The following is a 64671-nucleotide window of genomic DNA, read 5'->3' as shown; positions in this document are numbered from 1 at the left end:
CAACCCAACCCAACCCAACCCAACCCAACCCAACCCACCCCAACCCAACCCAACCCAACCCACCCAACCCAACCCAACCCAACCCAACCCAACCAACCCAACCCAACCCAACCCCAACCCAACCCAACCCAACCCAACCCAACCCAACCCAACCCAACCCAACCCAACCCAACCCAACCCAACCCAACCCAACCCAACCCAACCCAACCCAACCCAACCCAACCCAACCCAACCCCCAACCCAACCCAACCCAACCCAACCCAACCCAACCAACCCAACCCAACCCAACCCAACCCAACCCAACCCAACCCAACCCAACCCAACCCAACCCAACCCAACCCAACCCAACCCAACCCAACCCAACCCAACCAACCCAACCCCCACCCAACCCAACCCCAACCCAACCCAACCCAACCCAACCCAACCCAACCCAACCCAACCCAACCCACCCAACCCAACCAACCCAACCCAACCCAACCCAACCCAACCCAACCCAACCCAACCCAACCCAACCCAACCCAACCCAACCCACCCAACCCAACCCAACCCAACCCAACCCAACCCAACCCAACCCAACCCAACCCAACCCAACCCAACCCAACCCAACCCACCCAACCCAACCCAACCCAACCCAACCCAACCCAACCCAACCCAACCCACCCCACCCACCCAACCCACCCAACCCAACCCAACCCAACCCAACCCAACCCAACCCAACCCAACCCAACCCAACCCAACCCAACCCAACCCAACCCAACCCAACCCAACCCAACCCAACCCAACCCAACCCAACCCAACCCAACCCAACCCAACCCAACCCAACCCAACCCAACCCAACCCAACCCAACCCAACCCAACCCAACCCAACCCCAACCCAACCCACCCAACCCAACCCAACCCAACCAACCAACCCAACCCAACCCAACCCACCCAACCCAACCCAACCCAACCCAACCCAACCCAACCCAACCCAACCCAACCCAACCCAACCCAACCCAACCCAACCCCAACCCAACCCAACCCAACCCAACCCAACCCAACCCAACCCAACCCAACCCCAACCCACCCAACCCAACCAACCCAACCCAACCCAACCCAACCCACCAACCCAACCCAACCCACCCAACCCAACCCAACCCAACCCAACCCAACCCCAACCCCACCCACCCAACCCAACCCAACCCAACCCACCCAACCCAACCAACCCAACCCAACCCAACCCAACCCAACCCAACCCAACCCACCCCAACCCAACCCAACCCACCCAACCCAACCCAACCCAACCCACCCCAACCCACCCAACCCAACCCAACCCAACCCAACCCAACCCAACCCAACCCACCCAACCCAACCCAACCCAACCCAACCCAACCCAACCCAACCCAACCCAACCCAACCCAACCCCAACCCAACCCAACCCAACCCAACCCAACCCAACCCAACCCAACCCAACCCAACCCAACCAACCCAACCCCCAACCCAACCCAACCCAACCAACCCAACCCAACCCAACCCAACCCAACCCAACCCAACCCAACCAACCCAACCCAACCCAACCCAACCCAACCCACCCAACCCAACCCAACCCAACCCAACCCAACCCAACCCAACCCAACCCAACCCCCCAACCCAACCCAACCCCAACCCACACCCAACCCAACCCAACCCAACCCAACCCACCCAACCCAACCCAACCCAACCCCAACCCAACCCAACCCAACCCAACCCAACCCAACCCAACCCAACCCAACCCAACCCAACCCAACCCAACCCAACCCACCCAACCCAACCCACCCCCCAACCCACCCCAACCCAACCCAACCCACCCAACCCAACCCAACCCAACCCCACCCAACCCAACCCAACCCAACCCAACCCCAACCCACCCAACCCCAACCCAACCCACCCAACCCAACCCACCCAACCCAACCCACCCCAACCCAACCCAACCCAACCCAACCCAACCCAACCCAACCCAACCCAACCCAACCCAACCCAACCCAACCCAACCCAACCCAACCCAACCCAACCCAACCCAACCCAACCCAACCCAACCCACCCAACCCACCCCAACCCAACCCACCCAACCCAACCCAACCCAACCCAACCCCACCCAACCCAACCCAACCCAACCCAACCCAACCCAACCCAACCCAACCCCAACCCAACCCAACCCAACCCAACCCAACCCAACCCAACCCAACCCACCCAACCCAACCCACCCCAACCCAACCCAACCCACCCAACCCAACCCAACCCAACCCAACCCAACCCAACCCACCCAACCCAACCCCAACCCAACCCAACCCACCCCCACCCAACCCACCCAACCCAACCCAACCCAACCCAACCCACCCACCCAACCCAACCCAACCCACCCAACCCAACCCAACCCAACCCAACCCAACCCAACCCAACCCACCCAACCCAACCCAACCCAACCCAACCCACCCCAACCCAACCCAACCCAACCCAACCCAACCCAACCCACCCAACCCAACCCAACCCAACCCAACCCAACCCAACCCAACCCAACCCAACCCAACCCAACCCACCCAACCCAACCCAACCCAACCCAACCCAACCCAACCCAACCCAACCCAACCCAACCCAACCCAACCCAACCCAACCCAACCCAACCCAACCCACCCAACCCAACCCAACCCAACCCAACCCAACCCAACCCAACCCAACCCAACCCAACCCAACCCAACCCAACCCAACCCAACCCAACCCAACCCAACCCAACCCAACCCCACCCAACCCAACCCAACCCAACCCAACCCAACCCCACCCAACCCAACCCAACCCAACCCACCCAACCCAACCCAACCCAACCCAACCCAACCCAACCCAACCCAACCCACCCAACCCAACCCAACCCAACCCAACCCAACCCAACCAACCCAACCCAACCCAACCCACCCAACCCAACCCAACCCAACCCAACCCAACCCAACCCAACCCAACCCAACCCAACCCAACCCAACCCAACCCAACCAACCCAACCCAACCCAACCCAACCCAACCAACCCAACCCAACCCAACCCAACCCACCCAACCCAACCCAACCCAACCCAACCCACCCAACCCAACCCAACCCAACCCAACCCAACCCAACCCCAACCAACCCAACCCAACCCACCCAACCCAACCCAACCCAACCCAACCCAACCCAACCCAACCCAACCCAACCCAACCCAACCCAACCCAACCCAACCCAACCCAACCCAACCCAACCCAACCCAACCCAACCCAACCCCAACCCAACCCAACCCAACCCAACCCAACCCAACCCAACCCAACCCAACCCAACCCAACCCAACCCCAACCCAACCCAACCCAACCCAACCCAACCCAACCCAACCCAACCCAACCCAACCCAACCCAACCCAACCCAACCAACCCAACCCAACCCAACCCAACCCAACCCAACCCAACCCAACCCAACCCACCCAACCCAACCCAACCCAACCCAACCCAACCCAACCCAACCCAACCCAACCCAACCCCAACCAACCCAACCCAACCCAACCCAACCCAACCCAACCCAACCCAACCCAACCCAACCCAACCCAACCCAACCCAACCCAACCCAACCCAACCCAACCCAACCCCAACCCAACCCAACCCAACCCAACCCAACCCAACCCAACCCAACCCAACCCAACCCAACCCAACCCAACCCAACCCAACCCCAACCCAACCCAACCCCAACCCAACCCACCCAACCCAACCAACCCAACCCAACCCAACCCACCCAACCCAACCCAACCCCAACCCAACCCAACCCAACCCAACCCAACCCACCCCAACCCAACCCAACCCAACCCAACCCAACCCAACCCACCCAACCCAACCCAACCCACCCAACCCAACCCAACCCAACCCAACCCCACCCAACCCAACCCAACCCAACCCAACCCCCAACCCAACCCAACCCAACCCAACCCAACCCACCCAACCCAACCCAACCCAACCCAACCCAACCCAACCCAACCCAACCCAACCCAACCCAACCCAACCCAACCCAACCCAACCCAACCCAACCCAACCCAACCCAACCCAACCCAACCCCAACCCAACCCAACCCAACCCAACCCAACCCAACCCAACCCAACCCAACCCAACCCAACCCAACCCAACCCAACCCAACCCAACCCAACCCAACCCAACCCAACCCAACCCAACCCACCCAACCCAACCCAACCCAACCCAACCCAACCCAACCCAACCCAACCCAACCCAACCCAACCCAACCCAACCCAACCCAACCCAACCCAACCCAACCCACCCAACCCAACCCACCCAACCCAACCCAACCCAACCCAACCCAACCCAACCCAACCCAACCCAACCCAACCAACCCAACCCAACCCAACCCCCAACCCAACCCAACCCAACCCAACCCAACCCAACCCAACCCAACCAACCCAACCCAACCCAACCCAACCCAACCCAACCCAACCCAACCCAACCCAACCCAACCCAACCCAACCCAACCCAACCCAACCCAACCCAACCCAACCCAACCCAACCCAACCCAACCCACCCAACCCAACCCAACCCAACCCAACCCAACCCAACCCAACCCAACCCAACCCAACCCACCCAACCCAACCCAACCCAACCCAACCCAACCCAACCCAACCCAACCCAACCCAACCCAACCAACCCAACCCAACCCAACCCAACCCAACCCAACCCAACCCAACCCAACCCAACCCAACCCAACCCAACCCAACCCAACCCAACCCAACCCAACCCAACCCAACCCAACCCAACCCAACCCAACCCAACCCAACCCAACCAACCCAACCCAACCCAACCCAACCCAACCCAACCCAACCCAACCCAACCCAACCCAACCCAACCCAACCCAACCCAACCCAACCAACCCAACCCAACCCAACCCAACCCAACCCAACCCAACCCAACCCAACCCAACCCAACCCAACCCAACCCAACCCAACCCAACCCAACCCCAACCCAACCCAACCCAACCCAACCCAACCCAACCCAACCAACCCAACCACCCAACCCAACCCAACCCAACCCAACCCACCCAACCAACCCAACCCAACCCAACCCAACCCAACCCAACCCAACCCAACCCAACCCAACCCAACCCAACCCAACCCAACCCAACCCAACCCAACCCAACCCAACCCAACCCAACCCAACCCAACCCAACCCAACCCAACCCAACCCAACCCAACCCAACCCAACCCAACCCAACCCAACCCAACCCAACCAACCCAACCCAACCCAACCCAACCCAACCCAACCCAACCCAACCAACCCCCACCCAACCCAACCCAACCCACCCAACCCAACCCAACCCAACCCAACCAACCCAACCCAACCCAACCCAACCCAACCCAACCCAACCCAACCCAACCCAACCCAACCCAACCCAACCCAACCCCAACCCAACCCAACCCAACCCAACCCAACCCAACCCAACCCAACCCAACCCAACCCAACCCAACCCCAACCAACCCAACCCAACCCAACCCAACCCAACCCAACCCAACCCAACCCAACCCAACCCAACCCAACCCAACCCAACCCAACCCAACCCAACCCAACCCAACCCAACCCAACCCAACCCAACCCAACCCAACCCAACCCAACCCAACCCAACCCAACCCACCCAACCCAACCCAACCCAACCCAACCCAACCCAACCCAACCCAACCCAACCCAACCCAACCCAACCCAACCCAACCCAACCCAACCCAACCCAACCCCAACCCACCCAACCCAACCCAACCCAACCCAACCCAACCCAACCCAACCCAACCCAACCCAACCCAACCCAACCCCAACCCAACCCAACCCAACCCAACCCAACCCAACCCAACCCAACCCAACCCCAACCCAACCCAACCCAACCCAACCCACCCCAACCCAACCCAACCCAACCCAACCCAACCCAACCCAACCCAACCCAACCCAACCCCACCCAACCCAACCCAACCCAACCCAACCCAACCCAACCCAACCCAACCCAACCCAACCCAACCCAACCCAACCCAACCCAACCCACCCCAACCCAACCCAACCCAACCACCAACCCAACCCAACCCAACCCACCCAACCCAACCCAACCCAACCCACCACCCAACCCAACCCAACCCAACCCAACCCAACCCAACCCCAACCCAACCCAACCCAACCCAACCCAACCCAACCCAACCCAACCCAACCCAACCCAACCCAACCCAACCCAACCCAACCCAACCCAACCCAACCCAACCCAACCCAACCCAACCCAACCCAACCCAACCCAACCCACCCAACCCAACCAACCCAACCCAACCCAACCCAACCCAACCCAACCCAACCCAACCCAACCCAACCCAACCCAACCCAACCCACCCAACCCAACCCAACCCAACCCAACCCAACCCAACCCACCCAACCCAACCCAACCCAACCCAACCCACCCAACCCAACCCAACCCAACCCAACCCAACCCAACCCAACCCAACCCAACCCAACCCAACCCAACCCAACCCAACCCACCCAACCCAACCCAACCCAACCCAACCCAACCCAACCCAACCCAACCAACCCAACCCAACCCAACCCAACCCAACCCAACCCAACCCAACCCAACCCAACCCAACCCAACCCAACCCAACCCAACCCAACCCAACCCAACCCAACCCAACCCAACCCAACCCAACCCAACCCAACCCAACCCAACCCAACCCAACCCAACCCAACCCAACCCAACCCAACCCAACCCAACCCAACCCAACCCAACCCAACCCAACCCAACCCAACCCAACCCAACCCACCCAACCCAACCCAACCCAACCCAACCCAACCCAACCCAACCCAACCCAACCCAACCCAACCCAACCCAACCAACCCAACCCCAACCCAACCCAACCCAACCCAACCCAACCCAACCCAACCCAACCCAACCCAACCCACCCACCCAACCCAACCCAACCCAACCCAACCCAACCCAACCCAACCCAACCCAACCCAACCCAACCCAACCCAACCCAACCCAACCCAACCCAACCCAACCCAACCCAACCCAACCCAACCCACCCAACCCAACCCAACCCAACCCAACCCAACCCAACCCAACCCAACCCAACCCACCCAACCCAACCCAACCCAACCCAACCCAACCCAACCCAACCCAACCCAACCCAACCCAACCCACCCAACCCAACCCAACCCAACCCACCCAACCCAACCCAACCCAACCCAACCCAACCCAACCCAACCCAACCCAACCCAACCCAACCCAACCCAACCCAACCCAACCCAACCCAACCCAACCCAACCCAACCCAACTGCTGTGGGTGTATCTTTGCGTGTTTTTTCTTTTGCATGTGGTGTATTTCCTTTTTACTGTTGGTGACCTAACATCCCACGTCAATCGCCCTTGCGGCTGCTTGCGGGGTATTATATAGATATAGATAAAGTGTATGATTTTTACCGACCTGCGCATCCTAAGCGCCGAAGTGCCTTCGTAAACACCGCCCGGTGGAGTAGGGGGCCTCGACGACTCGAATTTCCTACTCCGCAGAATCGAGAGGTGGAAGGGGGCGGAGGAACTAGCACGCGAGGATGCTTTTCTAATGGTACCAGCCCCCCCCCGTTTTTATGTGAAGGCCGTGGGTGCATGTGAGGGCATTAAATCATGGCACCACGGGGCCTGGTGGACAATATTCTACGGCCTGAAACACCGTGGAATGTTAATTGAAAATTTTTCCTTCTGAACTAACAAAATGTTTAAAAGATGTAAATGCTGAAGACCGAGGGGGCGACGGAGGGTTTTCCCGTTTTCTAAGGGACTGCGGAACGAAAAATTTCAACATGATAAATTTTAAATTTAGCGCGTCGCGCCCACCAGAATGAATCCTCGCGTGCTGGTTCCTGGGCCCCCCTCCTTCTCTCGCACTCTGTAGAGGAGGGAAGTCGAGGCGTAGGAGCCCGACTCCTCCCCCCCTTTCACTTACGGGTGGCGCGTCCGATGGCGCTTCGGCGCGTAGGAGCGCCGTCCGCGAAAAATCATAGTTTGGTCACCCGATTCTTTTTTGGCCTTTTGTCTAAGATCAGAGTAAAGTCCGGCCCTTGGTTCACTTCCAATTCCCCTCCGGACCGGTCCGCTCGGCTTTTCCGCGGTCTGAGGGACCGCGAAACAAAAGATTAAAAAATTTTAAAGTTTTAATTCAGCGCGTGGAACCCACCAGGATGAAGTCTAGGTGGCCGCCGAGTTAGGCGCTGAAGCCACTAAACCCGCTTCCCGGTCACTACGGCTGGTCTCGGCCAGTACGGGAGGAATCGGGGGGGAATTTAAATTTTTTCGGTATTTGAGATAATGGTTTCTTGGTAGATATTTTCTTCCACAAATACCTGTCGGAATGTGGTGGTCAACAAAACCGATCGGGCGTAAAGATCGCAAAACTGTTGTTTGACCGTCGTCGCGGCCGAAAATGAAACCGCGCGTCGTTCAAATCATCCACCCTGCTCGGATACGTACGCGATTGACGGAGAGCTCTCCCTGGGGTCCTATGGCGGCGGTGCGGCCTCGTTGCTCAAGCTACCGGTCCATGGCGGACTTGCAAGTACACCGGGGGCCGGACCTCAATTTGATCTTAGCCATAAGGCCGAGAAGAAGAAATGAGGGAGCCATAATGTATGAGTTTTCGTCGAAATATTCATGGGTTAAGGGTTGGAATCATTGGCTGAAAGACGACTCAATGCAAGATTGAAATTATTGAATAAATTTGATCCGCATGTCTCAGAACCGGGGTCTCGCAAATTATTCGTACTAATATATACATTGGTCGCTTGGATCATGCATATAAAATTCGGGAAATAGATGCCAGAGCTAGAAGACTTAAGGACATCTTCTCCCCCCGTCAATACGGGATAGCAACTGACGGGTTATAGATAGGAGAAATTCCACTAGCCACCCTCAGCGTATAAAAAATCATTAGTTGTATTTATATTGCATGCTCTTCCACTAACCTTATGCGTTTTGTTATAATCCATTCTTTCCGAATGACCACATTTGTGTTTATTTCATCTGTTTTTAAGTTTCCATTTCATTTCCTCGTCCCTCTCCGCGGGGGGAAATTACTGCTACCAGCAACGTTGGGTCGAATTCCTTGCCTTTTACAGACTCTTTCGGGGTGGAGTGCTACGTGGTACATTTTCATGTGGTAGTGATGTTTAAATTTCTTGCTTGTTTGTCCTTGCTTCCGTGTTGTAGGATGGCTTCCGTGCTGCATCAAGGGGGTCAGTTTTTTAGTTTTTTTGCGGTATATGCGTTTGCATGAGTATTGGTTGAAGGGATTTTTGCATGAGTGTGTGCGATGCTGTGGGTGTATTTTTGCGTGTTGTTTCTTTTGCATGTGGTGTATTTCCTTTTTACAGTTGGTGACCTAACACCCCTCGCCACACGCCCTTGCGGCTGCTAACGGGGTATTATGTAGATATAGATGAACTTTATGTTTTTTACCGGACTGGGCATCCTAAGCGCCGAAGTGCCTTCGCACACACTGCCCGGTGGAGTAGGGGGCCTCGACGACTCGAATTTTCTACTCCGCAGAATCGAGAGGTGGAAGGGGGCGGAGGAACTAGCACGCGGGGATGCTTTTCTAATGAACCCGCCTCCCCGTTTTTATGTGAAGGACGTGGTGGCATGGGAGGGCATTAAATCATGGCACCACGGGGCCTGGTGGACAATATTCTACGGCCTGAAACACCGTGGAATGTTAATTGAAAATTTTTCCTTTTGAACAAACAAAATGTTTAAAAGATGTAAATGCTGAAGACCGAGGGGGCGATGGAGGGCTTTCCCGTTTTCTAAGGGACCGCGGAACGAAAAATTTCAAAATTTAAATTTTAAATTTAGCGCGTCGCGCCCACGAGAATGAATCCTCGCGTGCTGGTTCCTCCGCTCCCCTCCTTCTCTCGCACTCTGAAGAGGAGAAAAGTCGAGGCGTAGGAGCCCGACTCCTCCCCTTCCTTTCACTTACGGGTGGCGCGTCCGAAGGCGCTTCGGCGCGCAGGAGCGCCGTCCGCGAAAAATCATAGTTTGGTCCCCCGATTCTTTTTTTTGGCCTTTTGGCTAAGATCAAAGTAGAGTCCGGCCCATGGTGCACTTCCAAGTCCCCTCCGGACCGGTCCGCTAGGCTTTTCCGCGGTCTGAGGGACCGCGAAACAAAAGATTAAAAAATTTTAAAGTTTTTATTCAGCGCGTGGAACCCACCAGGATGGAGTCTAGGTGGCCGCTGAGTTAGGCGCTGAAGCCACTAAACCTGCTTCTCGGTCACTAAGGCTGGTCTCGGCCAGTACGGGAGGAATCGGGAGGGAAATTAACCTGTCGGAATGTGGTGGTCAACAAAACCGATCGGGCGTAAAGCTCGAAAAACTGTCGTTTGACCGTCGTCGCGGTCGAAAATGAAACCGCGCGTCGTTCAAATCATCCACCCTGCTCGGATACGTACGCGATTGACGAAGGGTGCCCCGGGGGTCCTATGGCGGCGGTGCGGCCTCGTTGCTCAAGCTACCGGTCCATGGCGGACTTGCAAGTGCACCGGGGGCCGGACCTCAATTTGATCTTAGCCATAAGGCCGAGAAGAAGAAATGAGGGAGCCATAATGTATGAGTTTTCGTCGAAATATTCATGGGTTAAGGGTTTGAATCATTGGCTGCAAGACGACTCAATGCAAGATTGAAATTATTGAATAAATTTGATCCGCATGTCTCAGAACCGGGGTCTCGCAAATTATTCGTACTAATATATACATTGGTCGCTTGGATCATGCATATAAAATTCGGGAAATAGATGCCAGAGCTAGAAGACTTAAGGACATCTTCTCCCCCCGTCAATACGGGATAGCAACTGACGGGTTATAGATAGGAGAAATTCCACTAGCCACCCTCAGCGTATAAAAAATCATTAGTTGTATTTATATTGCATGCTCTTCCACTAACCTTATGCATTTTGTTATAATCCATTCTTTCCGAATGACCACATTTGTGTTTATTTCATCTGTTTTTAAGTTTCCATTTCATTTCCTCGTCCCTCTCCGCGGGGGGAAATTCCTGCTACCTGCAACGTTGGGTCGCATTCCCTGCCTTTTACAGACTCTTTCGGGGTGGAGTGCTACGTGGTACATTTTCATGTGGTGGTGATGTTTAAATTTCTTGCTTGTTTGTCCTTGCTTCCGTGTTATAGGATGGCTTCCGTGCTGCATCAAAGGGGTCAGTTTTTTAGTTTTTTGCGGTATAGGCGTTTGAATCAGTATTGGATGAAGGGATTTTTGCATGAGTGTGTGCGCTGCTGTGGGTTTATCTTTGCGTGTTGTTTCTTTTGCATGTGGTATATTTCCTTTTTACAGTTGGTGACCTAACACCCCGCGTCAATCGCCCTTGCGGCTGCTTGCGGGGTATTATATAGATATAGATGAAGTGTATGATTTTTACCGGACTGCGCATCCTAAGCCCCGTAGTGCCTTCGTACACACCGCCCGGTGGAGTAGGGGGCCTCGACGACTCGAATTTCCTACTCCGCAGAATCGAGAGGTGGAAGGGGGCGGAGGAACTAGCACGCGAGGATGCTTTTCTAATGGTATCCGCCCCCCCCGGTTTTTATGTGAAGGACGTGGGGGCATGTGAGGGCATTAAATCATGGCACCACGGGGCCTGGTGGACAATATTCTACGGCCTGAAACACCGTGGAATGTTAATTGAAAATTTTTCCTTTTGAACAAACAAAATGTTTAAAAGATGTGAATGCTAAAGACAGAGGGGTGCGACGGAGGGTTTTCCCGTTTTCTAAGGGACTGCGGAACGAAAAATTTCAACATAATAAATTTTAAATTTAGCGCGTCGCGCCCACCAGAATGAATCCTCGCGTGCTGGCTCCTCCGCCCCCCTCCTCCCGCAATCAGTAGAGGAGGAACGTCTTGGCATTCGAGCCCGACTCCTCCCCTCCCCTTTTACCCACGGGTGGCACGTGCCAAGGCGCTTCGGCGCGTAGGAGCGCCGTCCGCGAAAAATCATACAGTTTGGTCCCCAATTCTTCTTCTTAGCCTTATGGCTAAGATCAGGTCACTTAGTGGGTCAATAACATCTAGGGATAGCGCGTATAATATTATTAATAAAAATATAAAAGTCACCGACAACACTGGCATTGAATTAGAAAGACATGTGACACGCACTTCCCCACAAAGGCGTCCTAAATTACAGTCAGGCACTAATAAGGACGTTATTCAACATCAAAATAATTTAACTATACTTGTTATAAATTGCAGAAGCCTCAAGAACAAATCAGCGGATCTAGAACACATAATCCAAACTTATTCCGCTGATATAGTATTAGGCACAGAGAGTTGGCTGTGCAATGATATTAATGACCAAGAAATTTTCCCAATAGATTTCAAAGTTTACCGACACGATAGAGATACAAGACCCGGAGGAGGGGTTTTCGTGGCAGTTAAAAGTCATTTTGAAAGCAGGCAAGTTTCATTTGAAAATAATAACATAGAAAGTGTTTGGTGCACCTTACTACGGACCAATCAACCCAACATAAATTTATGCTCTTTCTACAGACCTCCAGACTCAGATTTGAAAACACTTCACACCCTCAACGATCAAATTCACAAGTTTACACGTAAATATAATAACAGCATAAACATAATTGGTGGCGACTTTAACCTCCCTGGTATAGATTGGGACAGCAATATCGTTAAATCTGGGACCCGCGATCGCGAATCTTGCAATTCCATGATGTAGCGGCCATGACGAGCCGGCGCGCCACTACCCGCTCAGTTCGCTCGAGGCCCGCGAGAGGCCACCGGACGCCCGAGGGGCGACCGGAAGATAGTTCCGGCGTGCGCCGTGAAAGTGAAGAGGGAGGTCGCCTCGATAAAGGGAGGGAGTCTGCTACCGGACTTTGGCGACGGGAGATTGCATATAGGGCAGCCGAGCGGCCATTTTTGTGTACCATGCACGTGTGCAAATAAACGGATACGGGTGTAAAACGTGTGGGAGCTTTATTTCAACCCCCACTCTCTCCCCGGTCAACAACGCGCTATAAAGTGGTGACCCCGACGTGATCGCAGTTTTTTTTTACGGGGAGTTAGTTTTTGTGAACCACGTGCTCGCGATGGAATCTCCAGCGGGAGCCGTCGCGGGGGAGGATTCCGGTGTTAGTGTGAATCGTGTGGCGTTGAAACTGCCGGCATTTTGGCCTGATAGACCAGCGCTATGGTTCGCGCAGCTTGAAATACAGTTCAGCCTCGCGGGCATTACGAGAGATGCCACTAAGTTTATGTACGCGGTGTCCCAGTTAGACAGTAGGTACGCCGTTGAGGTAGAAGATGTTATCACAAATCCCCCGTTGACCGACAAGTACGCAAAATTGAAGGCGGAGATTCTTCTCCGACTTTCCGCGTCTCAGGAAACCCGGATCCGGCAATTGTTGGAACATGAGGAGATCGGAGACCGGAAACCCTCCCAGTTCCTGCGCCATCTTCGGACGCTCGCCGGCTCATCCGTCACGGACGACTTCCTACGGTCGCTGTGGCTGGGTCGGCTACCGTCCAGCCATCAGACCATCCTAGCGACACAGGCCGGAGTGGAGCTAAACAGCGTCGCCCAACTGGCGGACAAAATCCACGAGGTGTCTCACCAGCCGCGCGTGGCCAGCACGGCGATGGCGCCGGACGTAGAGGCGGTCACGAGGAGGGTGGATGAGCTTACGCGGCAAGTGTCTTCCCTTACCAAATCCCTGGCAGAGGGGAATTCCCGGTCCCGACCCACGTCGCGCCGCAGTAATTCGAGGGGTAGGGGCCGTTCGGCCTCCCGCCATCCCACATGGTGCTGGTACCACGACCGATTCGGCCCGAAGGCGACGAAGTGCAGGGAGCCGTGTACATACGACGCGGAAAACTCGGGGGGCGATCGCTGATGGCGGCCAGCGACAAGTGCCCCGGCCCCTGCCGTCTCTTCGTCACCGACGCCCGGACAAAAGTCCAGTTTCTAGTGGACACGGGGTCGGACTTGTGTGTCTTCCCCCGCGCCCGTGTGAAAGGTAAGCCTGCGGCGACTACGTACGAATTGTTCGCGGCGAACGGGTCCACCATTAAAACGTACGGGTGGATGGTGTTGTCCCTTAATTTAGGCCTCCGTCGCGCATTTGAGTGGCGTTTTATCATCGCTGACGTTGACAGGCCCATTATCGGGGCAGATTGTTTGGCATTCCACGGGTTGCTGGTCGACATACGTCACCGGCGTCTTCTTGACGGTGTGACGTCGTTATCAGTTGCCGGCCGCGCTGTAGATAGTGTTGTACATAGCGTATGTGATAAATTTAAGTGTATAGGTGATGAGTGCCCATTTTTCTCCTTGTTACGGGAATATCCCGATATTACGCGTCCCGCAGGTGTGCCAAAAAGACGCAAACACGCGATAGAACATCACATTCGGACCACGCCCGGCCCGCAAGTGACGAGCCGGCCCCGGAGGTTGGCCCCCGCCATGCTTCGTATCGCCAAGAGCGAATTTGAGGGTATGGTCCAGATGGGCGTTGCAAGGCGCTGGGACAGCGCCTGGTCCTCCCCACTCCATATGGTGCCCAAAGGTGTGGGAGCATGGCGGCCGTGCGGAGATTATCGGGCCCTCAACGCGAGGACGATTCCCGATCGGTATCCGGTGCCGCACATTGAGGACTTTTCCCTTTCACTGCACGGGAAGGAAATTTTCTCCACAATTGATCTGGTGCGAGCTTATAATCAGATTCCGGTAAGCGAGTGTGATGTTCCAAAAACGGCAATAACAACGCCTTTTGGGCTTTTTGAATTCCCGGTGATGACCTTTGGGCTATGCAACGCAGCGCAAACCTTTCAACGGTTTTTAGACGAAGTGCTGCGGGGACTTGATTTCGCATACGCGTACATAGACGATATCTTAATCGCTTCGTCCTCCGCGGAGGAGCACAAACACCATTTACGCCAGGTTTTCGCGCGGTTGAACGAGTACGGACTAGTTCTCAACCCCAATAAATGTGTGTTTGGAAAGAAGCAAGTGTGTTTTTTAGGTTATTTGGTGTCGGGAGAAGGCACAAAACCTTTACCGGAGAAAGTGGAAGCCATCCAACGATTCCCCAAGCCCGTGGTTATCAAAGAGCTAAGGCGTTTCCTTGGCATGGTGAACTTTTACAGGCGCTTTGTGCCTGGAGCCGCCAACCTGCAAGCCCCCCTAAGCGCATTGTTGTGCGGTCCGAAAGTGAAGGGAAACGCGAAAATATGTTGGACGCCCGCTTCCGAGAGCGCCCTCTCTCGGTGCAAGGAGTCGCTCGCACAGGCCGCGCTCCTCGCACACCCGGACCCGGCCGCTCGCCTGGCTGTGGTGGCGGACGCTTCTGCAGACGCCATCGGCGCCGTTCTCCAGCAGAGCACCCAAGGGGGATGGCAGCCCTTAGCCTTTTTCTCCAAAACATTAAATACCACGGAGAGGAAATACAGCGCGTATGATAGGGAGTTATTGGCGTTATACAGGGCGGTCCAACGTTTCCGCCACATGGTTGAAGGTCGACAGTTCGTCCTCTTCACGGACCATAAGCCATTAGTGTTCGCATTCCGACAAAAGACGGATAAATGCACGCCTAGGAGGTTTCGGTGGCTGGATTATATTTCGCAGTTCACTACGGACATTCTCCACGTGTCGGGCAGGGAGAATGTCGTCGCAGACGCGTTGTCTCGGTGTGCGGAAGTGTCGGATCCCGTCAGTCACCAAATATTAGCCAAGGCACAGGAGGCGGATCCGGAAGTGAAAACGTTCCTTAAATCCGATTCCGCGTTAAAGTTGCATAAAGTGAACATCCCCGGTTGTGACGCCAATATTTACTGTGACCTGTCTACGCAGACAGCCCGCCCCTTCGTCCCGGCGCCCATGCGGAAACAAGTTTTCCTTTCCCTCCACAATCTATCCCACCCCGGGGTGAGAGCCTCGGCGAGGCTAGTGTCATCCCGTTTTGTGTGGCCGGCGGTAAAGAAGGACTGTCGGCAGTGGGCGAAGGAGTGTATCCCGTGCCAACGAGGCAAGGTGACGCGGCACGTAATGTCGCCTGTGGGTACCTTCCCACTACCTGGCTCGCGATTTGAGCATGTGCACGTCGATTTGGTGGGTCCCCTCCCTTCGTCCCAGGGGTTCCGCTATTGCTTGACATGTGTTGACAGGTACACACGCTGGTTGGAGGCCATCCCCATCCCAGACATAACCGCAAAACCGTGGCACGAGCCTTTTTCGCGGGATGGATGGCGCGTTTTGGGACGCCTCTGCGTGTGACCACCGACCAGGGGAGGCAATTTGAGAGCCACCTCTTCCACCAGCTAGCGCAGATGACAGGAGTCACGCATTTGCGAACAGTCGCATACAATCCAGCCGCCAACGGGATGGTGGAGCGAGCGCATCGCCAGCTGAAGGCAGCCATCCGCTGCCATTCCACGGACTCGTGGGTGGACGTCCTCCCGTCCGTTTTATTGGGACTCCGGGCAGCGTGGAAGGAAGATCTCGGCGCGACCGCCGCCGACCTGGTGTATGGAGCATCACTACGGCTCCCGGGAGAATTCCTCTCCCCATCATCGGAGACACACCCCGAGGACCCCACCAGTTTTGTGACACAGCTGCGGGCCCACATTCGGAAGCTCAGCCCGCACCCTGCATCTCGCCACGGAGGTCGACGGACATTCGTCTTCCAGGACCTTCCGACGGCCTCGCAGGTATTCGTGCGGAACGACGCGGTCCGCGGAGCTCTACAGCCACCATACGACGGACCTTTTGCGGTCCTACAGAGGGGGGAGAAGAACTTCCTGCTGCGGCGAGGCAACCGTGACGTGCGGGTAGCAATAGACAGGCTGAAGCCAGCCTACGTGGCCGCAGACGATCCGGAGAGGACCCCTCCCATGGGGGAGACGCAGGGAGCACCCCCAGCCGCCGAGGAACGAGGCGCACCCGAGGTGGCGCCCAAGGAGGATGGAAGGAAGACACGCGCCGGGCGGCACGTGCACTTTCCACAGCACCTCCAGGACTTCGTGCACTAATAATTTTTTTTCTCTTTCTCTCCCTCCCATGCGGTGCGTTACTACCGGGGGGGTGATGTAGCGGCCATGACGAGCCGGCGCGCCACTAGCCGCTCAGTTCGCTCGAGGCCCGCGAGAGGCCACCGGACGCCCGAGGGGCGACCGGAAGATAGTTCCGGCGTGCGCCGTGAAAGTGAAGAGGGAGGTCGCCTCGATAAAGGGAGGGAGTCTGCTACCGGACTTTGGCGACGGGAGATTGCATATAGGGCAGCCGAGCGGCCATTTTTGTGTACCATGCACGTGTGCAAATAAACGGATACGGGTGTAAAACGTGTGGGAGCTTTATTTCAACCCCCACTCTCTCCCCGGTCAACAACGCGCTATACATGATAAAGTTGGTTCAAAGAAACTCCCTCCATCAAGCAGTACGCATGCCCACCCGTGGAAAGAACATATTGGATCTATTTCTTACAAACACGCCGGAACGTATTATTAGTGTATCAACTGATGAGGGCTTGAGTGACCATAAAGCAATTAATGTCCATTTGGACATAGCAATAAAAAAGATTGTTAAACCAAAAAGAAAAATTTATAATTACCATAAAGCAGACTTTGAATCTTTTGCCAATCAATTAAACTCTTCACTACCCGAGTTCAAAACCCGCTTAAGTCATGTCAACAAGGAAGAAACTTGGACAGAATTTGTCAATATCATGCAAAAAGGAATCGTAGACTTCATACCTATAAAATACGTTAAAGCAAATCGCGACCCCAGGTGGTACAATAAAGACGTTACAAAAGCCCTTCGAAAGCAGAGAATGCTACACTCTAGGGTAAAGAGGGCAGGCATGAACACATCATCTCCTGAGAATACACAATTATGGGACACATATAGATCCTCTAAAATTGAAACCAAAAAACAATTACGTAGCGCCTTACTGGAATTTAAACGCAAAGTATTTTGCGAGTACTTGGACACTGACCCCAAAGCTTTCTGGTCATATGTTAGGGAAGTAAATGGGAGTAAACAAACCGTGGCTTGCTTAAGGGATTGTAGCAATGTAATTCATACAGACAGCGAGGTTAAAGCTAACATCTTAAATTCATTCTTCCAAAGCGTTTTCTCGAATGATGTTGCCACCGCATATCTCCAAGAAACAATACATACTCCACCCATGGAAAAAATAACAGTGGACCAACAAGGAATTCTAAAATTACTTAATGAGATTAAACCCAACAAATCCCCGGGTCCCGAAAATATACCAGCTAGGGTGATAAAACATTTAGCTCCAAACATTGCCCCGTACCTTGAATTTATATTTAACAAATCCCTCACAGAGTGCAAAGTACCTAAGATTTGGAAAACCGCGCAAATAACGCCTATTTTTAAAAGTGGTGACAGGGAGGATCCCAGTAATTACAGACCTATATCTCTCACTTCAATCTGTTGTAAAATCTTAGAGCACATAATTGTCAGTTCAATAATGAGACACCTTGACAATATTAACTTTTTAAGTGACAATCAACACGGATTCAGGAAAACCCGCTCCTGCGAAACCCAATTAGGATTATTTACACATGATTTACTTGTATCTGGTGAGAGAGGTAGGCAAGTGGATGCCATCTTCTTAGATTTTCAAAAGGCATTTGATAAGGTCCCACATGGTAAACTCATTCATAAATTAAAGGTCGCGGGTATAAACAAGGGCGCTATAAGTTTGGTTAAAGATTTACTTTCAGAGCGGGAACAGAGGGTAGTCCTTGATGGCGCTAGTTCCGACAGCGTTCGAGTCACGTCGGGGGTACCTCAGGGAAGTGTGATCGGGCCGTTGCTTTTCTTGATATTTGTTAACGATTTGAACCGCGAAGTGAAAAGTAAAATTAGGATGTTCGCGGATGACACGGTGATCTATCGGGAGATATCTGGGGATGAGGATCGTTTTATTCTAGAGCAGGATTTATATTGCATTACTAAATGGTGTTCTAACTGGGGATTGACTCTAAATTATAATAAATGTTCAGCGGTAAATTTCTTTAAAAGATCAACGGGATTTGCTTACAAATTAGCTGGAGGTGACCTAGCAGTTGTTGATACGGTAAAATACCTAGGTGTCACATTCACTAAAGACTTAACTTGGGGGACTCACATACGTAAAGTCTGCGGTCAAGCAAATAAAAAATTGGGATTCATTAAACGCATTGTCGGCAAAAGTGACTCAAAGGTCAAGGAACGTTGTTACCACGCTCTTGTAAGGCCTCATTTAGAATACGCATGCAGCGTGTGGGACCCGAGTGAAAAAGGTCTCATTCGGGAAATTGAGAAGGTTCAACGCCGGGCAGCCCGTTTTGTAAAAAATTCCTACGATAAAACGCAAAGCGTCACCGAAATGCTCATGGATTTGGGGTGGGAATCATTAGAAGAGAGACGATGCAATGCAAGACTGAAATTATTAAATAAATTCAGATCCGCATGTTTCAGCACCGAGGTCTCGCAGATTATTCGTACTCCTACATACATGTGGTAGTGATGTTTCAATTTCTTGCTTGTTGCGTCCTGGCTTCCGTGATGTAGGATGGCTTTCGTGCTGCATCAATGGGTGCAGTTTTTTAGTTGTTTTGCGGTATATGTGTTTGCATGAGTATAAGATGAAGGGATTTTTGCATGAGTGTGTGCGCTGTTGTGGGTGTGATTTTCCGTGTTGTTATTTTTTTTTTTGCATGTGGTATTTTTCCTTTTACGGTTGGTGACCTAACACCCCCCGCCACACGCCCTTGCGGCGGCTTGCGGGGTATTATGTAGATGTAGATGATCAAAGTGTAATCCGGCCCATGGTGCGCTTCCAGGTCCCCTCCGGACCGGGCCGCTCTGCTTCCCCGCGGTCTGATAAACCGCGGAACGAAACATTTCAAAATTTCAAAGTTTGCATTGAGCGCGTGATTCCCAGCTGCATAGTCCAGGTGGCGGCCGAGTTACCCGCAGAAGGCACTCAACCTCTTGTCGGGTTCTATGGCTGGTCTGGGCCAGTACGAGTGGAATCGGGAAGACATTTAAATTGTTTGGCGATTTGAGATGATGGTTTTTTGGTTGTAATAATCTTTCACAAATACCTGCTGGAGTGAGGGTGCAACATTAAGGACTACAACGGCAGAAGCCTATACGTGTGTTCATTTTATAGACCCCCAGATTCTAACACAGATGTCCTACACAAGCTCGACGAACAAATATCCACTATCAGCAGCAGACAAAGCAACAGTATTACTATAATCGCTGGTGACACAAATCTACCGTCAATTGACTGGGAAAACTACTGCGTGGGAAAATCTGCCAAAAACAGAGATTCATGCCAAGAACTCCTTCATATATTCACAAAACACTCCTTAGAACAAATAGTTAAATCACCAACACGGGGCCAAAGCATACTAGACATCTTTGCGACTTCTATGCCCGAAATCATTACTAACATTGAAATAATAGACGGAATCAGTGACCATAAGGCTATTCTTGTGGAGTTAAAAACTAAGTTCGTCAAAATAAACAAAGAAAAGCGTAAAATATACCTATACAACAAGGCAAATTTTAACGGACTAAGAGAATATTTAAAGATAAAATTACCGGAATACAAGACAAAAACACTGACAACAAATACAGAGAACACTTGGAATTATTTCTTAAATATTTTACGCGAAGGAATAAAGACGTACATCCCGTCCAAACTCAAATGCGACAGTAAGGAACCTAGATGGTACAACGGGGAAGTCAGATCGGCATTAAGAAGGCAAAGAAAGCTACAGTCAAATTTTAAAAAGAGTTTAAAAAGTGACGATATAATTTATATGAATACAACCAAACAGCAACTAAAAGAATGTCGTAGTAAGACGAAAAGTATTATGCGCACAGCACTACACTCTTTTAAATCTAAAATGCTAAGCGAATATCTTGAGGAAAATCCAAAGTCATTCTGGTCCTATGTTAGGGAAATACAGGGTAAACGTCCCACTGTTCAATCTTTGAGGACGGAAAATGGAGAAATCATTACAGATAGCGTGAAAAAGGCAAATATGTTAAACCGATTTTTCCAGAGCGTCTACAACAAAAACACAAACGCACCAAACGATCCTCCACACCCACCCGGGGAACACATGAGCGATCTTACACTGACCAAGCAGGGAATAGTACATCTACTCCGTAGTATCAAAGCACACAAGGCACCTGGTCCGGAAGAAATACCTGCTAGAATATATAAGGAATTAGCTGACGACATTGCCCCATTTTTACATATTGTTTTTCTAAAATCGATAGAAGAAGGCTCAGTGCCTCGCGACTGGAAGCTAGCCCATATAACTCCCATCTATAAAGGCGGCGATAGGGATAAACCAACCAATTACCGACCCATTTCTTTAACATCGATCTCTTGTAAAATATTGGAACACGTTATTGTCACTAACATTACGAAATTTCTTGATAGTAGGAAAATACTAATCCACAACCAGCACGGATTTAGGAAAAGCAGATCTTGCGAAACACAACTTGGTCTCTTCATTCACGATATACTTAGATCGGGAGAAAACAACACCCAAGTCGATGCAGTATTCCTGGATTTCAAAAAAGCCTTCGACAAAGTCCCACACAATAAATTGTTACACAAACTTAAATACTATGGGATCAATGAGAAAATAATTAATTGGATTGGGGACTTCTTGTCAAACCGCAAACAAATAGTAGTCATAGATGGGTTGTGCTCAACGGAGAGAGATGTTACTTCGGGCGTCCCCCAGGGAAGTGTAATAGGGCCTCTTCTGTTCTTAATATACATAAATGACTTAAGCACACACGTTAGTAGCAATCTAAGGTTATTTGCTGAGGACACGGTGATATACAGGGAAATAAGGAGCCAACTAGATCGCGAGCTACTCTCTAGAGACTTAGACAATATCTCGGGATGGTGCAATAAATGGGGATTAACACTTAATATAGATAAATGTGCAGTTTTGAAATTTTGGAATAAAGGAAGCGAGGAACAGGATATAAACTACAAAATAGAGGGTTCAGTATTGACTACGGCAAATCAAGTTAAATATTTGGGGGTTGTTCTAACACCACGACTTTCATGGGGAGCACATATCAGGACAATATGCGGATCAGCTTTAAAGAAACTTGGCTTCATAAAACGGGTGGTGGGGAAATGTAATGAAAAAGTTAAAGAGAGGTGTTATTTTGCTCTAGTTAGACCTCATTTGGAATATGCCGCAAGTATTTGGGATCCGTGGGAGAAAATTTGGCAAAAAGAATTAGATAAAGTCCAGAGAAAATCCGCTAGATTTGTAAAAAATTGTTATGATAAAAACACAAGTGTGACAGGTCTCTTAGGGGATTTAGGCTGGGAACCACTTGAAGTGCGGAGAGAACAAGCGAGGCTTAGACTTTTAGAAAGGTTCAGAACAAACGAGTTTAAATATGACACTGAAGGAATTATAATGGCCCCACACTACTTAGGTAGATCAGACCACAAAGATAAACTAAGGGAGATAGATTCGAAGACAGATAGGTACAAATACTCATTCTTTCCCCGAACAATCAGTAATCATAATAGCAAGAAACCGAAGTCACTTTAGAAATATTAAAAACTTTGAATTTACAAGTCGGAACAAAATTAAACACTATAGAGATGTTAGGTATACTTTCAGGTGCATGTGTATGTTAGTTGGTAGTTTGAGTGTTTGCATGTGTGTGGGGTGTAAGTGTTCATGCATGAATGTATGCCATGTTTTTTTTTTAATATATGATTTTGTCGTTATTGCATGCGATTTTTTTTTTATTATTTTTCTTTTCTAAATTATGGGTGGTGTCCTAGCACCCCCCGCCACACGCCCTTGCGGCGGCTTGCGGGGTATTGAGTAGATGTAGATGTAGATGAAATTTGATCCGCATGGCTCAGCACCGAGGTCTCGCAAATTTTTCGTACTAATATATACATTGGTCGCTTGGATCATGCATATAAAAATCAAGAAATAGATGACAGAGCTAGAAGACTTAAGGACTCCATTTCCCCCCGGACAATACGGGATAGCAACTGCAGGGTTATAGATAGCAAAAATTCCACTAGCCACCCTCAGCGTCTAAAAAATCATTAGTTGTATGTATTATGCATGCTCTTCCACTAACCTTATGAGTTTTGTTATAATCCATTCTTTCCGAATGACCACATTTGTGTTTATTTCATCTGTTTTTAAGTTTCCATTTCATTTCCTCGTCCCTCTCCGCGGGGGGAAATTCCTGCTACCAGCAACGTTGGGTCGAATTCGTTGCCTTTTACAGACTCTTTCAGGGTGGAGTGCTACGTGGTACATTTTCATGTGGTGGTGATGTTTAAATTTCTTGCTTGTTTGTCCTGGCTTCCGTGTTGTAGGATGGCTTCCGTGCTGCATCAAGGGGGTCAGTTTTTTAGTTTTTTTGCGGTATAGGCGTTTGCATCAGTATTGGATGAAGGGATTTTTGCATGGGTGTGTGCGCTGCTGTGGGTGTATCTTTGCGTGTTGCTTCTTCATCATCTACATCTACATAATACCCCGCAAGCCGCCGCAAGGGCGTGTGGCGGGGGGTGTTAGGTCACCAACCGTAAAAACGAAAAATACCACATGCCACTTCTTTTGCATGTGGTATATTTCCTTTTTACAGTTGGTGACCAAACACCCCACGTCAATCGCCCTTGCGGGGTATTATATAGATATAGATGAAGTGTATGATTTTTACCGGACTGCGCATCCTAAGCGCCGTAGTGCCTTCGTACACACCGCCCGGTGGAGTAGGGGGCCTCGACGACTCGAATTTCCTACTCCGCAGAATCGAGAGGTGGAAGGGGGTGGAGGAACTAGCACGCGAGGATGCTTTTCTAATGGTACCCGCCCCCCCCGTTTTTATGTGAAGGACGTGGGGGCATGTGAGGGCATTAAATCATGGCACCACGGGGCCTGGTGGACAATATTCTACGGCCTGAAACACCGTGGAATGTTAATTGAAAATTTTTCCTTTTCAACTAAGAAAATGACTAAAAGATGTAAATGCTGAAACAGAGGGGTGCGACGGAGGGTTTTCCCGTTTTCTAAGGGACTGCGGAACGAAAAATTTCAACATAATAAATTTTAAATTCAGCGCGTCGCGCCCACCAGAATGAATCCTCGCGTGCTAGGTCCTCCGCCCCCCTCCTCCCGCAATCAGTAGAGGAGGAACGTCGTGGCATTCGAGCCCGACTCCTCCCCTCCCCTTTTACCCACGGGTGGCACGTGCCAAGGCGCTTCGGCGCGTAGGAGCGCCGTCCGCGAAAAATCATACAGTTTGGTCCCCGATTCTTCTTCTTAGCCTTATGGCTAAGATCAAAGCGTAGTCCGGCCCACGGTGCGCTTCCAGGTCCCCTCCGGACCGAGCCGCTCTGCTTCCCCGCGGTCTGAGAAACCGCGGAACGAAACATTTCAAAATATCAAGTAAGGAGGTCAACGAAACCGCTCGGGCGTAAAGCTCGAGTAACTGTCGCTTGACCATCGTCGCGGCCGAAAATGAAACCGCGCGTAGTTCAAATCATCCGCCCTGCTCGGATACGTACGGGATTGACGGAGAGTGCCCCCGGGGGTCCTAAGGCGGCCGTGCGGCCTCGGTGCTCAAGCTACCGGTCCATTGCGGACTTGAAAGTGCACCGGGGGCCGGACCTCAATTTGATCTTAACCATAAGGCCAAGAAGAAGAAATGAGGGTGCCATAATGTATGAGTTTTTATATAAATATTCATGGATTTAGGGTGGGAATCATTGGCTGAAAGACGTCTCAATGCAAGATTGAAATGATTGAATAAATTTGATCCGCATGGCTCAGCACCGAGGTCTCGCAAATTATTCGTACTAATACATAAATTGGTCGCTTGGATCATGCATATAAAATTCAGGAAATAGATGCCAGAGCTAGAAGACTTAAGGACTCCATTTCCCCCCGGACAATACGGGATAGCAACTGCAGGGTTATAGATGGCAAAAATTCCACTAGCCACCCTCAGCGTCTAAAAAATCATTAGTTGTATGTATTATGCATGCTCTTCCACTAACCTTATGCGTTTTGTTATAATCCATTCTTTCCGAATGACCACATTTGTGTTTATTTCATCTGTTTTTAAGTTTCCATTTCATTTCCTCGTCCCTCTCCGCGGGGGAAATTCCTGCTACCAGCAACGTTGGGTCGAATTCGTTGCCTTTTACAGACTCTTTCGGGGTGGAGTGCTACGTGGTACATTTTCATGTGGTAGTGATGTTTAAATTTCTTGCTTGTTTGTCCTGGCTTCCGTGTTGTAGGATGGCATCCAAGCTGCATCAAGGGGGTCAGTTTTTTAGTTTTTTGCGGTATAGGCGTTTGCATCAGTATTGGATGAAGGGATTTTTGCATGGGTGTGTGCGCTGCTGTGGGTGTATCTTTGCGTGTTGTTTCTTTTGCATGTGGTATATTTCCTTTTTACAGTTGGTGACCAAACACCCCACGTCAATCGCCCGTGCGGCATCTTGAGGGGTATTATATAGATATAGATGAAGTGTATGATTTTTACCGGACTGCGCATCCTAAGCGCCGTAGTGCCTTCGTACACACCGCCCGGTGGAGTAGGGGGCCTCGACGACTCGAATTTCCTACTCCGCAGAATCGAGAGGTGGAAGGGGGCGGAGGAACTAGCACGCGAGGATGCTTTTCTAATGGTACCCGCCCCCCCCGTTTTTATGTGAAGGACGTGGGGGCATGTGAGGGCATTAAATCATGGCACCACGGGGCCTGGTGGACAATATTCTACGGCCTGAAACACCGTGGAATGTTAATTGAAAATTTTTCCTTTTCAACTAACAAAATGATTAAAAGATGTAAATGCTGAAACAGAGGGGTGTGACGGAGGGTTTTCCCGTTTTCTAAGGGACTGCGGAACGAAAAATTTCAACATAATAAATTTTAAATTCAGCGCGTCGCGCCCACCAGAATGAATCCTCGCGTGCTAGGTCCTCCGCCCCCCTCCTCCCGCAATCAGTAGAGGAGGAACGTCTTGGCATTCGAGCCCGACTCCTCCCCTCCCCTTTTACCCACGGGTGGCACGTGCCAAGGCGCTTCGGCGCGTAGGAGCGCCGTCCGCGAAAAATCATGCAGTTTGGTCCCCGATTCTTCTTCTTAGCCTTATGGCTAAGATCAAAGCGTAGTCCGGCCCACGGTGCGCTTCCAGGTCCCCTCCGGACCGGGCCGCTCTGCTTCCCCGCGGTCTGAGAAACCGCGGAACGAAACATTTCAAAATATCAAAGTTTGCATTGAGCGTGTGATTCCCAGCTGCATAGTCCAGGTTGCGGCCGAGTTACGCGCTGAAGGCACTCAACCTCTTCTCGGTTTAAATGGCTGGCCTGGGCCAGTACGAGTGGAATCGGGAAGACATTTAAATTGTTTGGCGATTTGAGATGATGGTTTTTTGGTTGATATAATCTTTCACAAATACCTGCTGGAGTGAGGAGGTCAACAAAACCGATCGGGCGTAAAGCTCGAATAACTGTCGCTTGACCACCGTCGCGGCCGAAAATGAAACCGCGCGTAGTTCAAATCATCCGCCCTGCTCGGATACGTACGGGATTGACGAAGAGTTCCCCCGGGGGTCCTAAAGCGGCCGTGCGGCCTCGGTGCTCAAGCTACCGGTCCATTGCGGACTTGAAAGTGCACCGGGGGCCGGACCTCAATTTGATCTTAACCATAAGGCCAAGAAGAAGAAATGAGGGTGCCATAATGTAAGAGTTTTTTTATAAATATTCATGGATTTAGGGTGGGAATCATTGGCTGAAAGACGTCTCAATGCAAGATTGAAATGATTGAATAAATTTGATCCGCATGGCTCAGCACCAAGGTCTCGCAAATTATTCGTACTAATATATACATTGGTCGCCTGGATCATGCATATAAAAATCAAGAAATAGAAGCCAGAGCTAGAAGACCTAAGGACTCCATTTCCCCCCGGACAATACGGGATAGCAACTGCAGGGTTATAGATGGCAAAAACTCCACTAGCCACCCTCAGCGTCTAAAAAATCATTAGTTGTATGTATTATGCATGCTCTTCCACTAACCTTATGCGATTTGTTATAATCCATTCTTTCCGAATGACCACATTTGTGTTTATTTCATCAGTTTTTAAGTTTCCATTTCATTTCCTCGTCCCTCTCCGCGGGGGGAAATTCCTGCTACCTGCAACGTTGGGTCGCATTCCCTGCCTTTTACAGACTCTTTCGGGGTGGAGTGCTGTGTGGTACATTTTCATGTGGTGGTGATGTTTAAATTTCTTGCTTGTTTGTCCTTGCATCCGTGTGATAGGATGGCTTCCGTGCTGCATCAAGGGGGTCGGTTTTTTAGTTTTTTTGCGGTATAGGCGTTTGCATCAGTATTGGATGAAGGGATTTTTGCATGGGTGTGTGCGCTGCTGTGGGTGTATTATTGCGTGTTGTTTCTTTTGCATGTGGTATATTTCCTTTTTACAGTTGGTGACCAAACACCCCACGTCAATCGCCCTTGCGGGGTTTTATATAGATATAGATGAAGTGTATGATTTTTACCGGACTGCGCATCCTAAGCGCCGTAGTGCCTTCGTACACACCGCCCGGTGGAGTAGGGGGCCTCGACGACTCGAATTTCCTACTCCGCAGAATCGAGAGGTGGAAGGGGGCGGAGGAACTAGCACGCGAGGATGCTTTTCTAATGGTACCCGCCCCCCCCGTTTTTATGTGAAGGACGTGGGGGCATGTGAGGGCATTAAATCATGGCACCACGGGGCCTGGTGGACAATATTCTACGGCCTGAAACACCGTGGAATGTTAATTGAAAATTTTTTCTTTTCAACTAACAAAATGATTAAAAGATGTAAATGCTGAAACAGAGGGGTGCGACGGAGGGTTTTCCCGTTTTCTAAGGGACTGCGGAACGAAAAATTTCAACATAATAAATTTTAAATTCAGCGCGTCGCGCCCACCAGAATGAATCCTCGCGTGCTAGGTCCTCCGCCCCCCTCCTCCCGCAATCAGTAGAGGAGGAACGTCGTGGCATTCGAGCCCGACTCCTCCCCTCCCCTTTTACCCACGGGTGGCACGTGCCAAGGCGCTTCGGCGCGTAGGAGCGCCGTCCGCGAAAAATCATGCAGTTTGGTCCCCGATTCTTCTTCTTAGCCTCATGGCTAAGATCCAAGCGTAGTCCGGCCCACGGTGCGCTTCCAGGTCCCCTCCGGACCGGGCCGCTCTGCTTCCCCGCGGTCTGAGAAACCGCGGAACGAAACATTTCAAAATATCAAAGTTTGCATTGAGCGCGTGATTCCCAGCTGCATAGGCCAGGTTGCGGCCGAGTTACGCGCTGAAGGCACTCAACCTCTTCTCGGTTTCTATGGCTGGTCTGGGCCAGTACGAGTGGAATCGGGAAGACATTTAAATTGTTTGGCGATTTGAGATGATGGTTTTTTGGTTGATATAATCTTTCACAAATACCTGCTGGAGTGAGGAGGTCAACAAAACCGATCGGGCGTAAAGCTCGAATAACTGTCGCTTGACCATCGTCGCGGCCGAAAATGAAACCGCGCGTAGTTCAAATCATCCGCCCTGCTCGGATACGTACGGGATTGACGGAGAGTTCCCCCGGGGGTCCTAAAGCGGCCGTGCGGCCTCGGTGCTCAAGCTACCGGTCCATTGCGGACTTGAAAGTGCACCGGGGGCCGGACCTCAATTTGATCTTAACCATAAGGCCAAGAAGAAGAAATGAGGGTGCCATAATGTATGAGTTTTTATATAAATTTTCATGTATTTAGGGTGGGAATCATTGGCTGAAAGACGTCTCAATGCAAGATTGAAATGATTGAATAAATTTGATCCGCATGGCTCAGCACCGAGGTCTCGCAAATTATTCGTACTAATATATACATTGGTCGCTTGGATCATGCATATAAAAATCAAGAAATAGATGCCAGAGCTAGAAGACTTAAGGACTCCATTTCCCCCCGGACAATACGGGATAGCAACTGCAGGGTTATAGATAGCAAAAATTCCACTAGCCACCCTCAGCGTCTAAAAAATCATTAGTTGTATGTATTATGCATGCTCTTCCACTAACCTTATGCGTTTTGTTATAATCCATTCTTTCCGAATGACCACATTTGTGTTTATTTCATCAGTTTTTAAGTTTCCATTTCATTTCCTCGTCCCTCCTTGCGGGGGGAAATTCCTACTACCAGCAACGTTGGGTCGAATTCGTTGCCTTTTACAGACTCTTTCGGGGTGGAGTGCTACGTGGTACATTTTCATGTGGTAGTGATGTTTAAATTTCTTGCTTGTTTGTCCTGGCTTCCGTGGTGTAGGATGGCTTCCGTGCTGCATCAAGGGGGTCAGTTTTTTAGTTTTTTTGCGGTATAGGCGTTTGCATCAGTATTAGATGAAGGGATTTTTAAATGGGTGTGTGCGCTGCTGTGGGTGTATCTTTGCGTGTTGTTTCTTTTGCATGTGGTATATTTCCTTTTTACAGTTGGTGACCAAACACCCCACGTCAATCGCCCTTGCGGGGTATTATATAGATATAGATGAAGTGTATGATTTTTACCGGACTGCGCATCCTAAGCGCCGTAGTGCCTTCGTACACACCGCCCGGTGGAGTAGGGGGCCTCGACGACTCGAATTTCCTACTCCGCAGAATCGAGAGGTGGAATGGGGCGGAGGAACTAGCACGCGAGGATGCTTTTCTAATGGTACCCGCCCCCCCCCCGTTTTTATGTGAAGGACGTGGGGGCATGTGAGGGCATTAAATCATGGCACCACGGGGCCTGGTGGACAATATTCTACGGCCTGAAACACCGTGGAATGTTAATTGAAAATTTTTCCTTTTCAACTAACAAAATGATTAAAAGATGTAAATGCTGAAACAGAGGGGTGCGACGGAGGGTTTTCCCGTTTTCTAAGGGACTGCGGAACGAAAAATTTCAACATAATAAATTTTAAATTCAGCGCGTCGCGCCCACCAGAATGAATCCTCGCGTGCTAGGTCCTCCGCCCCCCTCCTCCCGCAATCAGTAGATGAGGAACGTCGTGGCATTCGAGCCCGACTCCTCCCCTCCCCTTTTACCCACGGGTGGCACGTGCCAAGGCGCTTCGGCGCGTAGGAGCGCCGTCCGCGAAAAATCATACAGTTTGGTCCCCGATTCTTCTTCTTAGCCTTATGGCTAAGATCAAAGCGTAGTCCGGCCCACGGTGCGCTTCCAGGTCCCCTCCGGACCGGGCCGCTCTGCTTCCCCGCGGTCTGAGAAACCGCGGAACGAAACATTTCAAAATATCAAAGTTTGCATTGAGCGCGTGATTCCCAGCTGCATAGTCCAGGTTGCGGCCGAGTTACGCGCTGAAGGCACTCAACCTCTTCTCGGTTTCTATGGCTGGTCTGGGCCAGTACGAGTGGACTCGAGAAGACATTTAAATTGTTTGGCGATTTGAGATGATGGTTTTTTGGTTGATATAATCTTTCACAAATACCTGCTGGAGTGAGGAGGTCAACAAAACCGATCGGGCGTAAAGCTCGAATAACTGTCGCTTGACCATCGTCGCGGCCGAAAATGAAACCGCGCGTAGTTCAAATCATCCGCCCTGCTCGGATACGTACGGGATTGACGGAGAGTTCCCCCGGGGGTCCTAAAGCGGCCGTGCGGCCTCGGTGCTCAAGCTATCGGTCCATTGCGGACTTGAAAGTGCACCGGGGGCCGGACCTCAATTTGATCTTAACCATAAGGCCAAGAAGAAGAAATGAGGGTGCCATAATGTATGAGTTTTTATATAAATATTCATGGATTTAGGGTGGGAATCATTGGCTGAAAGACGTCTCAATGCAAGATTGAAATGATTGAATAAAATTCATTCTCTCTCTAGCCCTCAACCTGAGCGGACCTGCCTACTGAGCGCTCCTGGTAACCGGTTTGACCCACCAGAGACTACCTGCCTGCCACCTCGATTCTTGGTGCTTTTGGTTTTAGTGAAGTGCAGTGTAGTGTCAACGTATACGTTGCTTCGTTTATATAGTTTTCGTTTTGTGTGTGGTTTGTTAACCTGTGTGTGGTAGTAGTAATTTATTTAGTGGATTGTGGTGGTTTTTGTCCTTCGACTCTGATTGGTGACCGGTGAGTGCTTTCCTTTTTCTTTCTTTTGGTCCTCTGAAAACCAGACCTTACTCAAGCATCGTTTTTTCCACTTAGGCTTCATATTCAATTCCAAATCGTAACTTATTGTTTGAGCTAAAGTTAGCTAACCCCTTCTAGAAATTTTAGCATAGTGTATACAGGTTAGCTTTTGTTGGGAACTTGGTAATTAAATTAGGATGGCTTCATCCAGGTCCCCTGTTGCTATGCTCGAAGGCACTGGCGAATGCGCGGCTTTAAGGGCCCGTATCGTCATGCTGGAGAGAATGGTGCGGGAGCTTCGATCGGAGATCGCCGGCCGGAGAGCTCCCCTCGGGAGAGATGGTGCTCAGGGTGGGAATTCGAAAACCCGCCACGCCCATAGGGGTGCACGGATTCATCCGAATGCAACACGTGGCTGGGCGATTAGAGACCTACCCCGTGTCCCATCTCTCAACGAGGGAGTGTCTCACGTCCGTAGGTCGGACGATTGGAGGGTCGTCTCTCGGGGCAAGGGGAAGGTAACGCTGCGGCGAGGATTGGACTCTGCGGAGGCAGATACCATCCCCGTCTCCAACAGGTACCAGGTGCTGTCGGATGACAGCACCACCGTACCTGCAGCCCCTATCCCTACTCCGAGGGCACTGCCTAGGGTAAGGCATCAGCGTTCGGGGAGGGAGGGAACCGTTATACTAGGTAGTTCAAATGTCCGGCGTATAATGAACCCGCTGCGCCGCAGAGTCCAACAGGAGGGAGGTGTTGGATTCTTGTCGTCCTGGTGTATACCGGGCGGCGGGGTACCCCAGGCGACGCTGGCGGTGAAGGCGGCCGTCAGTAATACGGGCTGCTCCAAGCTACGCATTGTGGCTCATGTCGGGACAAACGACGCCTCGGAACGTGGATCTGAAGAGATCCTGCGCTCCTTTAAGGAGATGCACTCGGAGGTGAAACGAGTCGAGGCAGAGTTGAAGGTCCCAATTAAATTAAGTATATGTAGTATTGTGCCGCGTTCAGACCGCAGAAGGCTCGTTTGGAGCCGCATTGAGGGTTTAAATGAGAGATTGCTGGGATTTTGCCGGGGAATCGGAGCGGACTTCGTTGATCTGAGGCCCGTCCTCTCATCGTGTCGGGTACCCCTTAATCGCTCCGGGGTCCATTATACTGCCGAGGCATCGCAGTTGGTAGCGCGTAGGTTACACGAACACGTGTCGAGGGTTTAGCATAGCTGGTAGGCAAGAGCGTAGGTCATATATTGGGAAAAATAAAGTAGAATCCAGCGCTTTTTGTCAATTCAGTTCAGGTAATGCCTCTCAAATCCCCAAAAATATTGAACAAACAAGCACTTGCGTTAAAACAACATATAACCCACGTAAATTTAATAAAATTGGTGCCTCTACATACATAACAGATAGCAATGCAAGTGAATGTAATGCTTTTGTCTCTGTTCACCACGAATCGTCTCAAAACAGTTTTGTTAGCGTACATAAAACCGAAAAATAAGAAGTTATTAGCCATATTAAAATTATAACATTAAATTGCCGTAGCATTAGAAACAAAATATCGGATATTGAACATATTTTTGTCAGTACAAACGCAGACATAGCAGTTGGAACAGAATGTTGGCTCACGGGAGATATAGCAAACAATGAGGTTTTTCCAAACGGCTTCACAATTTACAGAAGGGACAGACCAAATAGGTTGGGTGGGGGAGTATTCATTGCAGTAAAGTCACATCTTAGTAGCCAACGATATGAATGCGACGTAGATGACATAGAAAGCGTTTGGTGCAACATTAAGGACTACAACGGCAGAAGCCTATACGTGTGTTCATTTTATAGACCCCCAGATTCTAACACAGATGTCCTACACAAGCTCGACGAACAAATATCCACTATCAGCAGCAGACAAAGCAACAGTATTACTATAATCGCTGGTGACCCAAATCTACCGTCAATTGACTGGGAAAACTACTGCGTGGGAAAATCTGCCAAAAACAGAGATTCATGCCAAGAACTCCTTCATATATTCACAAAACACTCCTTAGAACAAATAGTTAAATCACCAACACGGGGCCAAAGCATACTAGACATCTTTGCGACTTCTATGCCCGAAATCATTACTAACATTGAAATAATAGACGGAATCAGTGACCATAAGGCTATTCTTGTGGAGTTAAAAACTAAGTTCGTCAAAATAAACAAAGAAAAGCGTAAAATATACCTATACAACAAGGCAAATTTTAACGGACTAAGAGAATATTTAAAGATAAAATTACCGGAATACAAGACAAAAACACTGACAACAAATACAGAGAACACTTGGAATTATTTCTTAAATATTTTACGCGAAGGAATAAAGACGTACATCCCGTCCAAACTCAAATGCGACAGTAAGGAACCTAGATGGTACAACGGGGAAGTCAGATCGGCATTAAGAAGGCAAAGAAAGCTACAGTCAAATTTTAAAAAGAGTTTAAAAAGTGACGATATAATTTATATGAATACAACCAAACAGCAACTAAAAGAATGTCGTAGTAAGACGAAAAGTATTATGCGCACAGCACTACACTCTTTTAAATCTAAAATGCTAAGCGAATATCTTGAGGAAAATCCAAAGTCATTCTGGTCCTATGTTAGGGAAATACAGGGTAAACGTCCCACTGTTCACTCTTTGAGGACGGAAAATGAGGAAATCATTACAGATAGCGTGAAAAAGGCAAATATATTAAACCGATTTTTCCAGAGCGTCTACAACAAAAACACAAACGCACCAAACGATCCTCCACACCCACCCGGGGAACACATGAGCGATCTTACACTGACCAAGCAGGGAATAGTACATCTACTCCGTAGTATCAAAGCACACAAGGCACCTGGTCCGGAAGAAATACCTGCTAGAATATATAAGGAATTAGCTGACGACATTGCCCCATTTTTACATATTGTTTTTCTAAAATCGATAGAAGAAGGCTCAGTGCCTCGCGACTGGAAGCTAGCCCATATAACTCCCATCTATAAAGGCGGCGATAGGGATAAACCAACCAATTACCGACCCATTTCTTTAACATCGATCTCTTGTAAAATATTGGAACACGTTATTGTCACTAACATTATGAAATTTCTTGATAGTAGGAAAATACTAATCCACAACCAGCACGGATTTAGGAAAAGCAGATCTTGCGAAACACAACTTGGTCTCTTCATTCACGATATACTTAGATCGGGAGAAAACAACACCCAAGTCGATGCAGTATTCCTGGATTTCAAAAAAGCCTTCGACAAAGTCCCACACAATAAATTGTTACACAAACTTAAATACTATGGGATCAATGAGAAAATAATTAATTGGATTAGGGACTTCTTGTCAAACCGCAAACAAATAGTAGTCATAGATGGGTTGTGCTCAACGGAGAGAGATGTTACTTCGGGCGTCCCCCAGGGAAGTGTAATAGGGCCTCTTCTGTTCTTAATATACATAAATGACTTAAGCACACACGTTAGTAGCAATCTAAGGTTATTTGCTGACGACACGGTGATATACAGGGAAATAAGGAGCCAACTAGATCGCGAGCTACTCTCTAGAGACTTAGACAATATCTCGGGATGGTGCAATAAATGGGGATTAACACTTAATATAGATAAATGTGCAGTTTTGAAATATTGGAATAAAGGAAGCGAGGAACAGGATATAAACTACAAAATAGAGGGTTCAGTATTGACTACGGCAAATCAAGTTAAATATTTGGGGGTTGTTCTAACACCACGCCTTTCATGGGGAGCACATATCAGGACAATATGCGGATCAGCTTTAAAGAAACTTGGCTTCATAAAACGGGTGGTGGAGAAATGTAATGAAAAAGTTAAAGAGAGGTGTTATTTTGCTCTAGTTAGACCTCATTTGGAATATGCCGCAAGTATTTGGGATCCGTGGGAGAAAATTTGGCAAAAAGAATTAGATAAAGTCCAGAGAAAATCCGCTAGATTTGTTAAAAATTGTTATGATAAAAACACAAGTGTGACAGGTCTCTTAGGGGATTTAGGCTGGGAACCACTTGAAGTGCGGAGAGAACAAGCGAGGCTTAGACTTTTAGAAAGGTTCAGAACAAACGAGTTTAAATATGACACTGAAGGAATTATAATGGCCCCACACTACTTAGGTAGATCAGACCACAAAGATAAACTAAGGGAGATAGATTCCAAGACAGATAGGTACAAATACTCATTCTTTCCCCGAACAATCAGTAATCATAATAGCAAGAAACCGAAGTCACTTTAGAAATATTAAAAACTTTGAATTTACAAGTCGGAACAAAATTAAACACTATAGAGATGTTAGGTATACTTTCAGGTGCATGTGTATGTTAGTTGGTAGTTTGAGTGTTTGCATGTGTGTGGGGTGTAAGTGTTCATGCATGAATGTATTTCATGTTTTTTTTATATATGATTTTGTCGTTATTGCATGCGATTTTTTTTTTTATTATTTTTCTTTTCTAAATTATGGGTGGTGTCCTAGCAACCCCCGCCACACGCCCTTGCGGTGGCTTGCGGGGTATTGAGTAGATGTAGATGTAGATGAAATTTGATCCGCATGGCTCAGCACCGAGGTCTCGCAAATTATTCGTACTAATATATACATTGGTCGCTTGGATCATGCATATAAAAATCAAGAAATAGATGCCAGAGCTAGAAGACCTAAGGACTCCATTTCCCCCCGGACAATACGGGATAGCAACTGCAGGGTTATAGATGGCAAAAATTCCACTAGCCACCCTCAGCGTCTAAAAAATCATTAGTTGTATGTATTATGCATGCTCTTCCACTAACCTTATGCGTTTTGTTATAATCCATTCTTTCCGAATGACCACATTTGTGTTTATTTCATCTGTTTTTAAGTTTCCATTTCATTTCCTCGTCCCTCTCCGCGGGGGGAAATTCCTGCTACCAGCAACGTTGGGTCGAATTCGTTGCCTTTTACAGACTCTTTCGGGGTGGAGTGCTACGTGGTACATTTTCATGTGGTGGTGATGTTTAAATTTCTTGCTTGTTTGTCCTGGCTTCCGTGTTGTAGGATGGCTTCCGTGCTGCATCAAGGGGGTCAGTTTTTTAGTTTTTTTGCGGTATAGGCGTTTGCATCAGTATTGGATGAAGGGATTTTTGCATGGGTGTGTGCGCTGCTGTGGGTGTATCTTTGCGTGTTGTTTCTTTTGCATGTGGTATATTTCCTTTTTACAGTTGGTGACCAAACACCCCACGTCAATCGCCCTTGCGGGGTATTATATAGATATAGATGAAGTGTATGATTTTTACCGGACTGCGCATCCTAAGCGCCGTAGTGCCTTCGTACACACCGCCCGGTGGAGTAGGGGGCCTCGACGACTCGAATTTCCTACTCCGCAGAATCGAGAGGTGGAAGGGGGCGGAGGAACTAGCACGCGAGGATGCTTTTCTAATGGTACCCGCCCCCCCCGTTTTTATGTGAAGGACGTGGGGGCATGTGAGGGCATTAAATCATGGCACCACGGGGCCTGGTGGACAATATTCTACGGCCTGAAACACCGTGGAACGTTAATTGAAAATTTTTCCTTTTCAACTAACAAAATGATTAAAAGATGTAAATGCTGAAACAGAGGGGTGCGACGGAGGGTTTTCCCGTTTTCTAAGGGACTGCGGAACGAAAAATTTCAAAAATAATAAATTTTAAATTCAGCGCGTCGCGCCCACCAGAATGAATCCTCGCGTGCTAGGTCCTCCGCCCCCCTCCTCCCGCAATCAGTAGAGGAACGTCGTGGCATTCGAGCCAGACTCCTCCCCTCCCCTTTTACCCACGGGTGGCACGTGCCAAGGCGCTTCGGCGCGTAGGAGCGCCGTCCGCGAAAAATCATACAGTTTGGTCCCCGATTCTTCTTCTTAGCCTTATGGCTAAGATCAAAGCGTAGTCCGGCCCACGGTGCGCTTCCAGGTCCCCTCCGGACCGGGCCCCTCTGCTTCCCCGCGGTCTGAGAAACCGCGGAACGAAACATTTCAAAATATCAAAGTTTGCATTGAGCGCGTGATTCCCAGCTGCATAGGCCAGGTTGCGGCCGAGTTACGCGCTGAAGGCACTCAACCTCTTCTCGGTTTCTATGGCTGGTCTGGGCCAGTACGAGTGGAATCGGGAAGACATTTAAATTGTTTGGCGATTTGAGATGATGGTTTTTTGGTTGATATAATCTTTCACAAATACCTGCTGGAGTGAGGAGGTCAACAAAACCGATCGGGCGTAAAGCTCGAATAACTGTCGCTTGACCATCGTCGCGCCCGAAAATGAAACCGCGCGTAGTTCAAATCATCCGCCCTGCTCGGATACGTACGGGATTGACGGAGAGTTCCCCCGGGGGTCCTTAAGCGGCCGTGCGGCCTCGGTGCTCAAGCTACCGGTCCATTGCGGACTTGAAAGTGCACCGGGGGCCGGACCTCAATTTGATCTTAACCATAAGGCCAAGAAGAAGAAATTAGGGTGCCATAATGTATGAGTTTTTATATAAATATTCATGGATTTAGGGTGGGAATCATTGGCTGAAAGACGTCTCAATGCAAGATTGAAATGATTGAATAAAATTCATTCTCTCTCTAGCCCTCAACCTGAGCGGACCTGCCTACTGAGCGCTCCTGGTAACCGGTTTGACCCACCAGAGACTACCTGCCTGCCACCTCGATTCTTGGTGCTTTTGGTTTTAGTGAAGTGCAGTGTAGTGTCAACGTATACGTTGCTTCGTTTATATAGTTTTCGTTTTGTGTGTGGTTTGTTAACCTGTGTGTGGTAGTAGTAATTTATTTAGTGGATTGTGGTGGTTTTTGTCCTTCGACTCTGATTGGTGACCGGTGAGTGCTTTCCTTTTTCTTTCTTTTGGTCCTCTGAAAACCAGACCTTACTCAAGCATCGTTTTTTCCACTTAGGCTTCATATTCAATTCCAAATCGTAACTTATTGTTTGAGCTAAAGTTAGCTAACCCCTTCTAGAAATTTTAGCATAGTGTATACAGGTTAGCTTTTGTTGGGAACTTGGTAATTAAATTAGGATGGCTTCATCCAGGTCCCCTGTTGCTATGCTCGAAGGCACTGGCGAATGCGCGGCTTTAAGGGCCCGTATCGTCATGCTGGAGAGAATGGTGCGGGAGCTTCGATCGGAGATCGCCGGCCGGAGGGCTCCCCTCGGGAGAGATGGTGCTCAGGGTGGGAATTCGAAAACCCGCCACGCCCATAGGGGTGCACGGATTCATCCGAATGCAACACGTGGCTGGGCGATTAGAGACCTACCCCGTGTCCCATCTCTCAACGAGGGAGTGTCTCACGTCCGTAGGTCGGACGATTGGAGGGTCGTCTCTCGGGGCAAGGGGAAGGTAACGCTGCGGCGAGGATTGGACTCTGCGGAGGCAGATACCATCCCCGTCTCCAACAGGTACCAGGTGCTGTCGGATGACAGCACCACCGTACCTGCAGCCCCTATCCCTACTCCGAGGGCACTGCCTAGGGTAAGGCATCAGCGGTCGGGGAGGGAGGGAACCGTTATACTAGGTAGTTCAAATGTCCGGCGTATAATGAACCCGCTGCGCCGCAGAGTCCAACAGGAGGGAGGTGTTGGATTCTTGTCGTCCTGGTGTATACCGGGCGGCGGGGTACCCCAGGCGACGCTGGCGGTGAAGGCGGCCGTCAGTAATACGGGCTGCTCCAAGCTACGCATTGTGGCTCATGTCGGGACAAACGACGCCTCGGAACGTGGATCTGAAGAGATCCTGCGCTCCTTTAAGGAGATGCACTCGGAGGTGAAACGAGTCGAGGCAGAGTTGAAGGTCCCAATTAAATTAAGTATATGTAGTATTGTGCCGCGTTCAGACCGCGGAAGGCTCGTTTGGAGCCGCATTGAGGGTTTAAATGAGAGATTGCTGGGATTTTGCCGGGGAATCGGAGCGGACTTCGTTGATCTGAGGCCCGTCCTCTCATCGTGTCGGGTACCCCTTAATCGCTCCGGGGTCCATTATACTGCCGAGGCATCGCAGTTGGTAGCGCGTAGGTTACACGAACACGTGTCGAGGGTTTAGCATAGCTGGTAGGCAAGAGCGTAGGTCATATATTGGGAAAAATAAAGTAGAATCCAGCGCTTTTTGTCAATTCAGTTCAGGTAATGCCTCTCAAATCCCCAAAAATATTGAACAAACAAGCACTTGCGTTAAAACAACATATAACCCACGTAAATTTAATAAAATTGGTGCCTCTACATACATAACAGATAGCAATGCAAGTGAATGTAATGCTTTTGTCTCTGTTCACCACGAATCGTCTCAAAACAGTTTTGTTAGCGTACATAAAACCGAAAAATAAGAAGTTATTAGCCATATTAAAATTATAACATTAAATTGCCGTAGCATTAGAAACAAAATATCGGATATTGAACATATTTTTGTCAGTACAAACGCAGACATAGCAGTTGGAACAGAATGTTGGCTCACGGGAGATATAGCAAACAATGAGGTTTTTCCAAACGGCTTCACAATTTACAGAAGGGACAGACCAAATAGGTTGGGTGGGGGAGTATTCATTGCAGTAAAGTCACATCTTAGTAGCCAACGATATGAATGCGACGTAGATGACATAGAAAGCGTTTGGTGCAACATTAAGGACTACAACGGCAGAAGCCTATACGTGTGTTCATTTTATTGACCCCCAGATTCTAACACAGATGTCCTACACAAGCTCGACGAACAAATATCCACTATCAGCAGCAGACAAAGCAACAGTATTACTATAATCGCTGGTGACACAAATCTACCGTCAATTGACTGGGGAAACTACTGCGTCGGAAAATCTGCCAAAAACAGAGATTCATGCCAAGAACTCCTTCATATATTCACAAAACACTCCTTAGAACAAATAGTTAAATCACCAACACGGGGCCAAAGCATACTAGACATCTTTGCGACTTCTATGCCCGAAATCATTACTAACATTGAAATAATAGACGGAATCAGTGACCATAAGTCTATTCTTGTGGAGTTAAAAACTAAGTTCGTCAAAATAAACAAAGAAAAGCGTAAAATATACCTATACAACAAGGCAAATTTTAACGGACTAAGAGAATATTTAAAGATAAAATTACCGGAATACAAGACAAAAACACTGACAACAAATACAGAGAACACTTGGAATTATTTCTTAAATATTTTACGCGAAGGAATAAAGACGTACATCCCGTCCAAACTCAAATGCGACAGTAAGGAACCTAGATGGTACAACGGGGAAGTCAGATCGGCATTAAGAAGGCAAAGAAAGCTACAGTCAAATTTTAAAAAGAGTTTAAAAAGTGACGATATAATTTATATGAATACAACCAAACAGCAACTAAAAGAATGTCGTAGTAAGACGAAAAGTATTATGCGCACAGCACTACACTCTTTTAAATCTAAAATGCTAAGCGAATATCTTGAGGAAAATCCAAAGTCATTCTGGTCCTATGTTAGGGAAATACAGGGTAAACGTCCCACTGTTCACTCTTTGAGGACGGAAAATGAGGAAATCATTACAGATAGCGTGAAAAAGGCAAATATGTTAAACCGATTTTTCGAGAGCGTCCACAACAAAAACACAAACGCACCAAACGATCCTCCACACCCACCCGGGGAACACATGAGCGATCTTACACTGACCAAGCAGGGAATAGTACATCTACTCCGTAGTATCAAAGCACACAAGGCACCTGGTCCGGAAGAAATACCTGCTAGAATATATAAGGAATTAGCTGACGACATTGCCCCATTTTTACATATTGTTTTTCTAAAATCGATAGAAGAAGGCTCAGTGCCTCGCGACTGGAAGCTAGCCCATATAACTCCCATCTATAAAGGCGGCGATAGGGATAAACCAACCAATTACCGACCCATTTCTTTAACATCGATCTCTTGTAAAATATTGGAACACGTTATTGTCACTAACATTATGAAATTTCTTGATAGTAGGAAAATACTAATCCACAACCAGCACGGATTTGGGAAAAGCAGATCTTGCGAAACACAACTTGGTCTCTTCATTCACGATATACTTAGATCGGGAGAAAACAACACCCAAGTCGATGCAGTATTCCTGGATTTCAAAAAAGCCTTCGACAAAGTCCCACACAATAAATTGTTACACAAACTTAAATACTATGGGATCAATGAGAAAATAATTAATTGGATTAGGGACTTCTTGTCAAACCGCAAACAAATAGTAGTCATAGATGGGTTGTGCTCAACGGAGAGAGATGTTACTTCGGGCGTCCCCCAGGGAAGTGTAATAGGGCCTCTTCTGTTCTTAATATACATAAATGACTTAAGCACACACGTTAGTAGCAATCTAAGGTTATTTGCTGACGACACGGTGATATACAGGGAAATAAGGAGCCAACTAGATCGCGAGCTACTCTCTAGAGACTTAGACAATATCTCGGGATGGTGCAATAAATGGGGATTAACACTTAATATAGATAAATGTGCAGTTTTGAAATTTTGGAATAAAGGAAGCGAGGAACAGGATATAAACTACAAAATAGAGGGTTCAGTATTGACTACGGCAAATCAAGTTAAATATTTGGGGGTTGTTCTAACACCACGCCTTTCATGGGGAGCACATATCAGGACAATATGCGGATCAGCTTTAAAGAAACTTGGCTTCATAAAACGGGTGGTGGAGAAATGTAATGAAAAAGTTAAAGAGAGGTGTTATTTTGCTCTAGTTAGACCTCATTTGGAATATGCCGCAAGTATTTGGGATCCGTGGGAGAAAATTTGGCAAAAAGAATTAGATAAAGTCCAGAGAAAATCCGCTAGATTTGTTAAAAATTGTTATGATAAAAACACAAGTGTGACAGGTCTCTTAGGGGATTTAGGCTGGGAACCACTTGAAGTGCGGAGAGAACAAGCGAGGCTTAGACTTTTAGAAAGGTTCAGAACAAACGAGTTTAAATATGACACTGAAGGAATTATAATGGCCCCACACTACTTAGGTAGATCAGACCACAAAGATAAACTAAGGGAGATAGATTCCAAGACAGATAGGTACAAATACTCATTCTTTCCCCGAACAATCAGTAATCATAATAGCAAGAAACCGAAGTCACTTTAGAAATATTAAAAACTTTGAATTTACAAGTCGGAACAAAATTAAACACTATAGAGATGTTAGGTATACTTTCAGGTGCATGTGTATGTTAGTTGGTAGTTTGAGTGTTTGCATGTGTGTGGGGTGTAAGTGTTCATGCATGAATGTATGCCATGTTTTTTTTTATATATGATTTTGTCGTTATTGCATGCGATTTTTTTTTTATTATTTTTCTTTTCTAAATTATGGGTGGTGTCCTAGCACCCCCCGCCACACGCCCTTGCGGCGGCTTGCGGGGTATTGAGTAGATGTAGATGTAGATGAAATTTGATCCGCATGGCTCAGCACCGAGGTCTCGCAAATTATTCGTACTAATATATACATTGGTCGCTTGGATCATGCATATAAAAATCAAGAAATAGATGCCAGAGCTAGAAGACCTAAGGACTCCATTTCCCCCCGGACAATACGGGATAGCAACTGCAGGGTTATAGATGGCAAAAATTCCACTAGCCACCCTCAGCGTCTAAAAAATCATTAGTTGTATGTATTATGCATGCTCTTCCACTAACCTTATGCGTTTTGTTATAATCCATTCTTTCCGAATGACCACATTTGTGTTTATTTCATCTGTTTTTAAGTTTCCATTTCATTTCCTCGTCCCTCTCCGCGGGGGGAAATTCCTGCTACCAGCAACGTTGGGTCGAATTCGTTGCCTTTTACAGACTCTTTCGGGTTGGAGTGCTACGTGGTACATTTTCATGTGGTGGTGATGTTTAAATTTCTTGCTTGTTTGTCCTGGCTTCCGTGTTGTAGGATGGCTTCCGTGCTGCATCAAGGGGGTCAGTTTTTTAGTTTTTTTGCGGTATAGGCGTTTGCATCAGTATTAGATGAAGGGATTTTTGCATGGGTGTGTGCGCTGCTGTGGGTGTATCTTTGCGTGTTGTTTCTTTTGCATGTGGTATATTTCCTTTTTACAGTTGGTGACCAAACACCCCACGTCAATCGCCCTTGCGGCTGCTTGCGGGGTATTATATAGATATAGATGAAGTGTATGATTTTTACCGGACTGCGCATCCTAAGCGCCGTACGGCCTTCGTACACACCGCCCGGTGGAGTAGGGGGCCTCGACGACTCGAATTTCCTACTCCGCAGAATCGAGAGGTGGAAGGGGGCGGAGGAACTAGCACGCGAGGATGCTTTTCTAATGGTACCCGCCCCCCCCGTTTTTATGTGAAGGACGTGGGGGCATGTGAGGGCATTAAATCATGGCACCACGGGGCCTGGTGGACAATATTCTACGGCCTGAAACACCGTGGAATGTTAATTGAAAATTTTTCCTTTTCAACTAACAAAATGATTAAAAGATGTAAATGCTGAAACAGAGGGGTGCGACGGAGGGTTTTCCCGTTTTCTAAGGGACTGCGGAACGAAAAATTTCAACATAATAAATTTTAAATTCAGCGCGTCGCGCCCACCAGAATGAATCCTCGCGTGCTAGGTCCTCCGCCCCCCTCCTCCCGCAATCAGTAGAGGAGGAACGTCGTGGCATTCGAGCCCGACTCCTCCCCTCCCCTTTTACCCACGGGTGGCACGTGCCAAGGCGCTTCGGCGCGTAGGAGCGCCGTCCGCGAAAAATCATACAGTTTGGTCCCCGATTCTTCTTCTTAGCCTTATGGCTAAGATCAAAGCGTAGTCCGGCCCACGGTGCGCTTCCAGGTCCCCTCCGGACCGGGCCGCTCTGCTTCCCCGCGGTCTGAGAAATCGCGGAACGAAACATTTCAAAATATCAAAGTTTGCATTGAGCGCGTGATGCCCAGCTGCATAGTCCAGGTTGCGGCCGAGTTACGCGCTGAAGGCACTCAACCTCTTCTCGGTTTCTATGGCTGGTCTGGGCCAGTACGAGTGGAATCGGGAAGACATTTAAATTGTTTGGCGATTTGAGATGATGGTTTTTTGGTTGATATAATCTTTCACAAATACCTGCTGGAGTGAGGAGGTCAACAAAACCGATCGGGCGTAAAGCTCGAATAACTGTCGCTTGACCATCGTCGCGGCCGAAAATGAAACCGCGCGTAGTTCAAATCATCCGCCCTGCTCGGATACGTACGGGATTGACGGAGAGTTCCCCCGGGGGTCCTTAAGCGGCCGTGCGGCCTCGGTGCTCAAGCTACCGGTCCATTGCGGACTTGAAAGTGCACCGGGGGCCGGACCTCAATTTGATCTTAACCATAAGGCCAAGAAGAAGAAATGAGGGTGCCATAATGTATGAGTTTTTATATAAATATTCATGGATTTAGGGTGGGAATCATTGGCTGAAAGACGTCTCAATGCAAGATTGAAATGATTGAATAAAATTCATTCTCTCTCTAGCCCTCAACCTGAGCGGACCTGCCTACTGAGCGCTCCTGGTAACCGGTTTGACCCACCAGAGACTACCTGCCTGCCACCTCGATTCTTGGTGCTTTTGGTTTTAGTGAAGTGCAGTGTAGTGTCAACGTATACGTTGCTTCGTTTATATAGTTTTCGTTTTGTGTGTGGTTTGTTAACCTGTGTGTGGTAGTAGTAATTTATTTAGTGGATTGTGGTGGTTTTTGTCCTTCGACTCTGATTGGTGACCGGTGAGTGCTTTCCTTTTTCTTTCTTTTGGTCCTCTGAAAACCAGACCTTACTCAAGCATCGTTTTTTCCACTTAGGCTTCATATTCAATTCCAAATCGTAACTTATTGTTTGAGCTAAAGTTAGCTAACCCCTTCTAGAAATTTTAGCATAGTGTATACAGGTTAGCTTTTGTTGGGAACTTGGTAATTAAATTAGGATGGCTTCATCCAGGTCCCCTGTTGCTATGCTCGAAGGCACTGGCGAATGCGCGGCTTTAAGGGCCCGTATCGTCATGCTGGAGAGAATGGTGCGGGAGCTTCGATCGGAGATCGCCGGCCGGAGGGCTCCCCTCGGGAGAGATGGTGCTCAGGGTGGGAATTCGAAAACCCGCCACGCCCATAGGGGTGCACGGATTCATCCGAATGCAACACGTGGCTGGGCGATTAGAGACCTACCCCGTGTCCCATCTCTCAACGAGGGAGTGTCTCACGTCCGTAGGTCGGACGATTGGAGGGTCGTCTCTCGGGGCAAGGGGAAGGTAACGCTGCGGCGAGGATTGGACTCTGCGGAGGCAGATACCATCCCCGTCTCCAACAGGTACCAGGTGCTGTCGGATGACAGCACCACCGTACCTGCAGCCCCTATCCCTACTCCGAGGGCACTGCCTAGGGTAAGGCATCAGCGGTCGGGGAGGGAGGGAACCGTTATACTAGGTAGTTCAAATGTCCGGCGTATAATGAACCCGCTGCGCCGCAGAGTCCAACAGGAGGGAGGTGTTGGATTCTTGTCGTCCTGGTGTATACCGGGCGGCGGGGTACCCCAGGCGACGCTGGCGGTGAAGGCGGCCGTCAGTAATACGGGCTGCTCCAAGCTACGCATTGTGGCTCATGTCGGGACAAACGACGCCTCGGAACGTGGATCTGAAGAGATCCTGCGCTCCTTTAAGGAGATGCACTCGGAGGTGAAACGAGTCGAGGCAGAGTTGAAGGTCCCAATTAAATTAAGTATATGTAGTATTGTGCCGCGTTCAGACCGCGGAAGGCTCGTTTGGAGCCGCATTGAGGGTTTAAATGAGAGATTGCTGGGATTTTGCCGGGGAATCGGAGCGGACTTCGTTGATCTGAGGCCCGTCCTCTCATCGTGTCGGGTACCCCTTAATCGCTCCGGGGTCCATTATACTGCCGAGGCATCGCAGTTGGTAGCGCGTAGGTTACACGAACACGTGTCGAGGGTTTAGCATAGCTGGTAGGCAAGAGCGTAGGTCATATATTGGGAAAAATAAAGTAGAATCCAGCGCTTTTTGTCAATTCAGTTCAGGTAATGCCTCTCAAATCCCCAAAAATATTGAACAAACAAGCACTTGCGTTAAAACAACATATAACCCACGTAAATTTAATAAAATTGGTGCCTCTACATACATAACAGATAGCAATGCAAGTGAATGTAATGCTTTTGTCTCTGTTCACCACGAATCGTCTCAAAACAGTTTTGTTAGCGTACATAAAACCGAAAAACAAGAAGTTATTAGCCATATTAAAATTATAACATTAAATTGCCGTAGCATTAGAAACAAAATATCGGATATTGAACATATTTTTGTCAGTACAAACGCAGACATAGCAGTTGGAACAGAAAGTTGGCTCACGGGAGATATAGCAAACAATGAGGTTTTTCCAAACGGCTTCACAATTTACAGAAGGGACAGACCAAATAGGTTGGGTGGGGGAGTATTCATTGCAGTAAAGTCACATCTTAGTAGCCAACGATATGAATGCGACGTAGATGACATAGAAAGCGTTTGGTGCAACATTAAGGACTACAACGGCAGAAGCCTATACGTGTGTTCATTTTATAGACCCCCAGATTCTAACACAGATGTCCTACACAAGCTCGACGAACAAATATCCACTATCAGCAGCAGACAAAGCAACAGTATTACTATAATCGCTGGTGACACAAATCTACCGTCAATTGACTGGGAAAACTACTGCGTGGGAAAATCTGCCAAAAACAGAGATTCATGCCAAGAACTCCTTCATATATTCACAAAACACTCCTTAGAACAAATAGTTAAATCACCAACACGGGGCCAAAGCATACTAGACATCTTTGCGACTTCTATGCCCGAAATCATTACTAACATTGAAATAATAGACGGAATCAGTGACCATAAGGCTATTCTTGTGGAGTTAAAAACTAAGTTCGTCAAAATAAACAAAGAAAAGCGTAAAATATACCTATACAACAAGGCAAATTTTAACGGACTAAGAGAATATTTAAAGATAAAATTACCGGAATACAAGACAAAAACACTGACAACAAATACAGAGAACACTTGGAATTATTTCTTAAATATTTTACGCGAAGGAATAAAGACGTACATCCCGTCCAAACTCAAATGCGACAGTAAGGAACCTAGATGGTACAACGGGGAAGTCAGATCGGCATTAAGAAGGCAAAGAAAGCTACAGTCAAATTTTAAAAAGAGTTTAAAAAGTGACGATATAATTTATATGAATACAACCAAACAGCAACTAAAAGAATGTCGTAGTAAGACGAAAAGTATTATGCGCACAGCACTACACTCTTTTAAATCTAAAATGCTAAGCGAATATCTTGAGGAAAATCCAAAGTCATTCTGGTCCTATGTTAGGGAAATACAGGGTAAACGTCCCACTGTTCACTCTTTGAGGACGGAAAATGAGGAAATCATTACAGATAGCGTGAAAAAGGCAAATATGTTAAACCGATTTTTCCAGAGCGTCTACAACAAAAACACAAACGCACCAAACGATCCTCCACACCCACCCGGGGAACACATGAGCGATCTTACACTGACCAAGCAGGGAATAGTACATCTACTCCGTAGTATCAAAGCACACAAGGCACCTGGTCCGGAAGAAATACCTGCTAGAATATATAAGGAATTAGCTGACGACATTGCCCCATTTTTACATATTGTTTTTCTAAAATCGATAGAAGAAGGCTCAGTGCCTCGCGACTGGAAGCTAGCCCATATAACTCCCATCTATAAAGGCGGCGATAGGGATAAACCAACCAATTACCGACCCATTTCTTTAACATCGATCTCTTGTAAAATATTGGAACACGTTATTGTCACTAACATTATGAAATTTCTTGATAGTAGGAAAATACTAATCCACAACCAGCACGGATTTAGGAAAAGCAGATCTTGCGAAACACAACTTTGTCACCACGTCGTGCTTAAAAAGCACGACGTGGTGACAAGATTCAACTGCACCAAGAAAATAGCGGACGCGCTCCCCGGACCGAAGGACAAAATCTCGAAAGACCTATACGAAGGGGTCTATCAAGTACCGTGTTCATGTGGGAAAGCCTACATCGGGGAAACATGCCGAGCTATGAAAGTTCGGATGAAAGAACACCTCCGGGCTACTACGAACAAACAGTTTCACCTCTCGGCCATCTCCGAGCATAAATGGAGTGAACCCGGCCATGATATTCTATTCCATGACGCTACAATCATAAGTAAAGAAAGTAGATATTACCCACGCCTAATCAGAGAAGCTATTGAGATAGCCAAAAACCCGGCGAATTTCAATAGAGATGAAGGCTATTATCTCCACAACGCGTGGAAGAGAGTCCTCCGAAAAAGGACCAATCAGAGAGCAGCACTTGGACGGGACCACCTATATAAGGACGGCCAAAATCTGAGTCCCTCATCTTCGACCTGAAGACGCCGGATGAAACTTCGGCGAAACTGTTGTCGGCTTCAAACAACAACGCGGTGAAAACCCGGACATGCAGAATTCTTCAAGCCACCGCCGCGAAAATCTACGCAGCCACAACTTGGTCTCTTCATTCACGATATACTTAGATCGGGAGAAAACAACACCCAAGTCGATGCAGTATTCCTGGATTTCAAAAAAGCCTTCGACAAAGTCCCACACAATAAATTGTTACACAAACTTAAATACTATGGGATCAATGAGAAAATAATTAATTGGATTAGGGACTTCTTGTCAAACCGCAAACAAATAGTAGTCATAGATGGGTTGTGCTCAACGGAGAGAGATGTTACTTCGGGCGTCCCCCAGGGAAGTGTAATAGGGCCTCTTCTGTTCTTAATATACATAAATGACTTAAGCACACACGTTAGTAGCAATCTAAGGTTATTTGCTGACGACACGGTGATATACAGGGAAATAAGGAGCCAACTAGATCGCGAGCTACTCTCTAGAGACTTAGACAATATCTCGGGATGGTGCAATAAATGGGGATTAACACTTAATATAGATAAATGTGCAGTTTTGAAATTTTGGAATAAAGGAAGCGAGGAACAGGATATAAACTACAAAATAGAGGGTTCAGTATTGACTACGGCAAATCAAGTTAAATATTTGGGGGTTGTTCTAACACCACGCCTTTCATGGGGAGCACATATCAGGACAATATGCGGATCAGCTTTAAAGAAACTTGGCTTCATAAAACGGGTGGTGGGGAAATGTAATGAAAAAGTTAAAGAGAGGTGTTATTTTGCTCTAGTTAGACCTCATTTGGAATATGCCGCAAGTATTTGGGATCCGTGGGAGAAAATTTGGCAAAAAGAATTAGATAAAGTCCAGAGAAAATCCGCTAGATTTGTTAAAAATTGTTATGATAAAAACACAAGTGTGACAGGTCTCTTAGGGGATTTAGGCTGGGAACCACTTGAAGTGCGGAGAGAACAAGCGAGGCTTAGACTTTTAGAAAGGTTCAGAACAAACGAGTTTAAATATGACACTGAAGGAATTATAATGGCCCCACACTACTTAGGTAGATCAGACCACAAAGATAAACTAAGGGAGATAGATTCCAAGACAGATAGGTACAAATACTCATTCTTTCCCCGAACAATCAGTAATCATAATAGCAAGAAACCGAAGTCACTTTAGAAATATTAAAAACTTTGAATTTACAAGTCGGAACAAAATTAAACACTATAGAGATGTTAGGTATACTTTCAGGTGCATGTGTATGTTAGTTGGTAGTTTGAGTGTTTGCATGTGTGTGGGGTGTAAGTGTTCATGCATGAATGTATGCCATGTTTTTTTTTATATATGATTTTATCGTTATTGCATGCGATTTTTTTTTTATTATTTTTCTTTTCTAAATTATGGGTGGTGTCCTAGCACCCCCCGCCACACGCCCTTGCGGCGGCTTGCGGGGTATTGAGTAGATGTAGATGTAGATGAAATTTGATCCGCATGGCTCAGCACCGAGGTCTCGCAAATTATTCGTACTAATATATACATTGGTCGCTTGGATCATGCATATAAAAATCAAGAAATAGATGCCAGAGCTAGAAGACCTAAGGACTCCATTTCCCCCCGGACAATACGGGATAGCAACTGCAGGGTTATAGATGGCAAAAATTCCACTAGCCACCCTCAGCGTCTAAAAAATCATTAGTTGTATGTATTATGCATGCTCTTCCACTAACCTTATGCGTTTTGTTATAATCCATTCTTTCCGAATGACCACATTTGTGTTTATTTCATCTGTTTTTAAGTTTCCATTTCATTTCCTCGTCCCTCTCCGCGGGGGGAAATTCCTGCTACCTGCAACGTTGGGTCGCATTCCCTGCCTTTTACAGACTCTTTCGGGGTGGAGTGCTGTGTGGTACATTTTCATGTGGTGGTGATGTTTAAATTTCTTGCTTGTTTGTCCTTGCTTCCGTGTTGTAGGATGGCTTCCGTGCTGCATCAAGGGGGTCGGTTTTTTAGTTTTTTTGCGGTATAGGCGTTTGCATCAGTATTGGATGAAGGGATTTTTGCATGGGTGTGTGCGCTGCTGTGGGTGTATCTTTGCGTGTTGTTTCTTTTGCATGTGGTATATTTCCTTTTTACAGTTGGTGACCAAACACCCCACGTCAATCGCCCTTGCGGGGTATTATATAGATATAGATGAAGTGTATGATTTTTACCGGACTGCGCATCCTAAGCGCCGTAGTGCCTTCGTACACACCGCCCGGTGGAGTAGGGGGCCTCGACGACTCGAATTTCCTACTCCGCAGAATCGAGAGGTGGAATGGGGCGGAGGAACTAGCACGCGAGGATGCTTTTCTAATGGTACCCGCCCCCCCCGTTTTTATGTGAAGGACGTGGGGGCATGTGAGGGCATTAAATCATGGCACCACGGGGCCTGGTGGACAATATTCTACGGCCTGAAACACCGTGGAATGTTAATTGAAAATTTTTCCTTTTCAACTAACAAAATGATTAAAAGATGTAAATGCTGAAACAGAGGGGTGCGACGGAGGGTTTTCCCGTTTTCTAAGGGACTGCGGAACGAAAAATTTCAACATAATAAATTTTAAATTCAAGGCGTCGCGCCCACCAGAATGAATCCTCGCGTGCTAGGTCCTCCGCCCCCCTCCTCCCGCAATCAGTAGAGGAGGAACGTCGTGGCATTCGAGCCCGACTCCTCCCCTCCCCTTTTACCCACGGGTGGCACGTGCCAAGGCGCTTCGGCGCGTAGGAGCGCCGTCCGCGAAAAATCATACAGTTTGGTCCCCGATTCTTCTTCTTAGCCTTATGGCTAAGATCAAAGCGTAGTCCGGCCCACGGTGCGCTTCCAGGTCCCCTCCGGACCGGGCCGCTCTGCTTCCCCGCGGTCTGAGAAACCGCGGAACGAAACATTTCAAATTATCAAAGTTTGCATTGAGCGCGTGATTCCCAGCTGCATAGGCCAGGTTGCGGCCGAGTTACGCGCTGAAGGCACTCAACCTCTTCTCGGTTTCTATGGCTGGTCTGGGCCAGTACGAGTGGAATCGGGAAGACATTTAAATTGTTTGGCGATTTGAGATGATGGTTTTTTGGTTGATATAATCTTTCACAAATACCTGCTGGAGTGAGGAGGTCAACAAAACCGATCGGGCGTAAAGCTCGAATAACTGTCGCTTGACCATCGTCGCGGCCGAAAATGAAACCGCGCGTAGTTCAAATCATCCGCCCTGCTCGGATACGTACGGGATTGACGGAGAGTTCCCCCGGGGGTCCTAAAGCGGCCGTGCGGCCTCGGTGCTCAAGCTACCGGTCCATTGCGGACTTGAAAGTGCACCGGGGGCCGGACCTCAATTTGATCTTAACCATAAGGCCAAGAAGAAGAAATGAGGGTGCCATAATGTTTGAGTTTTTATATAAATATTCATGGATTTAGGGTGGGAATCATTGGCTGAAAGACGTCTCAATGCAAGATTGAAATGATTGAATAAAATTCATTCTCTCTCTAGCCCTCAACCTGAGCGGACCTGCCTACTGAGCGCTCCTGGTAACCGGTTTGACCCACCAGAGACTACCTGCCTGCCACCTCGATTCTTAGTGCTTTTGGTTTTAGTGAAGTGCAGTGTAGTGTCAACGTATACGTTGCTTCGTTTATATAGTTTTCGTTTTGTGTGTGGTTTGTTAACCTGTGTGTGGTAGTAGTAATTTATTTAGTGGATTGTGGTGGTTTTTGTCCTTCGACTCTGATTGGTGACCGGTGAGTGCTTTCCTTTTTCTTTCTTTTGGTCCTCTGAAAACCAGACCTTACTCAAGCATCGTTTTTTCCACTTAGGCTTCATATTCAATTCCAAATCGTAACTTATTGTTTGAGCTAAAGTTAGCTAACCCCTTCTAGAAATTTTAGCATAGTGTATACAGGTTAGCTTTTGTTGGGAACTTGGTAATTAAATTAGGATGGCTTCATCCAGGTCCCCTGTTGCTATGCTCGAAGGCACTGGCGAATGCGCGGCTTTAAGGGCCCGTATCGTCATGCTGGAGAGAATGGTGCGGGAGCTTCGATCGGAGATCGCCGGCCGGAGGGCTCCCCTCGGGAGAGATGGTGCTCAGGGTGGGAATTCGAAAACCCGCCACGCCCATAGGGGTGCACGGATTCATCCGAATGCAACACGTGGCTGGGCGATTAGAGACCTACCCCGTGTCCCATCTCTCAACGAGGGAGTGTCTCACGTCCGTAGGTCGGACGATTGGAGGGTCGTCTCTCGGGGCAAGGGGAAGGTAACGCTGCGGCGAGGATTGGACTCTGCGGAGGCAGATACCATCCCCGTCTCCAACAGGTACCAGGTGCTGTCGGATGACAGCACCACCGTACCTGCAGCCCCTATCCCTACTCCGAGGGCACTGCCTAGGGTAAGGCATCAGCGGTCGGGGAGGGAGGGAACCGTTATACTAGGTAGTTCAAATGTCCGGCGTATAATGAACCCGCTGCGCCGCAGAGTCCAACAGGAGGGAGGTGTTGGATTCTTGTCGTCCTGGTGTATACCGGGCGGCGGGGTACCCCAGGCGACGCTGGCGGTGAAGGCGGCCGTCAGTAATACGGGCTGCTCCAAGCTACGCATTGTGGCTCATGTCGGGACAAACGACGCCTCGGAACGTGGATCTGAAGAGATCCTGCGCTCCTTTAAGGAGATGCACTCGGAGGTGAAACGAGTCGAGGCAGAGTTGAAGGTCCCAATTAAATTAAGTATATGTAGTATTGTGCCGCGTTCAGACCGCGGAAGGCTCGTTTGGAGCCGCATTGAGGGTTTAAATGAGAGATTGCTGGGATTTTGCCGGGGAATCGGAGCGGACATCGTTGATCTGAGGCCCGTCCTCTCATCGTGTCGGGTACCCCTTAATCGCTCCGGGGTCCATTATACTGCCGAGGCATCGCAGTTGGTAGCGCGTAGGTTACACGAACACGTGTCGAGGGTTTAGCATAGCTGGTAGGCAAGAGCGTAGGTCATATATTGGGAAAAATAAAGTAGAATCCAGCGCTTTTTGTCAATTCAGTTCAGGTAATGCCTCTCAAATCCCCAAAAATATTGAACAAACAAGCACTTGCGTTAAAACAACATATAACCCACGTAAATTTAATAAAATTGGTGCCTCTACATACATAACAGATAGCAATGCAAGTGAATGTAATGCTTTTGTCTCTGTTCACCACGAATCGTCTCAAAACAGTTTTGTTAGCGTACATAAAACCGAAAAACAAGAAGTTATTAGCCATATTAAAATTATAACATTAAATTGCCGTAGCATTAGAAACAAAATATCGGATATTGAACATATTTTTGTCAGTACAAACGCAGACATAGCAGTTGGAACAGAATGTTGGCTCACGGGAGATATAGCAAACAATGAGGTTTTTCCAAACGGCTTCACAATTTACAGAAGGGACAGACCAAATAGGTTGGGTGGGGGAGTATTCATTGCAGTAAAGTCACATCTTAGTAGCCAACGATATGAATGCGACGTAGATGACATAGAAAGCGTTTGGTGCAACATTAAGGACTACAACGGCAGAAGCCTATACGTGTGTTCATTTTATAGACCCCCAGATTCTAACACAGATGTCCTACACAAGCTCGACGAACAAATATCCACTATCAGCAGCAGACAAAGCAACAGTATTACTATAATCGCTGGTGACACAAATCTACCGTCAATTGACTGGGAAAACTACTGCGTGGGAAAATCTGCCAAAAACAGAGATTCATGCCAAGAACTCCTTCATATATTCACAAAACACTCCTTAGAACAAATAGTTAAATCACCAACACGGGGCCAAAGCATACTAGACATCTTTGCGACTTCTATGCCCGAAATCATTACTAACATTGAAATAATAGACGGAATCAGTGACCATAAGTCTATTCTTGTGGAGTTAAAAACTAAGTTCGTCAAAATAAACAAAGAAAAGCGTAAAATATACCTATACAACAAGGCAAATTTTAACGGACTAAGAGAATATTTAAAGATAAAATTACCGGAATACAAGACAAAAACACTGACAACAAATACAGAGAACACTTGGAATTATTTCTTAAATATTTTACGCGAAGGAATAAAGACGTACATCCCGTCCAAACTCAAATGCGACAGTAAGGAACCTAGATGGTACAACGGGGAAGTCAGATCGGCATTAAGAAGGCAAAGAAAGCTACAGTCAAATTTTAAAAAGAGTTTAAAAAGTGACGATATAATTTATATGAATACAACCAAACAGCAACTAAAAGAATGTCGTAGTAAGACGAAAAGTATTATGCGCACAGCACTACACTCTTTTAAATCTAAAATGCTAAGCGAATATCTTGAGGAAAATCCAAAGTCATTCTGGTCCTATGTTAGGGAAATACAGGGTAAACGTCCCACTGTTCACTCTTTGAGGACGGAAAATGAGGAAATCATTACAGATAGCGTGAAAAAGGCAAATATGTTAAACCGATTTTTCGAGAGCGTCCACAACAAAAACACAAACGCACCAAACGATCCTCCACACCCACCCGGGGAACACATGAGCGATCTTACACTGACCAAGCAGGGAATAGTACATCTACTCCGTAGTATCAAAGCACACAAGGCACCTGGTCCGGAAGAAATACCTGCTAGAATATATAAGGAATTAGCTGACGACATTGCCCCATTTTTACATATTGTTTTTCTAAAATCGATAGAAGAAGGCTCAGTGCCTCGCGACTGGAAGCTAGCCCATATAACTCCCATCTATAAAGGCGGCGATAGGGATAAACCAACCAATTACCGACCCATTTCTTTAACATCGATCTCTTGTAAAATATTGGAACACGTTATTGTCACTAACATTATGAAATTTCTTGATAGTAGGAAAATACTAATCCACAACCAGCACGGATTTAGGAAAAGCAGATCTTGCGAAACACAACTTGGTCTCTTCATTCACGATATACTTAGATCGGGAGAAAACAACACCCAAGTCGATGCAGTATTCCTGGATTTCAAAAAAGCCTTCGACAAAGTCCCACACAATAAATTGTTACACAAACTTAAATACTATGGGATCAATGAGAAAATAATTAATTGGATTAGGGACTTCTTGTCAAACCGCAAACAAATAGTAGTCATAGATGGGTTGTGCTCAACGGAGAGAGATGTTACTTCGGGCGTCCCCCAGGGAAGTGTAATAGGGCCTCTTCTGTTCTTAATATACATAAATGACTTAAGCACACACGTTAGTAGCAATCTAAGGTTATTTGCTGACGACACGGTGATATACAGGGAAATAAGGAGCCAACTAGATCGCGAGCTACTCTCTAGAGACTTAGACAATATCTCGGGATGGTGCAATAAATGGGGATTAACACTTAATATAGATAAATGTGCAGTTTTGAAATTTTGGAATAAAGGAAGCGAGGAACAGGATATAAACTACAAAATAGAGGGTTCAGTATTGACTACGGCAAATCAAGTTAAATATTTGGGGGTTGTTCTAACACCACGCCTTTCATGGGGAGCACATATCAGGACAATATGCGGATCAGCTTTAAAGAAACTTGGCTTCATAAAACGGGTGGTGGGGAAATGTAATGAAAAAGTTAAAGAGAGGTGTTATTTTGCTCTAGTTAGACCTCATTTGGAATATGCCGCAAGTATTTGGGATCCGTGGGAGAAAATTTGGCAAAAAGAATTAGATAAAGTCCAGAGAAAATCCGCTAGATTTGTTAAAAATTGTTATGATAAAAACACAAGTGTGACAGGTCTCTTAGGGGATTTAGGCTGGGAACCACTTGAAGTGCGGAGAGAACAAGCGAGGCTTAGACTTTTAGAAAGGTTCAGAACAAACGAGTTTAAATATGACACTGAAGGAATTATAATGGCCCCACACTACTTAGGTAGATCAGACCACAAAGATAAACTAAGGGAGATAGATTCCAAGACAGATAGGTACAAATACTCATTCTTTCCCCGAACAATCAGTAATCATAATAGCAAGAAACCGAAGTCACTTTAGAAATATTAAAAACTTTGAATTTACAAGTCGGAACAAAATTAAACACTATAGAGATGTTAGGTATACTTTCAGGTGCATGTGTATGTTAGTTGGTAGTTTGAGTGTTTGCATGTGTGTGGGGTGTAAGTGTTCATGCATGAATGTATGCCATGTTTTTTTTTATATATGATTTTATCGTTATTGCATGCGATTTTTTTTTTATTATTTTTCTTTTCTAAATTATGGGTGGTGTCCTAGCACCCCCCGCCACACGCCCTTGCGGCGGCTTGCGGGGTATTGAGTAGATGTAGATGTAGATGAAATTTGATCCGCATGGCTCAGCACCGAGGTCTCGCAAATTATTCGTACTAATATATACATTGGTCGCTTGGATCATGCATATAAAAATCAAGAAATAGATGCCAGAGCTAGAAGACCTAAGGACTCCATTTCCCCCCGGACAATACGGGATAACAACTGCAGGGTTACAGATGGCAAAAATTCCACTAGCCACCCTCAGCGTCTAAAAAATCATTAGTTGTATGTATTATGCATGCTCTTCCACTAACCTTATGCGTTTTATTATAATCCATTCTTTCCGAATGACCACATTTGTGTTTATTTCATCTGTTTTTAAGTTTCCATTTCATTTCCTCGTCCCTCTCCGCGGGGGGAAATTCCTGCTACCAGCAACGTTGGGTCGAATTCCCTGCCTTTTACAGACTCTTTCGGGGTGGAGTGCTACGTGGTACATTTTCATGTGGTGGTGATGTTTAAATTTCTTGCTTGTTTGTCCTGGCTTCCGTGTTGTAGGATGGCTTCCGTGCTGCATCAAGGGGGTCAGTTTTTTAGTTTTTTTGCGGTATAGGCGTTTGCATCAGTATTGGATGAAGGGATTTTTGCATGGGTGTGTGCGCTGCTGTGGGTGTATCTTTGCGTGTTGTTTCTTTTGCATGTGGTATATTTCCTTTTTACAGTTGGTGACCAAACACCCCACGTCAATCGCCCTTGCGGGGTATTATATAGATATAGATGAAGTGTATGATTTTTACCGGACTGCGCATCCTAAGCGCCGTAGTGCCTTCGTACACACCGCCCGGTGGAGTAGGGGGCCTCGACGACTCGAATTTCCTACTCCGCAGAATCGAGAGGTGGAAGAGGGCGGAGGAACTAGCACGCGAGGATGCTTTTCTAATGGTACCCGCCCCCCCCGTTTTTATGTGAAGGACGTTGGGGCATGTGAGGGCATTAAATCATGGCACCACGGGGCCTGGTGGACAATATTCTACGGCCTGAAACACCGTGGAATGTTAATTGAAAATTTTTCCTTTTCAACTAACAAAATGATTAAAAGATGTAAAAGCTGAAACAGAGGGGTGCGACGGAGGGTTTTCCCGTTTTCTAAGGGACTGCGGAACGAAAAATTTCAACATAATAAATTTTAAATTCAGCGCGTCGCGCCCACCAGAATGAATCCTCGCGTGCTAGGTCCTCCGCCCCCCTCCTCCCGCAATCAGTAGAGGAGGAACGTCGTGGCATTCGAGCCCGACTCCTTTCCTCCCCTTTTACCCACGGGTGGCACGTGCCAAGGCGCTTCGGCGCGTAGGAGCGCCGTCCGCGAAAAATAATACAGTTTGGTCCCCGATTCTTCTTCTTAGCCTTATGGCTAAGATCAAAGCGTAGTCCGGCCCACGGTGCGCTTCCAGGTCCCCTCCGGACCGGGCCGCTCTGCTTCCCCGCGGTCTGAGAAATCGCGGAACGAAATATTTCAAAATATCAAAGTTTGCATTGAGCGCGTGATGCCCAGCTGCATAGTCCAGGTTGCGGCCGAGTTACGCGCTGAAGGCACTCAACCTCTTCTCGGTTTCTATGGCTGGTCTGGGCCAGTACGAGTGGAATCGGGAAGACATTTAAATTGTTTGGCGATTTGAGATGATGGTTTTTTGGTTGATATAATCTTTCACAAATACCTGCTGGAGTGAGGAGGTCAACAAAACCGATCGGGCGTAAAGCTCGAATAACTGTCGCTTGACCATCGTCGCGCCCGAAAATGAAACCGCGCGTAGTTCAAATCATCCGCCCTGCTCGGATACGTACGGGATTGACGGAGAGTTCCCCCGGGGGTCCTTAAGCGGCCGTGCGGCCTCGGTGCTCAAGCTACCGGTCCATTGCGGACTTGAAAGTGCACCGGGGGCCGGACCTCAATTTGATCTTAACCATAAGGCCAAGAAGAAGAAATGAGGGTGCCATAATGTTTGAGTTTTTATATAAATATTCATGGATTTAGGGTGGGAATCATTGGCTGAAAGACGTCTCAATGCAAGATTGAAATGATTGAATAAAATTCATTCTCTCTCTAGCCCTCAACCTGAGCGGACCTGCCTACTGAGCGCTCCTGGTAATTGGAACTTGTTCGGCGAGACACTGGAAGGGAAAATAGCAGTCCTGAATAGTCTACCACTACACTCTCCCCCTCAAATAGACAAAGCCGCCATCATTTGGGCAAAAGAGGTAAACGCAGCACTGCGTGTTGCTAGGCAGCCTTCAAAAAAGACCACACTGCAACACGGCATTCCAGACGAAATTCTACGATGTATTACAGAAAGGAACCGGGCAAGGCGCAAATGGCAAAGAAATAGAGAAATGGAGAGTAGACAGCTCTTCTGCGTCCTCCGCAACAAGGTGCAAACTCTACTGAGGGAACACAGGAAAAACACCTGGGAAAAGACAGTTGCGGAGCTCTCCACTGTAGACGGCTCAGCGTGGAAACTTGCCAAGGCCCTCAAAGGACCAAAGGCTGGATCCCCACCACTGGAGAGCGAGGACACCACCGCCGTCACAGACGAGGAAAAAAGTAACCTCTTCGCGGATATACTCGAAGAAAGGTTTAATAACACAGGCGGCTCGACGTACGCCTCAGAGGCGGTCAACAACTGGAATAGTCTCAATTGGGCGCCAAACAGCCAAACGTCCCCAATCACTCCAGAGGAAGTCGGCTTCCTAATAAAGCGACTCAAACCTAAAGGCGCAGGTGGTCCGGACGGCATAAGTAACAAAATTTTGAAACGATGCCCACCGAACGCCCATCGGTTCCTAGCCAAACTTTTCAACGCAGCTCTAAACTCCGGCCACTTCCCGTTTGAGTGGAAGTGGGCCAAGATCAAAATGCTTCCAAAACCTCAAAAACCACTCAGTGACCCGGCATCATATCGGCCGATCAGTCTATTGAATACCACCGGTAAACTTTTCGAGTCAGCCGTTAAAAATAGACTAAGCCCGTTCCTGGAGGAAGGAACCATCCCCGAGCAGGCCGGGTTTCGGCCCAGGACCTCAACAACCCACCAGATATTAAGGTTAACTGAGAACATCACAAATGGTTTTAACAAGGGAATGATCACCCAGGCGGCCTTTCTGGATCTGGAAGCTGCGTTTGATCGAGTTTGGTCAGAGGGCTTACTCCTCAAGCTCACTAACTCACCGACCCCGACATACCTCCTAAAGATTATCAAGTCCTTCCTGGAAGGAAGAACCTTCCATGTCGACAATGCCGGCTGCAGTTCAGAGAGGAAGAGCATCAATGCCGGAGTCCCACAGGGCTCCGTTCTGTCGCCATCACTATTTTTGGTATACGTTAACGACGTGCCACGTAACCCTGGCGCTGAAATATACTTATTCGCCGACGACACCACGATTACAGCAAAGGCCACAAACCCGTCTTGGGCGGCGGATAGGCTACAGTCCCAATTAGATACCCTCAATGAGTGGTTGATCGACTGGAAACTAAAAGCAAACAGTAAAAAAAGCGTACATATGACTTTTAGCAGGAGGCCAAAGGCAGGAATCAGGCCACCCCTCTTCCTTGGTAACGACTGTATCCCTAGAAAAGAAAAGGTAAAATACCTAGGAATAACTATCGATAAAGGCCTCAGATGGACCCAGCACATCAAACAGGCCATCGGAAAAGCAACAGCAGCGGCGGCAGCGTTAAAACCCATCATGCAACCAAGATCACCGTTAGATTTAAAAACAAAAAAAATCATCTACACGGCCATGATCCGTCCTCTGCTAACCTACGCAGCGCCAGTATGGCGACAAGCCGCCAAAACTAACCTTAACAAAATTCAATCGACGGAGAACAAAATTGTCAGGAGATTCGTCGGAGCCCCTTGGTTCATTAGAAACAGTGAGCTGAGAAAGGACCTAAAGTTAACGCCAATCCTGTCCATTGCAAAAAAGATGGCTACAGACATGGAAGCTTCACTACGAAGCACCGAAAATCCCCTCTTGACTGACCTATGGAGTTACTCTCCTGGAGAGTTGACAACGCACAAAAGACCTAAAATAGGAACAACAGCTCATGTCCCTGTGCCACACTGAACTTACATAAAACTAACCCAAGGAGGAATAACAGGGGAAAACGCTTACACTAGCTTTTTAAAAGAAAAAAAAAGAAAGACATCAACAAGAAAAAAAAATAATAATAAAAACTAAAAATACAAGCAAACAAACTATCACGAAGGAAATATAAACAGAAACTCACCTTAAGAGACGCATGCTGTAAACAGCTTCAGCTGGACGCAGCAATACAGACGGTCAAGCGACCGAGATAACGCACGGGCACGGGCTCCTGGTAACCGGTTTGACCCACCAGAGACTACCTGCCTGCCACCTCGATTCTTGGTGCTTTTGGTTTTAGTGAAGTGCAGTGTAGTGTCAACGTATACGTTGCTTCGTTTATATAGTTTTCGTTTTGTGTGGTGTTTGTTAACCTGTGTGTGGTAGTAGTAATTTATTTAGTGGATTGTGGTGGTTTTTGTCCTTCGACTCTGATTGGTGACCGGTGAGTGCTTTCCTTTTTCTTTCTTTTGGTCCTCTGAAAACCAGACCTTACTCAAGCATCGTTTTTTCCACTTAGGCTTCATATTCAATTCCAAATCGTAACTTATTGTTTGAGCTAAAGTTAGCTAACCCCTTCTAGAAATTTTAGCATAGTGTATACAGGTTAGCTTTTGTTGGGAACTTGGTAATTAAATTAGGATGGCTTCATCCAGGTCCCCTGTTGCTATGCTCGAAGGCACTGGCGAATGCGCGGCTTTAAGGGCCCGTATCGTCATGCTGGAGAGAATGGTGCGGGAGCTTCGATCGGAGATCGCCGGCCGGAGGGCTCCCCTCGGGAGAGATGGTGCTCAGGGTGGGAATTCGAAAACCCGCCACGCCCATAGGGGTGCACGGATTCATCCGAATGCAACACGTGGCTGGGCGATTAGAGACCTACCCCGTGTCCCATCTCTCAACGAGGGAGTGTCTCACGTCCGTAGGTCGGACGATTGGAGGGTCGTCTCTCGGGGCAAGGGGAAGGTAACGCTGCGGCGAGGATTGGACTCTGCGGAGGCAGATACCATCCCCGTCTCCAACAGGTACCAGGTGCTGTCGGATGACAGCACCACCGTACCTGCAGCCCCTATCCCTACTCCGAGGGCACTGCCTAGGGTAAGGCATCAGCGGTCGGGGAGGGAGGGAACCGTTATACTAGGTAGTTCAAATGTCCGGCGTATAATGAACCCGCTGCGCCGCAGAGTCCAACAGGAGGGAGGTGTTGGATTCTTGTCGTCCTGGTGTATACCGGGCGGCGGGGTACCCCAGGCGACGCTGGCGGTGAAGGCGGCCGTCAGTAATACGGGCTGCTCCAAGCTACGCATTGTGGCTCATGTCGGGACAAACGACGCCTCGGAACGTGGATCTGAAGAGATCCTGCGCTCCTTTAAGGAGATGCACTCGGAGGTGAAACGAGTCGAGGCAGAGTTGAAGGTCCCAATTAAATTAAGTATATGTAGTATTGTGCCGCGTTCAGACCGCGGAAGGCTCGTTTGGAGCCGCATTGAGGGTTTAAATGAGAGATTGCTGGGATTTTGCCGGGGAATCGGAGCGGACTTCGTTGATCTGAGGCCCGTCCTCTCATCGTGTCGGGTACCCCTTAATCGCTCCGGGGTCCATTATACTGCCGAGGCATCGCAGTTGGTAGCGCGTAGGTTACACGAACACGTGTCGAGGGTTTAGCATAGCTGGTAGGCAAGAGCGTAGGTCATATATTGGGAAAAATAAAGTAGAATCCAGCGCTTTTTGTCAATTCAGTTCAGGTAATGCCTCTCAAATCCCCAAAAATATTGAACAAACAAGCACTTGCGTTAAAACAACATATAACCCACGTAAATTTAATAAAATTGGTGCCTCTACATACATAACAGATAGCAATGCAAGTGAATGTAATGCTTTTGTCTCTGTTCACCACGAATCGTCTCAAAACAGTTTTGTTAGCGTACATAAAACCGAAAAACAAGAAGTTATTAGCCATATTAAAATTATAACATTAAATTGCCGTAGCATTAGAAACAAAATATCGGATATTGAACATATTTTTGTCAGTACAAACGCAGACATAGCAGTTGGAACAGAATGTTGGCTCACGGGAGATATAGCAAACAATGAGGTTTTTCCAAACGGCTTCACAATTTACAGAAGGGACAGACCAAATAGGTTGGGTGGGGGAGTATTCATTGCAGTAAAGTCACATCTTAGTAGCCAACGATATGAATGCGACGTAGATGACATAGAAAGCGTTTGGTGCAACATTAAGGACTACAACGGCAGAAGCCTATACGTGTGTTCATTTTATTGACCCCCAGATTCTAACACAGATGTCCTACACAAGCTCGACGAACAAATATCCACTATCAGCAGCAGACAAAGCAACAGTATTACTATAATCGCTGGTGACACAAATCTACCGTCAATTGACTGGGGAAACTACTGCGTCGGAAAATCTGCCAAAAACAGAGATTCATGCCAAGAACTCCTTCATATATTCACAAAACACTCCTTAGAACAAATAGTTAAATCACCAACACGGGGCCAAAGCATACTAGACATCTTTGCGACTTCTATGCCCGAAGTCATTACTAACATTGAAATAATAGACGGAATCAGTGACCATAAGTCTATTCTTGTGGAGTTAAAAACTAAGTTCGTCAAAATAAACAAAGAAAAGCGTAAAATATACCTATACAACAAGGCAAATTTTAACGGACTAAGAGAATATTTAAAGATAAAATTACCGGAATACAAGACAAAAACACTGACAACAAATACAGAGAACACTTGGAATTATTTCTTAAATATTTTACGCGAAGGAATAAAGACGTACATCCCGTCCAAACTCAAATGCGACAGTAAGGAACCTAGATGGTACAACGGGGAAGTCAGATCGGCATTAAGAAGGCAAAGAAAGCTACAGTCAAATTTTAAAAAGAGTTTAAAAAGTGACGATATAATTTATATGAATACAACCAAACAGCAACTAAAAGAATGTCGTAGTAAGACGAAAAGTATTATGCGCACAGCACTACACTCTTTTAAATCTAAAATGCTAAGCGAATATCTTGAGGAAAATCCAAAGTCATTCTGGTCCTATGTTAGGGAAATACAGGGTAAACGTCCCACTGTTCACTCTTTGAGGACGGAAAATGAGGAAATCATTACAGATAGCGTGAAAAAGGCAAATATGTTAAACCGATTTTTCCAGAGCGTCCACAACAAAAACACAAACGCACCAAACGATCCTCCACACCCACCCGGGGAACACATGAGCGATCTTACACTGACCAAGCAGGGAATAGTACATCTACTCCGTAGTATCAAAGCACACAAGGCACCTGGTCCGGAAGAAATACCTGCTAGAATATATAAGGAATTAGCTGACGACATTGCCCCATTTTTACATATTGTTTTTCTAAAATCGATAGAAGAAGGCTCAGTGCCTCGCGACTGGAAGCTAGCCCATATAACTCCCATCTATAAAGGCGGCGATAGGGATAAACCAACCAATTACCGACCCATTTCTTTAACATCGATCTCTTGTAAAATATTGGAACACGTTATTGTCACTAACATTATGAAATTTCTT

The 64671-nt window shown here is 47.8% G+C and overlaps 2 protein-coding genes across 2 annotated transcripts; both read left to right on the top strand.

Annotated features, from left to right (window-relative positions):
• The first annotated feature begins 13156 nt into the window (after positions 1-13156).
• On the top strand, positions 13157-13960 carry LOC139691486 (uncharacterized). Its single transcript, XM_071589332.1, has one exon. The coding sequence runs from the start codon at positions 13157-13159 to the stop codon at positions 13958-13960; it is 804 nt and encodes a 267-aa protein (XP_071445433.1).
• Positions 13961-16391: 2431 nt separating this feature from the next.
• LOC139691487 (uncharacterized) lies at positions 16392-17093 on the top strand. The gene has a single exon (XM_071589333.1). It carries the CDS (start codon positions 16392-16394, stop codon positions 17091-17093), a length of 702 nt encoding a protein of 233 aa, XP_071445434.1.
• Positions 17094-64671: the final 47578 nt, after the last annotated feature.

The sequence above is a fragment of the Hetaerina americana genome, unplaced genomic scaffold (assembly GCF_022747635.1).
Source record: "Hetaerina americana unplaced genomic scaffold, ioHetAmer1.1.p SCAF_362, whole genome shotgun sequence".
Taxonomy (NCBI): Eukaryota; Metazoa; Arthropoda; class Insecta; order Odonata; family Calopterygidae; genus Hetaerina; species Hetaerina americana.
Note: the sequence above shows the minus strand (reverse complement) of the source record. Positions and strands in the feature narration are given on the sequence as shown.

Bases quoted from the DNA above. Each gene is read 5' to 3' on its own strand.
- LOC139691486 (XM_071589332.1), top strand. From the start codon at position 13,157: ATGGAATCTCCAGCGGGAGCCGTCGCGGGGGAGGATTCCGGTGTTAGT.
- LOC139691487 (XM_071589333.1), top strand. From the start codon at position 16,392: ATGACAGGAGTCACGCATTTGCGAACAGTCGCATACAATCCAGCCGCC.